We start from the raw sequence: 72089 nt of genomic DNA, 5'->3' as shown, positions 1-72089 counted from the left end.
CAATACAAGAGCTCTAGCATTCACTCCTAGACACAAATCAAAAGATCAAAGCCTCTCCAAGTCCCAAATTCGCCTCAAATACTTAGTGACTTGTGAAAGAGTGATTTCGTGTTTGTCGGTACCCTGAATCAGGGGTACCCTCTTCTACAATATAAAGACGCTACACCCGTACGTCACCTCCAGGTCACACAGAGAGCGGCACCCGACCCCACCACATGGGCAGACCTAAGGGCACCACATGGCGAGGAAGGATAATGCATCCCAGGAAGCACCGTCGGGTCCGGACCTCCGCAGAAGAACACCGGACCCCTGTGAGTACGAGTCCGGAGCTCCCAAGGAGACATGCCGGATCCTCTGGGTGGGTCCCAGGTCCCCCCTGAGAGAGGTCCGGGCCTCAGCAAGGTCCCGGGATGGGGAGACCCTGACACAGGCAAGGGTCCGGTGCCGACACGTGTCCAGACTTTGCTCTACGCTCCCCGCTCAGGCGGACACCCGCTGCGGCCGCGTGGCTTGTGGCTCGTGACATAAGCCAATAGGCCGAGCCTGACGCAAGGCCCATGCGGGTGTGCAGTCTTTGCATTTATTGCGGAGAGGACGCGTCGCCTGCTACCACGCTGACGAGTGACGCGCCCTCTCAACATTTAATGTGTCCTGTCCAATCCGCCGGCAGACGGCGTCAGGGTCACCCAGCAGACCGCGCGCCTGACCAGTCTGTTGGGGAACAGTGCGCCCGTGCCGAGCGGCGCACAGTACTCATCATCCCTTCTACAAGAAGTTTCCCCTGCACGCCTAGGATACTGAGATCTCGGGCGTCAGGGCACAAGAAGATTGCCCCAACATCAACATTTGTGGCTCCAAGCGCTATATTCTTTATGTCCCTGGGCCCACATGTCCGGGCCCAGTACCTTTGTGCATACCCCCCTTCAACTATAAAAGGGGAGGCATGCGACGTTATACATAGGCTCAATCTTTCAGACCCAACCTGAGACACTCACAAGTTCATACAAGCTCTCAAGCAATACATCACACAGTGGAGTAGGGTGTTACGCTCCGGCGGCCCGAACCACTCTAAATCTTTGTGTGTTCTTGTGTTCTTCCCATTTTTCCAACTAACAAGCAAAACGCTTAGGCCCCTCCTCATCTTAGGATTTAGGGCGGGTGCACTCCGCCACCCGGCTGGAGATTTGCTCTCCGACATTTGGCGCGCCAGGTAGGGGGCTAGGCATTAGGTTTTTGCTTCGTTTCGTTGTCCAAGCATGATGGTGCAGATCATTGAGCACCGCGCCGAGACTTTGGTAGATTTTGCGGTGGAGGGAGAAGCTGCTTCCTCCACACCGTAGGTTCCCAATTCCCTAGTACCAGGCACTACTGCTGTGCACACCGCACGGCAGTACACGGCTGCGCGAACATCCCGGACTCCATCGAGGGCATCTCTGGGGGCGTTGTCGACAGCCAGGGAGCTGTTGCAACACCCTCCAAGCTACACGGCCTCACCAGGGGCCATGAAGCAATGGCGGGACGACGTCGACCGACTGCTCGGTATGGCACATTCTACCGCGACCATGTCGAGGACGCGGTCATCCCGGCGCCAACACGAGGCGTCGGCGTCTGTGTGCTCGCCCTCAGTAAGGGGCGGACAGACCAACGATCTCCGGGCAGAACTCAACCGCAGGCGTGCGAGAGAGGATGCCCGGGTCTCTTTGGAAAGGGCGCGCGAGCGCCGCCAAAACATCAATGGTCGCAACCTCGATCAAGATTTCGCTGCGGTTGCACCGCAGACACCGATGGGCACCCGGTCCCAAACGGGTGTCCCCTTGGCTGGTGTGGGCTGCGCCGCTCTTGCGGACCATCTCTGCACAGCGTCATGGCCACCCAAGTTCTGGCCGCACCCGCCAGAAAAATACGACGGAACATCGAACCCGTCGAAGTTCTTGCAGGTGTACGTTACCGCCATCACGGCAGCAGGTGGAAACACCGCTGTGATGGCAACATACTTTCATGTGACCTTGTCTGGACCTGCCTGAACCTGGCTCATGAACCTTACCCCGGGGTCAGTCTACTCCTGGGAAGAGCTCTACGCGCGGTTCATAGCGAACTTTGCCAGTGCTTACCAGCAACACGGTGTGGAGGCCCACCTCCATGCGGTGAGGCAGGAGCCCAGGGAGACTCTCCGGAAGTTCATCTCCCGCTTCACCAAGGTGCGAGGTACTATACCTCGTATTTCTGATGCTTCCATCATCACGGCCTTCCGACAGGGAGTACGTGATGAAAAAATGTTGGAGAATTTGGCCACACATGATGTGGAAACTATCCCCACACTCTTCACTCTGGCCGATAAATGCGCCAGAGCTGCTGAGGGCCAGGCATGGCACTCAGCCCCACCAACCGGAGCTGCCCAGTCGGGTGGCTCGGGTGCCGTCCCCCGGGACGGAAAGAAGAAAAAGAAGAAAGACCATGACTACTAGAAGCCACGGTCCACCGATCTGGTGGTCGCAGCCACGATCGGGGACCAGGGCGACCGCAACAAACGGCCACGACCGCAGAGGGGTAACAGCGGCTCATGCCCTATGCACCCCAACGGTCGCCACAGCGCCGCGGAGTGTCGCGAGATCATTGACCTCGTGAAGCGTGTCAGTGAGCGGCGCGAGCAGTCTTCCAAAGATGGCTCTCCACCTCGCCGCCGACCTGGCAAAGAAAAGGTGGACGATGGCGAGGTGGCCACAGCTGAGCGGGATCTCGGGTATCAGTCGCCCGAGGGGGACCTGAAGGATGTCTTCGCCAGAGGCTCCTACTCCGGTGAAGACAACTAGGGGGACCCCAGGGGGACCCCGTGCTCCCCAGTCTACGAAGCTGAAGCATGCCTTCCTCCAGAATTCCTTCTGGATCCCCCGCGGGTCCAGGCCTTCGATAGGTACATACAAGAACAGTCGCAGCCAAAGACAGGGGCTCCCGTGTCAAATGCAGATGAGGACCTAGAGTCGGGACCTAGCCTTGCGACAAGTACCAAACCAAGAAGGGCTCTGCAACTCTCCCCCAGCTGGGAAGGACCCTCCAAGGTAATGGGAACGCACCGACCCGAGGGTAGCCATCTAGCTACGACTGAAGGAGTGCCTTACCCCGATGCCGAAACATCTTTGTAAGTTCTATCCATAGAGCAAGTCTGAGGGGTAGAATCTGTTTCCCTTTTTTGTAACTAGGTAACGCATACGTGTATGACAATCCGGTGGGGTCTGTCCCCATAAGCCCGGTCTATTGGTCTGCACACATGCAAGACGAGTTATAAAGAAAAAAACTGCCCCCTCAGTTGTGCCCCTATGATAGATCCACCTCACTGCTTCATGGTCTTACCTTGCAGTTTTTTAGATAATGCTTTTTATCTAACACACCCGTATGTTTCCTATCGGTCCTAACGTTACGACGTCTGATTTGAGCAGCCAGGCTCGCAGTCTAGGGTCCCCGATACGAAAGTTGGGAGGTCCGACAGCCTGGGAGCCTGCCCTAAAGAATGGGACCCCGTTCCATGGGGTGGTCTGGAGCCCGTGTAGCCACTCAGCCTGGTCCCGTACCGTGGGCCTGCATGCTCCACCACTCCGTGACGGGTACTTAGTATTTGGGGCTATAAGTCCTGTGGGTCCTACAACCTCGGGGCCGGAGCTAGAGAATGGGCATTAGTCTCCTGGGTTGGTCCGGAGCCCGTGCAGCCGCTCAGCCTGATCCTGTACCGTGGGCCTGCACGCTCCACCACCCTGCGACAAGTGTCCTAGTGTCTAGAACCGCGACCCAAGGGGGTCCGGACACGCAACTTGGCCACCCGGACTAAAACCTGTGAGTCCCGAGCATGTATCAAAGGATGACTAATGTTGGACAGGGAACCCTATGAGGTGTACTGCTAATGCTTCCTAGCTAAAGCTGTGTACAGATCCAGATCTCGGCGAGGCTGCCTCCCGAGGATTGTTGACAACCTTTTCAGAAGCGCTGGTATCCAACCTCAACACATCAAGCCTACATCCCAGGCGGGGGGCCAGGTACCAAGGAGGAGTCAACAATATCGCACATAGCAGGAACAAGTTGAAAATAGATAAGTGCTAATACTGCTTAACAAATAGTACTCTTCAGTACCTTACAAAAAGCGAAAGTATTACATCTGTTTTCAAGTGGAGACCTAGTTCCATCTCTACTTTGCAGGAATGAACTACCTCCACACCAGTAAGGACCATTGGATAGCTAGCTCCGAGCGGCTCGTCGGCGGAGGTGACCACATCAACACCAACGGCGGTGGCCACCTCTGCACCGACAACTCGCCAGCAGAGGCAATCACCTCAACATGTACGCCGCTGTGGAAAGGTCCTCGCCCCCGTCTCCCTACGGGGGGCGACAACGAGGCCATTAAAGCCAAAGAGCCAGGGGTCCGGTAGCAGGTGGCACTGACGGTATCGCCAGCAGAGGCAACCACCTCTGCAGTGGGCAGCCTCACCAGCGGCAGCGACCACCTCAGCCCCACCAGCGGCAGCGACCACCTCTGCACCGATGGGCGGCGGCTGCCCTAGCACGCGCGAAGAGGTCCTCGCTCCCTTCCTCACTGCTGGAGTGAGGACAAGACCATCCAAGAACGCCGCCGCCGCCGCCCCCGCGGCGTATGACGTCTTGTACGACCCCCCGGTGCGGCCGGCGGCGCGGGAGAAGCCGTGGATGTGGCCGACCTGCGCATGGCGCAACCGTCGCCCGTGCAATGGACGAACAGCCACGCCCCATCCAAGCGGCAGGAGGCAGCGCCGGAGGCGGCACCAAGGCCACCCAGGCCGAGGAGCCAGGCACGCGGCAGCTGACGGCGCCTCAGACGGTCGACCCCACGTAGCCGAAGTTTGCCTCCTTCGCAAGGCTGGCGAACGCCATTCTCCCCCGAATGCTGGAGGAAGAAGCGGGCCGCTAGCCCACGCGAAAGGCGGAGCCCCGACTCAGCTCGCCCTCCTCCCCAGCGCGGATAATGAACATCCTTGAAGCTGAGGGTAGGGGGGAGGCTGCAGCCCGGCTCGCTTCTCTCCACCACAAGGCTGGTAGTCATCCTTGTGGATGACCACCGACCGGAGGTTGCGACCGGGCTGCGTGATGAAAATCCTTGAAGCCGAGCGATAGCGGAAGAATGCCAACCCCCATGGGGTTGCACTCCTCTAACAACAAGAAGAAGAAGACAAGATCGACGGCGCCACCAAGAGCGCGAGCTCTTCGGCGATGAGATCGTCGGAGGGGACGGCCCTGACGCGGATCCCTCCAGAGAACACCGGCGCACCCCATCTAGAGGCCTGTAAGGTGGAAGGGCGCGGTGGATGCAAGTGGAGCGAGGCATGGCTACTACCCGGGAGATCGACCCCTTTTTAAAGGCAGATCTCCCCACTCGCGCCCCTGAAGCGTCACGGGTGAAGTCTCCCCCGACGTGCACCAAGGTTCCCACCTTATGACATGGGGGCAAGGCCCCACATGTCATACAGACTAACCTGAAGAAGGAGCGTGCAACAGCCCCACAGTTATGCGCCCCTCCATTTTCGGGGCAACCGGTGGTCAGGAAGGCGAACCGCCGCACAAGGGGCATGCAACCGCCCCGCAGTTAAGCGCCCCTTCATCTTCGCCGTAACCAGCGGTCAAAAAGGCGAACCGCCATGCAAGAAGCGTACACCCGCCCCGCGGCTGTGCGCCCACCTCAGCTTTGCTACAACCGACGGTCCAACATGAGGGCCCAGGCCCACATGTCATGCAACCGGCGCGCCGGTTACCGGGTGCGGAAAAACCGCACCGCCGCTTGTGCCAATGCCACGTCTTCTCGGGGCTGTCGCGGAAGTCTGAAAATATAAGTTTTTCAGAACCAGTGCAGCGACTCGAGGCGCCCCGCGCGTGGCCCAACAGTGACATTAAGTACCATGGTCACGGGCTAGTCAGCCATGGGAATAGGCGTGGCAGTCAGGCATGACCATAGGCGGGCCGGCGGTAATTGCGCCAACAGGCGCACAGGAGCAGCAGAACCGAAAATCAGACTCTGGCCCCACCTACAGGCTCGCATCCTCCCTTGAGGCGGGCCTCGGGGCCACTGTCGGTACCCTGAATCAGGGGTACCCTCTTCTACAGTATAAAGACGCTACACCCGTACGACACCTCCATGTCACACGGAGAGCGGCACCCGACCCCACCATATGGGCAGACCTAAGGGCACCACGTGGCGAGGAAGGATAATGCATCCTAGGAAGCACCGTCGGGTCCGAACCTACGCAGAAGAACACCGGACCCCTGTGAGTACGAGTCCGGAGCTCCCGAGGAGATATGCCGAGTCCCCCGGGTGGGTGCCAGCCCCCCCCCCCCCCCCCGAGAGAGGTCTGGGCCTCAGCAAGGTCCCAGGACAGGGAGGACCCCGGCACAGGTAAGGGTCCGGTGCTGACACGTGTCCAGACTTTGCTCTACGCTCCCCGCTCAGGCGGAGACCCGCCGCGGCCGCGTGGCTTGTGGCTCGTGACATAAGCCAACGGTCTGAGCCTGACGCAAGGCCCATGCGGTTGTGCAGTCTTTTCATTTATTGCGGAGAGGACGCGCTGCCTGCTACCATGATGACAGGCGACGCGCCCTCTCAGCATTTAATGTGTCCTGTCCAATCCGCCGGCAGACGACGTCAGGGTCACCCAGCAGACGGCGCGCCTGACCAGTCTGTTGGGGAACAATGTGCCTGTGCCGAGTGGCGCACAGTACTCATCATCCCTTCTACAAGAAGTTTCCCCTGCACGCCTAGGATACGGAGATCTCGGGCGTCAGGGCACAAGAAGATTGCCCCAACATCAACATTTGTGGCTCCAAGCGCTATATTCTTTATGTCCCTGGGCCCACATGTCCGGGCCTAGTATCTTTGTGCATACCCCATTTCAACTATAAAAGGGGAGGCATGCAACGTTATACACAGGCTCAATCTTTCAGACCCAACCTGAGACACTCACAAGTTCATACAAGCTCTCAAGCAATACATCACACAGTGGAGTAGGGTGTTACGCTCCGGTGGCCCGAACCACTCTAAATCTTTGTGTGTTCTTGTGTTCTTCCCATTTTTCCAACTAACAAGCAAAATGCTTAGGCCCCTCCTCATCTTATGATTTAGGGCGGGTGCACTCCGCCACCCGGCCTGAGATTTGCTCTCCGACAGTGTTCTTTTGAGCTCTTGCTTCTTTGATTGCCTTTATTCTTTCTCATTCTTGTTCTCAAGTGACTTGTAATCAAAGCAAGAGACACCTAGGAGTGTGGTGGTCCTTGCGGGGTCTTAGTGACCCGATTCATTAAGGGAAAGGCTCACTCGCTCTAAGTGACCATTTGAGAGAGGGAAAGGGTTGGAATAGACCCGGTCTTTGTGACCTCCTCAATGGGGACTAGGTTCTTTGGAACCGAACCTCAGTAAAACAAGTCACCGTGTTCATTCTCTTGATTTCCATTTGATTTTTTCCCCTCTCTCCCAGACTTGATTTAAGTTCTAATGCTAACCCCGGCTTGTAGTGTGTGTTTAAAGTTGTAAATTTCAGATTATGCCTATTCACCCCCCTCTAGGCGACTTTCAATTGGTATCAGAACCCGGTGCTTCATTGGAGTCTAACAACTCAAAGTGATGTCGAGAGATCACGCCAAGAGGGAGATCGTGACCGGCGACAAGCCCGCAAGCTCGGGGAGAACCCTTTCAAGGGAGTCCGGCCACAAGAATAAGGAGGAATCCTCTTCCTCCACCAAGACGCATCAGAAGGGTGACAAGAAGAAGAAGATGAATAAGGTGGTCTACTATGAGACCGACTCTTTGTCACCCTCCACATCATCAAGCTCCGACTCGTCCGTCGCTTCTAAGCGCCATGAGCGCAAGAAGTATAGTAAGATGCCCCTACGCTATCCTCGCATTTCAAAGCGTGCTCCATTACTTTCTGTTCCCTTAGGCAAACCACCATATTTTGATGGTGAAGATTATTGTATATGGAGTGATAAAATGAGGCATCATCTAACTTCACTCCATGAAAGCATATGGGACATAGTTGAATTTGGAGCGCAGGTACCACAAGTGGGGGACAAGGACTACGACTCGGATGAGGCCGCCCAAATTAGGCACTTTAACTCCCAAGCCACATCTATACTCCTCGCCTCCTTGTGTCGAGAGGAGTATAACAAGGTGCAAGGGTTAAAGAGCGCCAAAGAAATTTGGGACGTGCTCAAGACCGCGCACGAAGGGGACGAGGTGACCAAGATCACCAAGCGCGAGACGATCGACGGGGAGCTCGGTCAGTTCGTCCTCAACAAAGGAGAAGAGACGCAAGCCATGTACAACTGTCTCAAAACAATGGTCAACCAAGTGCGCAACCTCGGGAGCACCAAATGGGATGACCATGAGATGGTCAAGGTTATACTTAGATCCCTCGTATTTCATAATCCTACTCAAGTTCAATTAATACGTGGGGATCCTAGATATAAACTAATGTCTCCCGAGGAAGTGATTGGCAAGTTTGTGAGCTTTGAACTTATGATCAAAGACTCCAAACACATCGTCAACTTGGAGCTAGGTGCCACCTCCACACCCGAGGTGCAACCCATCACATTCAAAGCGACAGAAGAAGAGAAGAGGGAGTCTACACCAAGTAGGCTTCCAATCGACGCCTCCAAGCTCGACAACGAGGAGATGACACTCATCATCAAGAGCTTTCGCCAAATCCTCAAGAAAAGGAGGGGGAAGGACTACAAACCCTTCTCCAAAAGGGTGTGCTACAAATATGGTAAGCCTAGTCATTTTATTGCAAAATGTCCAATGTCAAGTGAAAGTGACAGGGACAACGACAAGGGGAAGAAGAAGGAGAAGAAGAGGTACTACAAGAAGAAGGGTGGTGATGCCCACGTGTGTCGGGAATGGGACTCCGACGAGAGCTCCACCGACTCCTCCTCCGACGAGGATGCCGCCAACATCGCCGTCAACAAGGGCCTCCTCTTCCCCAACATCGGCCACAAATGTTTCATGACTAAGGACGGCAAGAAAAAGAAGGTACACTCTATAGCCACCCCCAAATATACAACATCTAGTGATGAGGGTAGCTCTAGTGAAAATGAAGATGATTTACTTACTCTTTTTGCCAACCTCAGCCTGAAACAAAAGGAAAAATTAAATGAATTAATAGAAGCTATTCATGAGAAGGATGAACTCTTGGATAGCCAAGAGGACTTCCTTATTAAAGAAAACAAAAAACATGTTAAATTGAAAAATGCTTATGCTCAGGAAGTAGAAAAATGTGAAAAATATCTAAGGAGCTTAGCATTTGTCATGACTCAATTTCTAGCCTTAGAGATGAAAATGCTAGCTTAATTTCTAAGGTTAAAGAATTAAATGTTTGCAATGATTCTATTTCATGTCTTAGAAATGAGAATGCTAGATTAAGTACTAAGATAGAAGAATTAAATGTTTGCAAACCCTCTACATCCACTGTTGATCATGTTTCTATTTCCACTAGATGTAGAGATATTAATGATCATATTGCCATGATTAAACAACAAAATGATCACATAGCTAAATTGACTGCTAAAATTAATGAGCATGAACTTGAAAATGAAAAGTTTAAATTTGCTCGTAGCATGCTCTATAATGGGAGACGCCCAGGCATTAAGGATGGCATTGGTTTCCAACAGGGAAGCAATGTCAAGCTTAATGCCCCTAAAAGATTATCTAATTTTGTTAAGGGCAAAGCTCCCATGGTTCAGGATAATGAGGGCTATATTTTATATCCTGCTAATTATCCTGAGCACAAAAATAGGAAGATTCATGCTAGGAAACCTCATAATGTTTCTCACCATGCATTCATGTATAAAAGGAGGCTTCTAGCTCTAGGCATACCACTCACATTAAAATGCCTAAGAAGAAAATTGCCACTACATCAAATGAGCATAACATTTCATTTAAAACTTTTGATGCATCTTATGTTTTAACTAACAAATTAGGCAAAGTAGTTGCCAAATATGTTGGGGGCAAACACAAGAGTTCAAAGACTTGTGTTTGGGTACCTAAGGTGCTTGTTTCTAACATCAAAGGACCCAAGACTGTTTGGGTACCTAAGAACAAGGCCTAAAATTGTTTTGTAGGTTTATGCATCCGGTGGTTCAAGTTGGATAATCGATAGCGGGTGCACAAACCACATGACAGGGGAGAAAAGAATGTTCTCCTCCTATGAGAAAAATGAAGATCCCCAACGAGCTATCACATTCGGGGATGGAAATCAAGGTTTGGTCAAAGGCTTGGGTAAAATTGCTATATCACCTGACCATTTTATTTCCAATGTTTTTCTTGTAGATTCTTTAGATTACAATTTGCTTTCTGTATCTCAATTATGTAAAATGGGCTACAACTGTCTTTTTATTGATATATGTGTTACTGTCTTTAGAAGAAGTGATGATTCAATAGCTTTTAAGGGAGTGCTAGACGGTCAGCTATACTTAGTTGATTTAATCAAGATGAACTAGACACCTGCTTAATTGCTAAGACTAACATGGGTTGGCTCTAGCATCGCCGACTAGCCCATGTCGGGATGAAGAATCTCCACAAACTTCTAAAGGGAGAGCACATTTTAGGACTATCAAATGTTCATTTTGAGAAAGACAGGGTGTGTAGCGCATGCCAAGCTGGAAAGCAGGTTGGAGCTCATCATCCACACAAAAACATCATGATGTCTGATAGGCCGATCGAGCTACTCCACATGGATTTATTCGGCTCGATCGCTTACATAAGCATCGGCGGGAGTAAGTCCTGTCCAGTTATCGTGGATGATTATTCTCGCTTCACTTGGGCGTTCTTTTTGCAGGAAAAATCACAAACCCAAGTGACCTTAAAGGGATTCTTAAGACGGGCTCAAAATGAGTTCAGATTAAGAATAAAAAAGATAAGAAGCGATAATGGGACGGAGTTCAAGAATTCATAAATTGAAGGCTTTCTTGAGGAAGAGGGCATCAAGCATGAGTTCTCTTCTCCCTACACACCTCAACAAAATGGTGTAGTAGAGAGGAAGAATAGAACTCTCCTAGACATGGCAAAGACCATGCTTGATGAGTACAAGACACCGGACCAGTTTTGGGTGGAAGCAATCAACACTGCTTGCTACTCCATCAACCGGTTATATCTTCACTGAATCCTCAAAAAGACATGATATGAACTCCTCACTAGTAAAAAGCCTAATGTTTCATATTTTAGAGTCTTTGGAAGCAAATGTTTTATTCTTGTTAAAAGAGGTAGAAAATCTAAATTTGCTCCTAAGGCTGTAGAAGGCTTTTTACTTGGTTATGACTCAAACACAAGGGCATATAGAGTCTTCAACAAATCCACTGGATTAGTTGAAGTTTCTTGTGACATTGTGTTTGATGAGACTAATGGCTCCCAAGTGGAGAAAGTTGATCTTGATGAACTAGATGATGAAGAGGCTCCGTGCGTTGCGCTAAGGAACATGTCCATTAGGGATGTGTGCCCAAAGGAATCCGAAGAGCCTACACAAGCACAAGACCAACTGTCATCTTCCAACCAAGCATCTCCACCAACTCAAGATGAGGAACAGGCTCAAGATGATGAAAATGAAGATTAAGAGGATGAGCCACCTCAAGAAGAGGACAATGATCAAGGGGGAGATGATAATGATAAAGACAAGGAAGATGATCAAGAAATTCAGGGTCAAAGACTGCCACACCCAAGAGTCCACCAAGAAATTCAAAGAGATCACCCCGTCAACTCCATCCTTGGTGACATTCATAAGGGGGTAACCACTAGATCTCGAGTTGCTCATTTTTGTGAACATTACTCTTTTGTTTCCTCTATTGAGTCATACAGGGTGGAGGATGCACTAAGAGATCTGGATTGGGTGCTGGCAATGCAAGAGGAACTCAACAACTTCATGAGGAATGAGGTATGGCATTTAGTTCCACGTCCTAATCAAAATGTTGTAGGTACCAAGTGGGTATTCCGCAACAAGCAAGATGAGCATGGTGTTGTGACAAGAAAAAAAAGCCCGACTTGTAGCCAAAGGTTATTCACAAGTCGAAGGTTTGGACTTTCATGAAACTTATGCACCCGTAGCTAGGCTTGAGTCAATTCGTATATTATTTGCCTATGCTACTTACCATGGCTTCAAGCTTTATCAAATGGACGTGAAAAGTGCCTCCCTCAATGGACCAATCAAGGAAGAGGTCTATGTTGAGCAACCTCCCGGCTTTGAAGATAGTGAGTACCCTAACTATATATATAAACTCTCAAAGGCGCTTTATGGGCTCAAGCAAGCCCCAAGAGCATGGTATGAATGCATGCGAGATTTCCTTATCACTAATGGCTTCAAAGTCGACAAAGCCGATCCTACTCTCTTTACTAAAACTGTTGCAAAAGATTTGTTTGTATGCCAAATTTATGTTGATGATATTTTATTTGGGTCTACTAACAAATCAACTTGTGAAGAGTTTAGTAGGATCATGATTCAAAAATTCGAGATGTCTATGATGGGGGAGTTGAAGTATTTCCTTGGATTTCAAATCAAGCAACTCCAAGATGGCACCTTCATCAGCCAAACAAAGTACATTCAAGACATCCTTAAGAAGTTTGGGATGAAGGATGGCAAACCCATCAAGACACCCATGGGAACTAATGGGCATCTCGACCTCGACACAGGAGGTAAATCCGTAGATCAAAAGGTATACCGGTCGATGATAGGATCTTTACTCTATTTATGTGCATCTCGACCGGATATTATGCTTTCTGTATGCATGTGTGCAATGTTCCAGGCAGATCCTAAAGAAGTTCACCTTAGGGTCGTGAAGAGAATCATGAGGTATTTAGTTTACACTCCTAAGTTTGGACTTTGGTAACCCAAGGGATCCACTTTTGATTTAATAGGATATTCCGATGCCGATTGGGCAGGGTGTAAAATTGATAAGAAGAGCACATCAGGGACTTGTCAGTTTCTAGGGAGATCCCTGGTGTCATGGGCTTCAAAGAAACAAAACTCCGTAGCTCTTTCCACCGTCGAAGCCGAGTACATTGTCGTAGGCCACTGTTGCGCGTAATTACTTTGGATGAGGCAAACCCTCAGGGACTATGGCTACAAATTGAGCAAAGTCCCTCTCCTATGTGACAATGAGAGTGCAATCCGCATGGCGGATAATCCCGTTGAACACAGCCGCACTAAGCACATAGACATTCGGTATCACTTTCTGAGGGGTCACCAACAAAGGGGGATATCGAAATAGCTTATGTAAACACCAAGAATCAATTAGCTGATATCTTTACCAAGCCATTAGATGAGAAAACCTTTAGCAAACTTAGGAATGAGCTAAATATTCTTGATTCTTGGAATTTTGATTGAAACATTGCACACATAGCTCATTTACATACCTTTGATCATGTCTCTTTCATTTGGTGCAAATGCATATTTCATATCATTCTTGTACCAAGGCTACGACTAATGTGTTTTCAAGTGTATTTCTATACTAAGTCGTAGATTGAAAGGGAAATGGAGTCTTCGGCAAAGAACAAAGGCTTCCACTCCACAACTTTGACGGTATCATCTAACCTTTGTCGTTATTCCTCCACTCTCAATTGGTATACTCCTTCACTCTTATTTACTTGTACCAATGGAGAGAAAGTATTAAAGGGCTCTCAACGTCTTTGTTTTTGACGATTAATGCCAAAGGGGGAGAAAATATTAAGCCCAGAGCAAAAGGACCGCACCACCATAATTTCAAAAAATTTCGAAATAAAGCTTTAATTGAAATTTGGCAATTTCTCAATTGGTATTCATGCTTTACTTGTCTTGAGAAAGCAAAATTTCAATTGATATCTAAATAATGGGAACCTCTTCATTTGATATCTTTAAAGATCAATTTTCAAATTAGTACCTATTTCAAAACCCTCTTGAAAGCTAAGAGGAGAATTTCATCCAGGGGGAGTTTTATTTAGTCAAAGGAAAAGCATTTGAAACAGGGGGAGAAATTTCAAATCTTGAAAATGCTACTTGCAATCTTATTCATAACCTTTGACTATTTGCAAAAGACCTTGAAAAGATTTTTCAAATGGATTTGCAAAAACAAAACAAAGGGGTGCAAATGTGGTCCAAAATGTTAAATAAAAAAAAGCAATCCATTCATATCTAATGAGATTATCATTTGGTTTAATTCCATGTAACCTATGCACTTACCATATGCAAACTAGTTCATTTCTGCACTTTATATATTTGCTTTGGTTTGTGTTGGCATCAATCACCAAAAAGGGGGAGATTGAAAGGGAAATAGGGTTAACCTTTTCCTACAAATAATTTTGGTGGTTAAATGTCCAACACAAACATATGGACTAACTAGTTTGCTCTAGAACTCATGTATTACAGGTGCATAAGATTCAACACAAACCAATAAATATTCAAGTTAGGGACCCAATTCAAAAGGAGCAAAAAGGACTTGAGTGTGCTGTGGTCTGGCGCATCGGACTGTCCGGTGTGCCACCGGACAGTGTCCGGTGCACCATGCCCGTACAAATCTGAAGCAGTCACTCTCGGGAAAACGCAGGCGCGCTCCGCTATAATTCACCGGACTGTCCGGTGTGCCACCGGGCAACAGCTAACCAGCGCGCAACGGTCGACTCTAATGGATCAACAGTGCATCATAGTACCACGACAGAAGTCAGAGCAACAAGTCAGAGTGGCACCGGACTGTTCGATGCCGCAAGAGGACAAAGCCCCCAACGGTCGACCGGGCTCCAGACCCTAACGGTTGGGTGACGTGGCGGCGCACCGGACAGCCTACAGTGCCTGTCCGATGGCGCACCGGACTGTTCGGTGCACCCACCGCCAGTAGCCTCCCTAACGGCTACTTTGGTGGTTGAGGGCTATAAATACCCCCCCAACCACCACAACTCCAAGCATCCAAGATTTCTGAACATCACATTCAATACAAGAGCTCTAGCATTCACTCCTAGACACAAATCAAAAGATCAAAGCCTCTTCAAATCCCAAATCGCCTCAAATACTTAGTGACTTGTGAGACAATGATTTCGTGTTCATTTGAGCTCTTGGTTCTTCGATTGTCTTTCTTCTTTCTCATTCTTGTTCTCAAGTGACTTGTAATCAAATCAAGAGACACCTAAGAGTGTGGTGGTCCTTGCGGGGTCTTAGTGACCCGATTGATTAAGGGAAAGGCTCACTCGGTCTAAGTGACCGTTTGAGAGAGGAAAATGGTTGGAATAGACCCGGTCTTTGTGACCTCCTCAATAGGGACTAGGTTCTTTGGAACCGAACCTCGGTAAAATAAGTCACCGTGTTCATTCGCTTGATTTCCATTTAATTTGTTTTCCCCTCTCCCCTGGACTTGATTTAAGTTCTAACGCTAACCCCGACTTGTAGTGTGTGTTTAAAGTTGTAAATTTCAGATTACGCCTATTCACTCCCCCTCTATGTGACTTTCAGCTAGTCCATCGGGCACTCGGCAAAGAGGGAGCCTTTGCCGAGTGCCACCTAATACGCTCGGCGAATGACATGGTAAAGGGGCCCACAGGGAGTTTCTTTGCTAAGTGTCATTATGGTGGAGACTCGACAAAGTGTTAGCCTTTGTCGTGTGTCACACTATGGGCACACGGCATAGGCTCCGTCGCTGTTACCTTTCGCCGTGATGGCTACTTTTATTTGCCGAGTACCCTCTAACACTCGGCAAAGTCTTTGTCGAGTGCCTGATAAAAAGTACTCGGCAAAGAAGTCGTTGTCGATGTACAGTTCGCCGAGCTTGCTTTGTCGAGTGTCACACTCGGCAAAGCCTTTGCCGAGTGTGTTTCAGGCTTTGCCGAGTGTTTTAGACACTCGGCAAAGCAGTTGATTCTGGTAGTGTTGCTCCTTAAATAAACACAAAGTGGTTAAGATTAGTTGGTTTTGAGAACCTTCGGCAAAGGCCTACCACCAATAATTGGTGTGGTGTGCGATCGGACCACCCTCTGGACTTGGCACATAGAGAGATTGTTTTGGGACTTTGGTAGTTGGTACACCGGACTAGGTCCAGTGTGCACCGGACGCACAATACACTCAATGATCGGAAGTAGAAGATCCAACGGTCGGCTGACATGACAATGATGTGGTAGGTCCAGTGTGCCACCTGAAAGGACTACGGACGCTTAAGAGGGGTGAATTAGGAGTTCTAGTTTTCTCGCTCATCTAGGCCACAAATAATTATTCTAAACAAACCTATGCAAATAACTAAAAATAATGTGCAATCAAGGTTTTGTCTAAGTGTTGCTATCTCTACCGCAAAAGGAGTTAGGCAACCTCAGTTCCATTCCTATATTTTAAACTAAGAGTAGTAAAGATTGTAAGTTAGCTAATCAATGTAAATGCAGAAGCTTAAAAGCAAAGGTAGAGAAAGCAAACTCTCGTGGACACGCCAACATTTTTTACCTTGGTATCCAGAACCGCACAAGGTTCTAACTAATCCTCGTTGGTATCCCTATGCAAAGGGAAGCCACGCGAGGGCCAAGCACCCAGACAGGTAACTCCGTAGAGAGTCGTGGGTGGTGTTCCGCTTCTGACCTCCTCACAGATGCTCCCCGCCGTCTTTTACTATCGAGCTTTCGATCGAAATACCGCGGGCCTCGTCCCCTACGGTACACGGTGGCGACCACACCACAAACTCGGTTGATGTGGTCTCGTAAGACTCTCGCCACACTCGGTACAATAGTACAACGAATCACGCAAGAGCTAAGCGTTTCTGGGTTTTTCTAACCTCACTCAATCAACTAGGAACAAACCTAGAGCAAGCATAATAGTGTTCTAACTAATCTAAGCACTTTGCAAAGCACCTACGCTAATCACAGAGTGATTCTAGTAAGCACTTGGGTGCTTGGAGCAATGGAGATGTGTAGCACTTCACTTTGTATGTTGCTTGAGCTCTCACACCTTCAAATGGTTGGCTGGGGGTATTTATAGAGGCCCTACCCAAATGTAGCCATTGGAGGAAAGCTGCTCTTTCTGCATCGCACCGGACTAGACTGGTGCACATCGAACCGGGTCCGGTGACCTCAACGTTAGCTAGATCGCAAGTTCACGTCAAGTTTCATGAGCATGGTGCTCCAAAATTCCGGTTGTTCCTGAAATAGGTCGTAACTTGTGCTAAATAATAGAAATATCATTTTTGCATTTACAGTTTTCCATTCTTCGAGTGACTTGCAGTTCAAATCTGAATTATCCGAAGAAATTAAATTAAACGAACTAAATCTAATAGTTATAGCAATCACTTTGATAATTGTGCCAAAATAGAACACGTAGGTCTACATAGTATAGGAACATAGTAGAAAAAGTTTGGTGACAAAAGAAAAAATAAAAATTATATGTTGCCGAGTGTTAGAGACAATCGGCGAATAATTAATTCGTGAGGTGTCTGCTAGAGGACACTCGGCAAAGAAGTTATTTTATCGAGTGTCAACTTCTGACACTCGTCATAGTTAACGGTCGTCAACTATAGACGACTGCTGACGACCATTTGCCGAGAGTCACATTTTACCGAGAGCTTGACGATCGGCAAAGACTCCTTTACCGAGCGTCGTTGTATGTTGAGTGTTTAGCTCTTGGCAAAAATGTCTGTGCGGAGTGGCATTGTTTGCCGAGAGCGGCACTCGGTAAAGCATGTTTTGCCGAGTGTCTGATATATTGCCCTCGATAAAGAGCATGACACTCGGTAAAGATCTGAATTCTGGTAGTGCTTATTTCATCTTGTAAAACGATGTCATATGTTATTATTTGATACCTATAAAACTTCTATTATGACAAATCTTACCAACACAAAAGAAATTAATGTGGCAGTCTAAGTAATAACAATCCCCTAATACTCACCATAGACTGAAACCCTCGATAAAAAAAGAGTGTAAATATAATTATCAAGGCTATCATGTCGTCATTCACGTCGATAACAAAGGAAAAAATTCCATACTCATCAACGTGGTGACACAAAGAAAAATAATGAAGTGACAAAAAAATAAGGTCTTATTCTAAACCTTGAAGCTAATTGTTAGTCAGCTAATAAATTGTTAGTTGATCTTAGCTGGGTTGAAGCAGCTAACAACTAATAACTATTTGAGAGTTATAGATAATAATTAGTTGGTCCATTAGTTCACCGGTTCTAAACCTCCTAGCTAATTTTAGCTACTAACCATTTGTTTTAGTGATTTGAAATAGGGCCTAAGAGCATAGACAATAAGGCTATCTCCGGTAGCTAATACTATCACATCCCCTATCATGTTCTCTATTTTAAACTTCACTCTATAAAGAGTGTAATCTATAATACAAATCCCTTATTTTATATAATCTATTGCGGACAGCCTAAGGTTATGAAACTCAATTGGCACTATTTTTCAAGTGAATAAAATTACATTGAAAGTTTACAATTTTAGTACATGACGTTTTGGCCAATCATGTGCAGCTTTTACAATGTTATCAACATCACGCAATAAGGTCATTCTCAGTGGAAGTTTCATCAATCAGGTCATTTTTATGGTGAGTTTCTCATTAAATGACACGTCACATAAGCAAACATAATGGTATGGTATGTAATTTAATAAAGAGAGATATGAAAGATTTTTATGGGAGATTAAACAGTTTCACCTCATAAAGATTTTTATGTAATTCCATACCTCATAAAGAGTTGTTAATCGTGTTAAGAGAGTTTCACCTCTATAAAACTTATTTCTTCCCTTTAAGGAAAACATATGCACGTCATCAACAAAGACATGTGATAGATTATTAAATACAAATAAAATTCAGATGACACTTTCACTAAGACTGTCTTTAGAGAGATTATTATTTCATACATCAATATAAAGTAATTTAGATAATATGTGTGTTTTGGAAACCATCTCAGAAAACTTCCAACTGAGAATAGTTTTACCATACACATACCGTGTGATTTGATGTTGGGCATGCGTATCACTGGGTAACGGTCAATTTCTATGTATCTGTGGATATAGGCAAATAACTCTAGATGCAGCGAACCCAACACGGGTCAAGCTGTGATCAATGTATGTGAAGAGCGAGAGTCTGACTTTTCATATGCGGGCAATAAAATACACGGATAATAGCCAGTAACTAGGACTACTACTTAGGGTGCATGCCTTTAGCAAAGAGAAACGTTTTAGATTTGAAGTAAAATCACTAGAATCACCGTTTAACATGAAAGAGAAACAAGCCGAAGATACGACAATCACTTGATATGTATTCTCTTTTTTTTTACCATGTAGAGAAACACCGAAACATGGTTTCTCAAGGTTCTAGTTTCAAAAATCCAACGAGTTGGCCAAACGGTTCCACGAAATCATTCTAGTTTGACAGAGAAACATATCTGGAGATAATCTAGATCTAAAATGTTTTTATAAATCTTTAAGAGACTCTTTATTTTTGGCTCTCTCTTTGACTATATTTACTTTTCCATAAAAGTATATTCTATATGTGAGACTCTTTATTTTTGGCTCTATATTTAACTCTCTATTTACTTTTTCATAAAGATTATACTCTACATGTAGCATTTCACCTAAATGACTATATATCTAGTTTGGCTGGCTAGCCAAGTTTGGCTAGGGAGAGTTGGCTAGTTAGAGCAATTCCAACAAACTAGGTATATGGTTTTGTAAATATAAATTTAGCTAATATTAGAAGAAAAATGTATTCAATAGACTATGTAAACGACTATTCAAATTTAACTCTCCATTTTTGGATAGCCTCCTTCACTCTCTATTCAGTCCATAGGTTTACCGAGTCTATTGGATTAGCCTACACTTTTCTGTAAAATCTGTTTTAGAGGGTAGCTAAATCAGTAAATTTGTCTAGTCTTTTTAGCTAATCTCTTGGAGTGGTTTTGTAAAGGTAAATTTAGCTAATATTAGAAGAAAAGTGTACCCAATAGACTCTGTAAACGACTATTCAAATTTAACTCTATTTTTGGATAGCCTGTTTTACTCTCTATTTAGTCCGTAGGTTTACCGAGTCTATTGGATTAGCCTACACTTTTCTGTAAAATCTATTTTAGAGAGTAGCTAAATCAGTAAATTTGTTTAGTCTTTTTAGCTAATCTCTTAGAGTTGCTCTTCTCCAAGAGACTCTTTATTTTTTGAATCTTTATTTGACTCTTTATTTGTCTCTCCATAAATATTAAACTCTATATATAACATCTCATTCCAACAGACTCTCCAACATGCAAGTTAGGCTAGGGAGAGTTGCTAGCCAAATTTGGCTAGTGAGGGAATTAATTTAGAGAGCCAGATAACTTAGCAAGTTAAATGACTAGTCTGTTGGAGAGCTATTATGCTCTTAAGTAGCTAAAATTTAGCTTGACAAGCTATTTAGCTAGTCTATTGGAGATGCTCTTATATGGAGTAACCAAAATTTAACTTGACAATTCATTTAGCTAGTCTCTTGGAAATACTGAAAGAATAAGAATATCTTTTAAGACAATCTGAGTAAGGATTTTATGTCCTATGTTTTAAAAAAATTTATATGTAAGAAACAGTATAGCCTAGTAGAAACTTTAGCCATCTTTTATTTATATTGTGACATGTCGATAATTTGCACTATTATTATTCTAGCGCCATCTTAATTTGAGTTTTTCAGCCACCCAGCTTAATTTTGTCGCTAGGCACGGTTACTGCTTCAATTGCTTTCCGTTTCTTCCCCACATTGTGTGATTTTACAATGATCTAGACGAAATCAGGATGCCGGATTTGGCACCATGGATAATATCATGGAAGGCGACGCTTCGGTTCGGCAAGCTTTATTGGTCAATTAATCCCCCGTCTGACGGCCCATTCTGGTGTATATTAAAACAACAGTTACGTTCGAAATGACTATTTGTTCCACAAATCTCCATAAAGTTCATGTGACCGAGCTCCCGACTCTAATCAGATGCAAGTAATCAAAATACTAAAGAGCAAGAAGAGAACTCATCCCCACAACATAGATTACTGAGCATCTAGAAAATTGAAGACATGCAAGATGAAACTGGTTGGAATCCATCGAAAACAAGCTTTGATTCCATGCATTGGAGTACACAGTCCAGGACACCACGCATATCATCAGTACTACATGCTAGCTAGCTGCTAGTAAAACACACAAGGCGACTAGATGATCGATTTGGCTGTCATGAAATCAAGCAAGCAATCGTGAATCCCAAAAGCACCAGGTCCTCCATTTCATGTCCCACTCGCACGCGATCCACGCACCCATCAGCCCCGGCGGCCGCGGCGCGTGGGGACGGACGGCGGCGCGGCCACAACCTCCACGAACGCCGGGGAGTGGATCACGTCCTCGAGCAGGCCCTGCGGCATCATCGGGTATTCACCGTCCCCCTCGACGCCGGCGAAAGGGCTGGGAACGACGAAAGCATCCGGCTTTACCGGCGCCACCAACGCAGCTGCCGCCCTGGCGTCGGTTCCGGCCGCGGACAGGCCGCGCCTGCCCCCGCCGGCGCGCGGACGCGTGAAAGGGTAGAAGTCGTGCAGCGCGTCCTGCAGCAGCCCGGCGTCCGCGGGCTCGCTCCGCAGGACGCCGTCCCAGTCGTCCACGTCCTCGTCCATCGCTACGGCGGGGTGTGCGGCGACAGGGAAGGGCGCTGCGATGGTCGTGGACGTGGCGTCCGCCGCCGGCGCCGGAGGTCTGGGGGCTGCGGAGTGGACGTGTCCGTGGCCTGCGTGGTTGAGCAGGCGGCAGCCGTGGTTGGAGGAGCTCATGATGAGGTTGTGCAGGAGGAAAGGGTTGATCGGGTGCGCCACCGCCGCCGGCTGCGGCGCGCCCCACGGCCAGTAGCCCGCCGTGGCGTGGCCCGGGAAGTTGGTGCGCGCCTTGTTGCCGCGCATGGCGCGCGCCGCGATGTCGTAGGCGCAGGCGGCCTGCTCGGCGGTGTCGAAGGTGCCGAGCCACCGCCGCTCCTTGGACATGGGGTCGCGGATCTCTGCCGCGAACCGGCCCCACGGCCGGCGCCGCACGCCGCGGTACCGCGCGCCTTTCATGGACAGGTCGACGTCCCCGTCCCCGTCTTTGATCGCGGCCGACTGGGGACGCTTGCTCCGGTGGGCGTGGGCGTAGATGTGTGCGTTGGCCACGTCCTCCATGGATTGAACTGAGATCGATCGAGGTTTTAGTTCTGTGGCGAGGCGGCTGCTGGCGAGGGAGAGGATGTGTGGGGATCGGTGTGGAGCTCGTGCTACTTATAGGCGGGGAAGCGGGAGGGGCAGGGCAGGGCTGCTGGCTGCTCATTCACTGACGGTGCGCTGATCCATTGCCATGGCACTTGGTAGGTGTGGGTTTCTTGCTGTGCTCCAGCTTTATGAAAAATAAAATAAAATTGTTCATTTAAATTTTGGTTGTTCACTTCACATTCACCAAACCAACAGAATACATAAAATTAAAATAAATCTACACATATAATATATAGAAACGGTAGCAATACACGAGTCTGTGACTAGTCGGCCAAAAACAATTCTTTTGGAGAGAGGTAATTTCATGGTAGTTCCTTATATGTTTTTCATCCCAAGGTCTCATGTCTTCCTTGTTAGCCAAAAAAAGTCACGATTAAGGGCATGCTCGGTTACCCTCAATCCATGTAGATTGTAGTGGATTTAAATCTATAACAAATCAAAATCTCTCTGAATATGTTTCAATCTCGTCTGATCCACATGGGATGTGAATAATCAAACAAGGCCTTTAGTATTCCTAATAGGATGCCATTGTTTTGTCAAATACACAAAAAATGTATTATTGTAATTAAAGTAAAAGTAATCATATAAACAACGTGCTCAAACACTAAGATCTATTATACCAGAGGCTAAATCATCCTAGCGTTCTAGGTGTAATTGTTACAAGATCTAGTCACGAGATTAAGTGATTTTTTGGCGTGCCATGGTCTCTAACACACAATTTTGACTAGTGATTTTTATCATAGATGTTTACAAATCTTATAGGTATAATAAATTGTGGACAAAATAGTTACTTTAGTCTTAGCTATTACCTAAAGTTCGGTTGCATCCGAGGCCTCCTTTGGGATGCAGGAATTTCAGCACATGATTTGGTTCATCTTCATAAGAAAAAAAACAGGAAATGGGAAAGATTCCTGCATTCCCAAGGGGTCTAAAGATTACTTTTAAACTTAGTTTCATTATAGGTGTTCTTGTCCTCAAACTTTGCACTTTAGACTTAATTCCATTCATGAACTTTCAAGTGTATTTCATTCTAGCTCTTGAACTTCCATGGTTCGTGGATGAAATTGAGCCAAAAAATACAATGTGGGGTCATCTCCTGCCGAAGCTTCTCAAAACATTAATGCATCAATGGTTTTCAAATCTGTTTTAGGCCTTTCGAAGCAGTGATGAAGCTGACCTTCATCTGAAAGTCTTCGGCTAAGCAGTGTATACACGAGGATGAGGCTAGGAAACTTCGGCTCTGTGATTTTGACATGCAACAGTAAAGAAATAAGGGAGAAAACCTGGTGACTTGGTCAGCACAACTGGTGATGCCCTAATGGAGCCATGCAGTCTGTATGTATAGGATCTGAGGGCATATTTGTAATCCTACAAAAATTGTACTATGACTCACCACTATAAATAGAGGTAAAGTGTCATGCAAGTGTGCAACCTTTTTTCCTGAAAGGAAATCCAAACTGCACAACCTCTGAAGTTGTGAATTCCTTACCTTTGTATCTCCATTCGAAGGTATAATTGTAGCTATTTGTAATGAGAAGAAATGACAAAAGAAACATACTAGTAACCATTCTTCTTTTAACTTTTCCATCTCATTGTTCGAAGGTTTCTTAATCATAACAACCTACTTCCTTCAGTCCTTCTATTAGATAGATTGAAGGAACGAAAGCCTATTGTTTCTAATTATGTTGCCCTATTTTGTTCTCCATTAGGAATCAAAGAAGGTGACCAACATTAGCACCCACCTTTGGTGAACTCATGACTACAAGGATCTCTTCGTCATGCCTCCGAAGAAGTCCACAACTCTCGGTTCGGTTCTTGCTCCCATTGATTAGAACCAAGAAGAATAAGAAGAAGCACGTCTTCTTGAGGCACGAAAAGAGAAAAGGAAGGCCATGGATCCTCCACCACAATAGGACCTTGACCTAGAAATGAAAAATCTCAAAGTTATTCACCAGCAAGTCGAGAAGCAACAAGAGAAGATACTTTGGGTCTCTCAACTACAACGAGAGAAGATATTTTCATTTCGAAGAACACAACCATGATGCTTTGTTATATGATGATTCTTCTCCTTTAGCAGCAGAGCGCATGCTACACCATGGCCGCCTCTTTACAGACCATCTCAATTTCCAATTTATGATGGTCTTTCAGATCCAAAATAGTTCTTGATGAACTATGAGGCCACCATATCCTCGTACGATGGCAATGCAATGGTGATGGCAAAATCATTTGTCATGTCAGTTAAGAATGTGGTTCAAACTTGGTACTCTTCTATTTGGTAGTGTTCTGTTTAATCCTGGCATAAGCTTAAAGATATGCTTCTCACGAGCTTATAGGGTATGCAGACGAAGCCCATAACTGCACATGCCATGTTCCAGTGTGCACAAGAACACAACGAATATCTCTATGCCTATGTCTGAAGGTTTCTTCGTCTTTAGGATCAGAGACCAACTGTGCCAAATGACATTGTTATTGAAGCAATTATTCAGGGGCTTCATCTGGGCCCAGCAGCTCATTATTTTACTAGGAGATCTCCTCATTCTTTTGAGAAGCTGTTACAAAAATGGTTAAGTATATCAGGGCAAACAATGATTTTCGCCACCGAAGGGAAGAGGCACAAAGGTATGCAGAAACCGCTAGGGGCTTCAGAGGGAGACTTCACCCTAAACATGTCTGAAGCATAATCAACAACAAGATTCATCTCAAGCACCAGGGACATAGCAGCAACCTTCACATAGCAATTTTCGTTCACTAGTGTGATTCGAAGAAAGGTTTAACAACAACTCTCAGCCAAGGAAGTAGTATTGTGTTTTATGATGAGAAAACAAGGTTCACACTACGAAGACATGTCAAATAACCATATAAAAGCAGAAAGAGATTGTTGCTGCTCATACAAATGAACCAAAAAAGGTTTTCCACACATCTTCATACTACTCGCCTTACGTCCTGCAGCAAATTCAACATCAAGAGCTAAAGCCATAACCTTTAGGCTATGGCTTCGACTAGTCCTTCATCCATACACTGGACACTTCCTCTACCATTTATCCTAGGTCCCCACCATATTAGCAAGTGCTTGTAGGCCACCCTCAATTTTAGTACAAGATATGCATCAGCAGGACAGAAAGGGGGCTTCTGAAGCTCATATAGTGAATAGTGTGATTCTCGAGTCCAAACACATATATTAGGGCCGGAGGGGTTCCTTTGAAGGGATCTTTTCATTTGTTATGTCCTCTCTTTATTAGCCTTCATCAAAATAGACGATAATGTCAATATCCCTCTCAAGTTTGTAAATGAACTATGAGGTTGTACCTTCGAGTGTAACAAAAAAGGAAAAAGATCCTAAAGACCTGGTTCAATCACCCAGTAAAGGTGACAAGACTCCAAAGTCCTTCAGATAGAAGGCAGAATAAAAAAATCACCTAGTAAAGGTGACAAGGCTCTGAAGTCCTTCAGATGGAAGATAGTGTCAGATCCCAAAGACCATCGAATGAAGGTAGGATCATTTATTTTCTAAGTTTGATGCACCTTTGTCATAATACTTCTAGCATCATACATTTGCATCATAACATCATTTCATCATGCCATCATGAACAGTATCATTTATATTCTCTTGTTCTCTCGTTCATATGAGCACGACAATGGAAGATATCCCCTTTGTTTTTAAAATTGTGTGATAGACAGATCAAACACCTAGTAATGGTGACAAAAAAACTTCGAAGGAATGTGAATTCTTTATAGCAAACCTTTCCTTGAGCAGATAAAGCAAAGGTTTCATTTTTTATTAGCACAGATGTTATAAACACGGGTCGAAGTGGTTCATCGATTCTTACAATTGTATTAAAGCGCTTAATATTCGTTTCACCTGTCACAATGTAACGAGAGGCAATTTCATGCCTTTATTATGCGTGAAAAAACAGAAGGTGTTTTCACCCTTGGCTCAAAAAGCACTTATTTTGGTTTCACGCATCAAAAAGAATATCACAACAAACATACAAAACTCTTTATATTACACAAATGGTTTACAAAGTTCTTCGTAAAAGTGCTTATCAGTTATCCTTTAAAACTTCATCAGCAGCGTCATTACAATTTTTTAGTACAACTTCGTTTATTATCTTTGTCGGGGACCATAATTAGGGGTACCCCAAGGCTCCTAATCTCAGCTGGTAACCACCATCAGCACAAAGCTACAAAGGCCTGATGGGCGCAATTCAGGTCTTGGCTCCATCCACTCAAGGGACACGATCTCGCCCGAGCCTAGCCTCGGGCAGGAACAGTAAGACCAAGGTAGATTCACGCCTCGCCCGAGGGCCTCCTCAAGCAACGGGCGCACTTTCGAATCGCCCGAGGCCCAGCTCGGGCAGGCTTCACGGAGAAGCAACCTTGGCCAGATCGCCACGCCAACCGATCGTATCGCAGGAGCATTCAATGCAAGGATCGCCTGACATCTTATCCTGACGCACGCTCTTCAGTCGACAAGGCCGAAGTGACCGCAGTCACTTCGCCCCTCCACTGACTGACCTGACAGGAAAACAGCGTCGCCTGCCCTGCTCCGACTGCTGTGCCACTCGCCGGAGTTAGGCCGACAGCAGCCAAGTCCAGCCTCAGGTGCCATAGGAAGCTCCGCCTCGCCCGACCCCAGGGCTCGGACTCAACCTCGACTCCGAAAGACGGTCTCCGCCTCGCCCGACCCCAGGGCTCGGACTCAACCTCGACTCCGGAAGACGGTCTCCGCCTCACCCGACCCCAGGGCTCGGACTCAACCTCGACCTCGGACGATGGTCTCCATCTCGCCCGACCCCAGGGCTCGGACTCAGCCTCGACCTCGGAAGAGTCACCGCCTCGCCCGACCTCGGGCTCGGACCGACCACGTCACAGGGGGACCCATCATTACCCTACCCCTAGCTAGCTCAGGCTACGGGGAACAAGACCGGCATCCCATCTGGCTCGCCCCGGTAAACAAGTAATGATGGCACCCCGCGTGCTCCATGACGACGGCGGTTCTCAGCCCCTTACGGAAGCAAGGAGACGTCAGCAAGGATCCGACAGCCCAGACAGTTGTGCTTCCACACGGCTTAGGCGCTCCTCCGATGGCCACGACATCACATGAATAGGGCGCCAAAACCTCTCCGACAGCCACGTCGGCATGTACATAGGACTCTGGCTCCCCTCTGCTAGACACGTTAGCAAATTGCTACACCCCCCATTGTACACCTGGGCCTTCTCCTTACATCTATAAAAGGAAGGTCCAGGGCCCTCGTACCAAAAGGTGGCCGCGCGGGAGGACGGGCTGACGCACAAGGCTCAGGCTCTCTCTCTCTCCCACGCGAACGCTTGTAACCCCCTACTGCAAGCGCATCCGCCCTGGGCACAGGACAACACGAGGCCGCGGTTTCCCCTTACTGTTTCCCCCTTGTGCTCCGTCTCGCGCCGACCCATCTGGGCTGGGACACGCAGCGACAATTTACTCGTCGGTCCAGAGACCCCCCCGGGGTCGAAACGCCGACAGTTGGCGCGCCAGGTAGGGGCCTGCTGCGTGTTGATGAACAACTTCCCGTCAAGCTCCAGATGGGTAGTCTCCAGCAACCTCTCCAACCCCGGGACGATGCTTCGTTTCGGGAGTCTTGAGTTCATGTCCCTCGACGACAGCTACGACATGATACTCCTTCCTCCGTCGCGCGACAACGACAATGGCGGCCGTCAGCCCACCCGCCGGCGACGGAATCGACGACGTCTTCCCCACGTGACGGAAGAACAGCATCCGGGACTGTCCCATCACCTTCCCCACCGACGGAGGAGGAGGCGGGGCAGCCATGGCCAAGCAGGAGGCGGCACCTCATCGGCTGTCGAGCGAGTCGACGGCGCCGGCGCCCCAGCGGGGGACACGTCGGGCGTTTACCTCGCGTCTGAGACAAAGACGAGCGTCGTTTCCCCGCAACACGCCAACCCCAAGTAGACGGACGACGCCAGCGCGCTCGCAAAGGACTTGCTGGGCGTTAACCTCGTACCTGAGACAACGGTGCAGTCCATCCCTGACGCGACTTCGTCACCAACCGTCGATCAAGAGGTACCGTCCGTTTCCCATCCTATGCCTTTTAGATTCAGCTGCGACCCCGCTTCGGAGGACGCTTTCATAAAGGCATATCCGAACCTTCCGGTGTACCATATGCGGTCAACCTGGGACCGACTGACGGCCGTCTCGACCTACAGGCCCCTGGGTTCCGAGGAAGATGACGAGCCCGACTATGGTTGGGATTTCTCTAGGCTCGGTAACCCCAGTGCCATGCGGGACTTCATGACCGCATGTGACTACTGCCTCTCCGATTGCTCCGATGATGGCCACAGCCTTGACAACGAGGACTGTGGCCCAAGTCGTGAATGATTCCACGTCGATCTAGGGGGGTCTCGACGAAGGCAACCATCTTGGTATACCGGAGGACGGCGATCCCCCTAGGCCTGCGCCTCGCGTTGACATCCTTTGGGAGCTAGCTGTGGTCCCAGTCCCTGCGGGGGGTCAGGACGCACAGCTCGAGCAAATCCGCGAGATGCAGGCCAGGCTCAACGAGGAAGTAGGACAACTTGTGCAGCTCCGACAGAATATCGGGCAGGACTCAGCCTCGACCTCAGAAGAGTCACCGCCTCGCCCGACCTCGGGCTCGGACCGACCACGTCACAGGGGGACCCATCATTACCCTACCCCTAGCTAGCTCAGGCTACGGGGAACAAGACCGGCGTCCCATCTGGCTCACCCCGGTAAACAAGTAATGATGGCACCCTGCGTGCTCCATGACGACGGCGGTTCTGAGCCCCTTACGGAAGCAAGGAGACGTCAGCAAGGATCCGACAGCCCCGACAGCTGTGCTTCCACAGGGCTCAGGCGCTCCTCCGACGGCCACGACATCACATGAACAGGGCGCCAAAACCTCTCCGACAGCCACGTCGGCATGTACATAGGACTCTGGCTCCCATCTGCTAGACACGTTAGCACATTGCTACACCCCCATTGTACACCTGGGCCTTCTCCTTACATCTATAAAAGGAAGGTCCAGGGCCCTCGTACCAAAAGGTGGCCGCGCAGGAGGACGGGCTGACGCACAAGGCTCAGGCTCTCTCTCTCTCTCTCCCACGCGAACGCTTGTAACCCCCTACTGCAAGCACATCCGCCTTGGGCGCAGGACAACACGAGGCCGCGGTTTCCCCTTACTGTTTCCCCCTTGTGCTCCGTCTCGCGCCGACCCATCTGGGCTGGGACACGCAGCGACAATTTACTCGTCGGTCCAGGGACCCCCCGGGGTCGAAATACCGACAATCTTGTTCATGATATCAATAAGGTCTAGGTTCTCCTTCAGGTCTAGATCATCTTTGAGAATGTATTCTTTGGGCTCCGTTGGAAGGGCATCTGCTCCAAAAAAATTATTAAGTTGACGTGTGGAATTAGAGCACGAGTCTCAGGCAAGAAGTTAAGCACCTTCGAGTTCGTTTAACCTCAGTGCTTCCCTAATTGTCTTGGCCTCTTTAGCATCCTTCTCCACTTACGAAGCAAAACTTATGTAAGTAGTAAAACACGACAAATAGCGAATTAGAGCTAATGTTTAGTAAAAACATTTATGTGTTCTTTTTAGCTGCTTCACCAGCCAGTTGCTTCCCTCCAGCACTCCATATTTATGTGAAGAATTTCTTTCCCATATTGGAGGCTTCGACTGAAGGACTTCTGATATCATCTAAAGAGACTTTAAAATCCAGCTAACCCACGACCTTCACGTGTTCACATTTAGCCTTCCCAAAATCGAGGAGATATGAACACATGAACACATGTTTAGTAAAATCAGGGAGGACTTCTGATATCGAGGAGAGCTGACCCAAGGCCTTCACGTGTTCATATTGGCCTCTTTTGATGAAGTCCTATCAACTCGCAGTAGTCTCCCCAAGTTGATAGGACTTCATCTAAAGCTTCCACCTCTCCTCCAATCCACTTTATTGCCCTAGTTGCATCTCCATCTACATAATCTTTCACACTGGACCTAGCCCTAATAGAGACGAAGGTATTCCTTAGTTTTTGGCAATATTGGGAGATAACGGAGAAGCACTACTCTTTAGTGCTTCATAGCTCATTAACAATTTTTTGAAGTCTATCTTTTTCATCACTAGTAATTTCTCTCTTCGCATATTCCAATTTAAGATTTTCATATCATTTTAAGCTTTTCTTTTTAACTTAGCGATTTTAGCTTTATGGACCACAACAGTCCTTCTCATCTCATCTTCGAAATCCTTTAGCTACTTTAGGAGCTAAAGATTTTGTCTCGAGCTTCGAAACTTTACCAATTTTGAGTTTTTTTTAATCTTTTAACACCATTTCTTTCTCTCTTCAACATCCTTCTGAAGCTAGGATCAACTTTCAATAAGATCGTTGGCTAACGTATTAAGCATATCCTCTTTTTCTTTGATTTTATGCTAAAGGTCGGTAACTTTAGACCACATATTGTTTATTGCAGTATGAGTGTTGGCTTCTTTAGCATCTTTTTTTCATTTAAGGCCTTGCTTAGTATAAGTCCATGTGCAATACAAAGGAAACAACTAAACATGTTACCATCATCTAAATGCGTTCATTCGTAAACTAAACCAAAAATGAAAACTCACCTTTAAACAATTATAGGCCACACAGTCTCCAAGATCTTGCTTCGGCATTGCAGACAGTCCATTCTCAAGATTTGGATATCCAATATTATCCATCATAAAGCGACAAACATTGATTTCATTGCTATCTAGGTAGCAATATAAGTAGCCGTCTTCATCGCCTTGGAAAATAGTTGCTACGGACGGATACCCAAGCCCTTCGACGATAGATTGCGCTTCAGTAATATGTTCTGCATTCATGTCCTTGCCAACGACCTGTCGTATCACATACTGGGTCGGAGCTAGTGGCCATTGAGCCTTCATGTAAAGAATTTTTTCTTTGGAAGCTTTTTCTTCCTCCTTTGGCTTCTCGGCTTCAACAATCTTGTCATCCTTTCTAGGGGTAAATTCTTGCCTTAGAGAATTATCCCTAGCTTTGGTCACTACCATTGGTGTAGCAGTTACCACAACCGTAGAATTTTTTGTCCCTAGGGCAAGGGGTTCTGCCTCAAGGAACTCTTCGATTGGCCCTGGTAACACTATAGATAAAAGCACATTCGGCCATTGTTGGGGACTTGTTCTCAAATGCTATGAGTCAAGAACAAGGAAACACAAAGTATTAAATATTAAAGTCCTTCGTCCTTCGTCCTTTGAAACATTATTTCCCTTAGGATATAACGATCTTCGGACGAAGATTTTGAAGGACATACCTTCATCATCACGATTATAAGATAATGAAAGATGAAACATATGAAACATGAAAGATAACACGAACAAACACATAATATCATTCATATGTTCCATTATACAAACTTGAATATTTAAATACGATGTTTAATTATATTTATACCTTCGGCTTGACAGAAGGCAAAAATCCAAGTGTTGTGCGCGAGCGATTACAAGATAGCGTGAACAGTACGGGGGTACTGTTCATCTATTTATAGGCACAGGACACAGCTTGAGAGAAATTACATTCATACCCCTTACAAAGGTTTACAATCATAATACAAGTTGTCATGGGCCGGTTGGTCATTTCATCTTTAAGTCGGTGCATTTGGAAATATGCTCTGAAGCCTTTTGATTGATAGCTTCGGCTTTGTGGCAATCTTCCGAAGGTGTTTCTTCTTATGAGACCTTCGGCGACGAAGCAGACCCTCAACAGTAGCCCCTTCACGGTGCCAGATCATTTTTCGTGACGAGCTCGACCCGTCAAAAATTCTCTCAGGCTTCAGAATGCCGAAGGTCTGAAAAACACCTTCCCTGAGCTCGTTGCTGAGAAACGATTAAAATATTTCGAGTGAAGGATGGTCCCACCATGCGATTCAGCTTCTTGGGCACTATGGTCCACCGTTCAGCGAGTGCAGGTGACTGTTCATCGGGTGCGAGCGGCTTGACGATTCACCTTCCCACCTGCAGCACTATATAAACAGACGGGTAGGTGTGAAGTTACCACAACATTTACTGATATTGCATCGTTATGCTGCCAAAAAATTTGACCATAGCCGAAGCTTGCTCACTGCATTCTGAACCGAAGGATCATTTTGCCCTAGCTTCGTGACAAGAAGGAGCTTCGGCAAAGATAAAAAAATTCAACTTCGTCAAAACGCAAGAAATTCAACATCAAATGGCCAGGGTGCGCTCAACAGCTAGGGTTACTCGCGACGGAGAGGAAGCCGAAGCTGCTGAAACTGCTCCGATCTCCGAAGTTATGAGGTGGTCGGGATTGGTTGTGACTGAAGGCGCTTCTGACGAAGAAGCACCCGCTGCTGAAGTCGAGCAGGCAGATATTGAAGAGGGTGATGCTAATGAAGGAGAGATTGATTATAACATCATTATGCCATCGAAGCCCAGCCATTTGGATTTTGGGAAATCGATTGTGTCCGAAGCTGATATGACTATGATGACGAAGCTAGGCTACTTCAGAGAAGCCGAGAAGGGGTTAGTTCGCTTTGGCGGAGAAGAGACTATCCCGAAACCAGAAAATGATGAAGTTGTAGTTTTTAAGAGCTTCTTCAAAGCAGGGTTGAGAATTCCTCTACACGGAATGATTGCAGAAGTCTTGGAAAATTCAGGATTTACCTTCATCAGCTGACCCCTAACGCCATTGTTAGGCTCAGCGTGTACATCTGGGCTCTCCGAAGTCAAGGGGTAGAGCCGCTCGCCGAAGCATTCTGCCGAGTACATGAACTTCACTATCAAACGAAGGCTAGAGAAGACAGATTGCATGAGAACTTCGGCTGCTATAATTTTGCTTATCGGAAGGATATGAAGACACTGGTGGTCAGCTATCGTACTAAATGGCCGACCGGTTGGAAATCTGAATGGTTTTATGTTAAAATTGATGAGAAAAAGGAGAAGCTAGTTCAGAGCCCGTTGAAGCTAATCTTCGGGCTGACTAGGCCTCAGTGCAACATGACGCCGGGGGATCCATGCCAAGATGTTGTGTATGAGTTTAGAATTGTGTCTGAACATATTGGAACTAGGGATCTAGTCCAGGAATACTTAGCCAACAGAGTATTCCCAACGCTGAGGAAGTGGGGTATGCCGAAGCTTGAAGAAGAGAAGAAAGAGAGTGAACACGTTCAGCTGCCTTATCACTTTAAGTTAAAAAAACACTTCAAGGAACCCTGCCAAGAATGGTTGGATACGATCGAAGTTATGTGCAATGAGATTCTAGGCAACTATACGAAAAAAGAAGATCAGTTGATGACTGCAGCCTTCGGCTCCCGACCGAAGCAAAGATTGAATCGGGTAATGGATGCTCTACATTTGAATATCCTGATTATGAGCGATTGAACAAGGGCGCCAAAGGGCAGAAAAGAAAAAGAGTTGTCAGTGTTGTGGGCAGACATGCCGCTAGAATGGTAAAAGAAGATGAAGAAAACCTGAAGAAGAAAAAGTTGAGCCCTGAGCCGAAGGCAATTGCTCCGAAGAAGAGAAAAGTTGCGGCTCCAAAGCAGAAGGCGACTGATATAGAAGAAGAAACTCCTGCAACACCTTCTGCTACCGATGTGGAAGAAATTTTAAAGGTAATGACTGAATCCTTGCCTATCAAGGTAAGTCCACTAGCGCCACATCTGACGAAGCTTTTTCAGAAGAAGAAGGAGCCTTCGATAGCGAAGAAGGCAGCTGGGCCGAAAAAATGAAGAATTATTACTGTGACAGAAGCTATTGAAGAGACACCACGACCAGCTTCGGCTTCAAAGGCAACAGCTGTTGAGAGCGCTACAGCTACCGAAGCTGCACCTACTGAAGCTATAACTGCCGAAGCTGAACCGACCGAAGATGCAAATCTAGAAAGCACACTTTCTAATATTGATAAGATACTTCTTGACATGGCCGTAGAAGAAGCTGCTACAGCTGCCAAAGAGGTCGTGGCCACAGTGCCTGAGAAAGAGAAGGAAATAGCCGAAGATGCTTCGGAAGAAGAAAATTTCAATTTTCAAAACTTAATTGGACAAGAATTGTCGAAGGCTGAGAAAGAAGAGTTGAGAGACTATGCCATATCCTGTGGATATGAACCAGGGGCGCTACTTTTTGGTGGTGTTGACGACGAAAGCTTAGGCTGTCTCCGAGACCGAACCGGAGCGAAGGTTATCGGTACTCTGTCGAAGATTATTGGTTTCCCAAAGCTTGAGACAGACATTAGCCGCTACCGACGACACCATATCGTCGGTAGTTTATTCTATTCTAATTTCAAGGTAAAAAACTTTTCTTCAACTTTTTATTGTTTTTAACAACGAAGGTGTTTTCTAACGAAGGTTGTTCCTGCATAGAGTATGCTATTGAGTAAAGCTTTGAGGATGCAACAAGATCTTGAAGATAAAAAGCATGAAGTTATAATTGAGGGTTTAGAAAGCAAAATGAAAGATCAAGCAGCTGCTCTTGAAAAGAAGGAATTTGAACTTCAGACAGCAGAGGGTTTACTGGCAGAAGCTGAAGCTAAAATTGCAAAGTTGAATACGGAGCTTCTCTCAAAGTCAGGAAGCTTAGAACAAGAAAAGTAGAAGTTTGATGCAAAATTTAAGGCTGAGGTCGAAAAAAGTTCAAATTTGCAAAAAATCATTGACAGAGCTTCAAAACAAATGTCTGGAGTTCAGTAACCGATGTGTGCAATGGCTGAAGCAGATCTTCAATTCGGTTGGAGCCAGCTATGAAAAATTTAGTCCTTCGATTGAAGACCTGCCAGAGGCCTTCGAACATATCGAGGGTGAAATTGATGCTCTTGATGAAATTATAGCTGGACACGGCGATTTCTGTGCCCTGGTAGCTTCTCGGGGCACAGCTGTTGCCTTCCTGAAATCTGGTTGCACACATGGAAAGATTATCAATAGACCCAACTTTAGCTTATCACCAGCAGATCTGATTGATATTCCCAATCTTGCCCGAAGCATAGGAAACAGATTTATAAAACTAGTATGGACGAAGGGTGGACGAAGCTTAGCTGGTGACGAAGCTCGAAGTCATCTTAAGCCGGTAACAAAATCATACCTTGTGCTTACCTTTTCCTTTAAACTTGAATTTCCCTTATAACACTAATATGCACAGGATGACGAAGCTGAGGAGCACAAAGCTGAAGCTTAGCAGACGATCTGAAGCTCGATAGATGGTGATGAAGCTTGAATAGCTAGCTGTGGAAAAACTCTAAGAACTCTTGTATTAACCTTTGTAAAGAATATTGTAATTTAAGAATTAGATTCTACTCTGTAAATTTTGTCCATACCTTGTAATATATTTTTACCTTTCCAACAATGTGTGAAGTGCTTTGATGTGAACGAAACTTGTACTTTTTGAGCTGAAGGCGAAAAACACCTTCCCTTATTTTCGTACACAATGAAGCATGATTCTGCTTTCGAAGATGCATTCTTAGAGCCGAAGCAACTGTTTGTACCTGTATGGTATGATGATGATGATGATCCTATGTATGTCTAAATGAATGTTTATGTATGCAATGTATGATGTAATGTATCGTGCAAATGAATGCTCAAGCACACACATTCGAAGCTCCATCCACAACCTTCATTCCCTAAGGAATAACTGAAATCTCTTTGCCGTTTATTTTTCGGCTGCACCGTTTATTTTTTGGTGTAAGTTCTGCATTGCCTAAGGAACGTCTTTTGAACTTCTTCGCCTTCTATTTCAGCGGTATTCGCGTTGACTTTTCACGCTTCGCCTTATATTTCGGCGGTATTTGGCTCTGCATTCCCTAAGGAACGACTTTTGAGCAGAAAACTTACGTTGCGCTCCCTTAGGAACGACTTTTTTGTAGCTTCGTCATGCTCTGCATCCCCTTAGGGACGATTTTCGAGCTTCTCCCTGTTTTCTCTTTTTCTCTGCACTCGATGGTGCATGCTCATATTTTACATTTACATATTTTGGGGGATTTTGCTCTTGTGGAGCTAAATAAAAAAGGAAAAGATTACAAACTATGGCCCCATTAAAAATCTTTCTCCCCCTTTAGAAAGGAAAAGGGTACCATAGAGAAATAGAAAAAGATTACATGAATCTATACATAATACCGCCGAAGCTCATCCGCATTCCAAGACCTAAGAATATCATTGCCATCCATATCTTTCAGTCTGTAAGAATCGTGCCTTGACGAAGATATGATTAAAAAATGTCCTTCCCACTTCAGTTGTAGTTTGCCTACTGTGTCTGGATTAGCCACTCTCCGAAGCACCAAATGCCCTGGCTTGATATTTTTCAGCCGAACTTTTCTGTCGTGCCATTTTATTGTTTCGGCTTGATATTTATTAATATTTTCCACAGCCTGAAGTCTGACCCCTTCTATCGTGTCTTTTGCCACATGATAATCAGCTTCATCTTCTGCCAAAGCTATTGTTCTTATTGACACTGTTCTAGCTTCTTCTGGGGTTATAGCTTCATCGCCAAATAATAACTTGAATGGCATAAAACCTATTGATCTTGATACAGTTGTATTGTGGCTCCATACCACTTTAACCAACTCTTCTGGCCACTTTCCCCTGGGCTGGTTAAAAATTAACTTCATTATTCCTGTCATTATAATACCATTTGCTCTTTCGACAAGTTCATTTGATTCTGGATGTCTGACTGATGCAAAATGGATCTTCGTGCTGATTTGATCACAGAATTGCTTGAAGGTTTCGGCATCAAACTGTGTTCCATTGTCCACGTTATAGCCTTTGGTACGCCGAATCGACAAACAATGTTTTGCCAAAAGAATTTCTGGACTGTGACCGAAGTTGTTGTGGCCAAAGGCTTCGCTTCAATCCACTTGGAAAAAAATTCTACAGCCACCACAACATATTTTAAATTGCCTTGTGTTGGTCGAAGTGAAACTAACAAATCCATGCCTCATCTTTGCAATGGCCAAGTTGGTTGTATTAGTTGGGTTAACGACGAAGGCTGTTTTTGGTCTCTTGCACATTTTTGGCAATTTTTGCACTTTTGAACCAGATTCGTTGCATCCGAAGCTGCCTTCGGCCAATAAAATCCTTGTCTGAAGACCTTCCCCAGCAAAGGTCTAGATCCAATATGAGATCCACACAGATCTGCGTGTATTTCTTTCATCTGCTCTATACCTTCGGTTCTGGATAGACACTTGAGAAGTGGAGAGCAGACTCCATGTTTGTATAACTCCCCTTCTATTATTACATATGGTCTTGTTCTTGCCTCCATTCTCTTATTATAAGCTTCATCATCTGAAAGGCAATTACCTTGGAGGAAAGATATAATCTCAGTCCTCCAATCTTCACTATGAACAGGAGATATAGTGAGCACTGCTCTTTCGAGAATTTCCACTGAAGGTGCTCTTATTGTCTCAAAGAATACTTCCGAAGGTAAAGGTAGCCCCTGTGCCGCTGACTTGGCTAGCAGATCAGCGTGCTCATTTTCTCCTCGTGGAATATTCTTGACAGAAAACCCTTCGAAAGAAGCTTCAAGCCTTCGAACTGTATCCAAGTATTTCTCAAGCTTCGGGTCTCTTGCTCTACAACTCTTGTCAACATGACCAGAAATAACTTGGGAATCGGTTTTAAGAACCGCCCTTCTTATCCCCATTGCCTTTAACTTCCGAAGCCCCAAAATCAAAGCTTCGTATTCAGCAATATTATTTGTGCAGCTGAAATCAAGTTTCACTGCATAGCATGTTCTGACTTTGGAAGGTGCAACCAAGACAACATCTGCACCTGCCCTGAAGGTTCCCCAGGAACCGTCGCAGAACATTGTCCAAGCTTCGACATCTTTATTTGCTTCTTCTTCCTGAGCCCCTGGCGTCCAGTCAGCGATAGTCTGCTAACGCCTGGGACTGGATCGAGGATCTATGCACATAATCAATGCTGAATTCATTGAGTTCCGCAGCCACTTTCCAATCCTTCCAGTAGCTTCTCTGTTCCTCATAATATCTTTCAAAGGCTGAGATGAAGGAACAATTATATGGAATGCTTGAAAGTAGTGCCGAAGCTTCCTGGAGGCCATTAAGACAGCATACAACATCTTCTCCAATTCTGTATAATTTTTCTTCGATAAGCTTAGAACTTCGGAGACAAAGTATACTGGGGCTTGCTTTTTGATTTGTCCTTCCAATTTCTCCTGCACAAGCGCCGCACTCACTGCAGAGTGCGAAGCTACCACATATAATAGTAACGGAGCCCCTGGCGCAGGTGGAGTTAATGTTGTTAAATCAATCAGGTATTGCTTCAGCTCTTCGAAGGCTTTCTGTTGAGCTGGGCCCCACTGAAAGACTTCGGCTAACTTTAGTATTTCAAAGAATGGCAAGTTTCTTTCTGCTGATCTAGATATAAATCTATTCAATGAAGCCAATCTTCCTGCCAACCGTTGGGCCCCCTTCTTCGTACTTGGCGGTTCCATTCGAAGTATGGCTTCGATCTTGCTTGGGTTAGCTTCGATCCCCTTCGTTGAAACTAGACAACCAAGGAATTTACCCATCTTTACTCCAAAGACACATTTTTTAGGATTTAATTTCAGGCCAACTTGCCTGAAATTAGCAAATGTTTCTTGCAGATCAGTGATATGATTTTCTTGCTTCATGCTTTTTACTATGATATCATCAACATATGTTAGCACATTTCTGCCTATCTGAGAATGAAGGACCTTGGCTGTCATTCTGCTGAAGCTTCCTCCAGCATTCTTGAGCCCCTCAGGCATCCGAAGATAACAATATGTACCGCTGGGGGTTATGAAGCTGGTCTTTGGCTCATCTTCCTTCTTCATCCAAATTTGGTGGTAGCCTGAGTAACAATCTAGTAAACTCATAAGCTCTGATGAAGCTGTTGCATCTACTAGAGAATCTATTCTTGGCAATGGGAACTCATCCTTTGGACAAGCCTTGTTAAGATCTGTAAAATCGATGCACATTCTCCATTTACCATTTGCCTTCTTCACCATAACAGTGTTAGCTAACCACTCTGGGTATTTAACCTCTCTGATAACGCCAACACTAAGAAGCCTCTTCACTTCGTTCCGAGCACCTTTAGCTTTGTCATCGGACATTTTCCGAAGCCTTTGTTTTTTTTGGCCTGAAAGATGGGTCCACATTGAGTGAATGTTCAATGACGTCTCTATTTACACCACAGAGATCATTAGTTGACCAAGCAAATACATCTTTGTTGTTGAATAAAAACCTTATCAAGGTTTTCTCCTGCTCTTCAGATAGCTGAGATCCCAGCAATACCTTCTGCTCTGCTATGTCTTCACATAGAAGCATAGGTTTCGGCTGATCAGCCGAAGCAGCCTTCTCTCTTCTGTACTTGTAGTGTTCACAAGCTTCAGTTCCATCTATGTTGTGGATTGCTTTTGAGTCTGTCCAATTTCCTTCAGCTTTTCTAGCAGCTTCCTGACTACCATGGACAGCAATATGCCCTTGTTCCGAAGGTATCTTCATGCATAGATATGCTGGATGAAGTATTGCTTCGAAAGCATTGAGTGTCCCACGACCAATGATTGCATTGTAGGGGTATTCCATATCAACGATGTCAAACACAACTTGTTCAGTCCTTGTATTGTGGATGAAGCCGAAGGTCACTGACATTGTGATTTTGCCGAGCGCTGCAATCTGCCTTCCTCCGAAGCCACAAAGAGGGTGTGTGGCGTCATGAATCTTGTCCTCTGGCTCTTGCATTTGTCTGAAGGCCTTAGCAAATATGATGTCAGCTGCACTGCCTGTATCAACCAAAACATTATGGACCAGAAATCCCTTGATGACACAAGATATGACCATAGCATCATTATGAGGATAATCCTTGAGCTGAAGGTCCTCCTGGGAGAAGGTGATTAGGATGTGGGACCATTTTGTCTTGATGAAGGGTCCCTGCACCCCAACATGATGTACTCTTCTCTAAGCCTCCTTCTGCTTCTTGTTGGCTGGTTCTGAGCATGAACCGCCTGTTATTGGGAGCACCAGCTCCGTAGCCGAAGCAGCTTCAACTTGGATGTTGGACGAAGCCATCAGCTCAAAAGTGGAAGTGAGTTCACCGGAGGTGGGCGCCAATGTTGGGGACTTGTTCTCAAATGCTATGAGTCAAGAACAAGGCAACACAAAGTATTAAATGTTAAAGTCCTTCATCCTTCAAAACATTATTTCCCTTAGGATATAACGATCTTCGGACGAAGGTTTTGAAGGACATACCTTCATCATCACGATTATAAGATAATGAAAGATGAAACATATGAAACATGAAAGATAACACGAACAAACACATAATATCATTCATATGTTCCATTATACAAACTTGAATATTTAAATACGATGTTTAATTATATTTATACCTTCGGCTTGACAGAAGGCAAAAATCCAAGTGTTGCGCGCGAGCGATTACAAGATAGTGTGAACAGTACAGGGGTACTGTTCATCTATTTATAGGCACAGGACACAACCTGTGAGAAATTACATTCATACACCTTACAAAGGTTTACAATCGTAATACAAGTTGTCGTGGGTCGGTTGGTCATTTCATCTTTAAGTCGGTGCATTTGGAAATATGCTCCGAAGCCTTTTGATTGATAGCTTCGGCTTTGTGTCAATCTTCCGAAGGTGTTTCTTCTTATGAGACCTTCGGCGATGAAGCAGACCCCCAACAGCCATCTCCTTCTTCAAAGAATCTATCTTGTGTTAAGTAGCAGATGTATCTTCGGCAAGCGTAGCGCCAAAGAGCACGCTAAAAACTAAGTCATCTGTTTTCCCGTTTTTGGCATTTTTCAAGTAGCGGGCTTTGGCTCAAGCCCCATGCTGGTCAGTGGGACTTTGTCCCGGATGGGAACTTCTTCCACCTCCTCTTCATCCTTTTTCATATCTTCTTCTTGTGGAAAAAGAAACTCAATCAATATACATTAGGAGAACTTCTCTCTCCTTTGAAATAAGGAATCGTCACCTTTACCATCGTAATCGCCACAATAGCGTTAACTAGATCCATAGTGGTCTTCGGCTCAATAGGTAGTGATGGTTGAAAGGGAAATGTGCTCTTGGGCCATTTCTATTTTATTTTGGTGATTAAGTGACCAACACATAGTGAGTGAGTTATTATGTGCCAAATGAAGAGAGAAGTGCAAATCATGTAACAAGGTACGTTTCTAGACTTAGTACATTGTTTTGAGTACTAATATATGTTGTCTAAGTGCTAGAAATAGAGAAAATAAAAGAACCAAAAGACTTGGCTTGGTAAAGCCAAGACTCAGCTGAGTCTGGCACACCGGACTGTCCGGTGGTGCACCGGATAGTGTCCGGTGCGCCAGGCTGAACTCCGGTGAACAGGCCGCTCTCGGGAAAATTTGGCGGCGTACGGCTATAATTCACCGGACTGTCCGGTGGTGCACCGGACTGTTCGGTGAGCCAACGGCCGCCAGCGCAACGGTCGGCCACGCAATCCGCGGGCGACGCGTGGCCCGCGCCAACGGTCGGCAGGGGGCACCGGACAGTGTCCGGTGCGCCAACTGCCGCGAATCTGCAACGGTCGTCTGCACCAAAATAGGAAGGAGATCGTGCACCGGACATGAACAATGGTTGTCCGGTGGTGCACGGACTGTCCGGTGCGCCACCCGACAAAAGGCAACTTTGGCCTTCCTTGTTGGCCTCCAACGGCTTCTAGCTGCCTTGGGGCTATAAAAGGGACCCCTAGGCGCATGGAGAAGTTAACGAAGCACACTCTAAGCATTCCAAGACTTCTAGTCCTCACTTTCACGCAATCGTTCATCGTTCTTGAGATTGGAGCACTTTTCGAGTTGTAAACTCCCCGCGTGTGTTTTGTGTGCTCATCTTCTCACTTGTGTGCGTGTTTGCGGTGTGGATTTAATTCTAGTGTGTGTTGCTCTTCCCAACCTTACTTCATGCTTTCTTTGTGATCAATCTTGTAAGGGCGAGAGGCTCCAACTTGTGGAGATTCCTCACAAATGGGAAGAAAACTATAAGGAAGAATACCGTGGTATTCAAGTTGATCATTGGATCACTTGAAAGGGGTTGAGTGCAACCCTCATCCATTGGGACGCCACAACGTGGAGGTAGGCAAGTGTTATACTTGGCCGAACCACGGGATAAACCACTGTGTTTCTTGTGTTGTCTTTCTCTGTGATTATTGTGATTCGCAAGAGCTCGCTCTATAGCCACTTGGTTCTATTGCACTAACATCTTTATAACCAAGCTTGTGGCTATTTAGTATTGAATTTTATAGGATCACCTATTCACCCCCCCCTCTAGGTGATCTCAATTGGTATCGGAGCCGTTCTCTTCACGTAAGGGACTAATCACCCGAAGAGATGGATCCTAAGGGAAAGGGGATGGTGGTCAATGACAAGGAGAAGGAGTCTTTCCTCAACGATCCTAGAGATGACAAGCCAACCGACTCAGGCTCGAGTCATAAGAAAAGAGATGGAAAGAAGAAGAGGCGCATCAAGAAGATCGTCCACTACGACAGCGATGAATCTTCCTCTTCACCAAGAGACAACGACGACGAGAAAAAGAAACTGGTTAATTCAAATTTTTCATTTGGTTATTCTCGTATTCCTTTCAATTCCAATGATCATTTGCTTTCAATTCCTCTTGGTAAACCTCCACACTTTGATGGAGAGGACTACTCTTTTTGGAGTCACAAAATGCGTAGTCACTTATTTTCTCTCCATCCTAGTATTTGGGAGATAGTTGAAAATGGAATGCAATTTGATAGTACGGATAACCCTGTATTTATTAATGAGCAAATTCATAAAAATGCACAAGCTACCACTGTTTTGCTAGCATCTTTGTGCAGGGATGAGTACAACAAGGTGAGCGGCTTGGACAACGCCAAGCAAATCTGGGACACCCTCAAAATATCACATGAGGGAAACGACGCCACCATGATCACCAAAATGGTGTTGGTGGAGGGCGAGCTGGGAAGATTCGCGATGATTAGGGGAGAGGACCAACACAAACGTACAACAGGCTCAAGACCCTGGTCAACAAGATTAGGAGCTATGGAAGCACAAGATGGACGGATCACGACGTTGTCCTACTTATGCTTAGGTCTTTTACTGTTATTGACCCTCATCTTGTGAACCTCATCCGTGAAAATCCCAGGTACACAAAGATGACGCCCGAGGAGATACTCGGAAAGTTTGTGAGCAGGCACATGATGGTGAAAGAAGCCCGATATGTAGACGACGCACTTAATGGTCCATTACCCATCTACGAGCCTCAACCCATTGCTCTCGAAGCAACAAGCAGCAGGGAGGCGCTACCAAGCAAGGTGGCACAAGTTGAGGCGGCCGGGCTAAACGAAGATGAGATGGCTCTAATTATCAAGAGCTTCAAGACCGCTCTTAAAGGACGCAAGGAGTACCCCCAACAAGAGCAAAACAAGGGGAAAGCGCTCCTGCTTCAAATGCGGTAAGACTGGTCACTTTATAGCAAATTGTCCCGATAATGTTAATGACCAGAAACAAGAAAAGAGCGGGAAGAAGGAGAAGAAAAAGAGCTATAGGAAGGCAAAGGGCGAGGCGCACCTTAGAAAAGAATGGGACTCAGACTGCTCTTCATCCGACTCCGATGATGAAGGACTGGCAGCCTCGGCCTTCAACAAGTCTTCACTCTTCCCCAACGAACGCCATACGTGTCTCATGGCCAATGAGAAGAAGGTAAGTATTCGAGAAACCCCTAAGTATACTACTTCAAACGATGATGATTCTAGTGATGATGAAGTAGATTATACTGATTTATTTAAGGGTTTAGATAGAGCTAAAGTAGATAAAATCAATGAGTTAATTGATGCTTTAAATGAAAAGGATAGACTTTTAGAGAAGCAAGAGGACACTCTATATGAAGAACATGACAAATTTGTTAGTGTACAAAAGTCTCTTGCTTTAGAAACTAAAAGAAATGAAATGTTATCCTCTGAATTGTCTGTGTGCCATGAATCAATCTCTAGTTTAAATATTTTGAATAATGATTTAAATGCTAAGCTAGATGTAGCAAATAAATCTAGTTCATATGTAGAACATGTTGTAGTTTGCAATAGATGCAAGGATTTTGATATTGATGCTTGTGATAAACATCTTGCGTCTATTACCAAATTGAATGATGAAGTGGCAAGTCTTAATGCTCAACTTAAGACTTGCAAGATTGATTTTGATAAGTTAAAATTTGCTAGGGATGCCTACACTGTTGGCAGACACCCCTCAATTAAGGATGGACTTGGCTTTCGAAAGGAAGCCAAGAACTTAACAAGCCAAAGGGCTCCCATTCCCAACAAGGAGAAAGGAAAGGCCCCTATGGCTAGTAGCATTCAAAGGAATCATGCTTTTATTTATGATAGAAAGTGTTCTAGGAATACGCATTATAATAGGAGTTATGTTTATTATAATGATTCACATGCTATGTTTGCCTCTAGCTCTACTTTTGTGCATGGTAGATCTAGGAAAAGTAATGTTGTGCATCATGTGCCTAGGAGAGTATGTAATAAACCTTCTACAATTTATCATGCGTGCAACACTTCATTTGCACTTGTATGTAAAAATGAAAAAGTAGTTGCTAGAAAATTGGGATCCAAATGCAAGGGAGACAAGACTTGTATTTGGGTTCCAATGACCATTGTGACTAACCTTATAGAACCCAACAAGAGTTGGGTACCTAAAACCCAAGTGTAAATTGCCTTACAGGTTTATGCATCCGGGGCTCAAGCTGGATTATCGACAGCGGATGCACAAACCACATGACGGGGGAGAAGAAGATGTTCACCTCCTACGTCAAGAACAAAGATTCCCAAGATACGATCATTTTTGGAGATGGGAACCAAGGCAAGGTTAAAGGTTTGGGAAAGATAGCCATCACAAACGAGCACTCTATTTCTAATGTGTTCCTAGTAGAGTCATAAGGATACAATCTCCTGTCTGTAAGTCAATTGTGCCACATGGGCTACAATTGTTTGTTTACAAATGTTGATGTTTCTGTCTTTAGAAGGAGTGATAGTTCATTAGCGTTTAAGGGTGTATTAGACGACAAACTCTACTTAGTTGATTTTTTGAAAGAGGAGGCCGATCTAGATGCATGCTTAATAGCTAAGACTAGCATGGGCTGGCTGTGGCATCGCCGTCTAGCACATGTGGGGATGAAGAACCTTCATAAACTTCTAAAAGGAGAACATGTGTTAGGACTAACAAATGTCTGCTTCGAGAAAGATAAACCTTGTGCAGCTTGTCAGGCAGGGAAACAGGTGGGAAGCACTCATCACAGCAAGAATGTGATGACTACATTAAGACCACTGGAGCTTCTACACATAGACCTCTTCGGACCCGTCGCCTACCTCAGCATCAGGGGAAGTAAGTATGGTCTTGTAATTGTAGATGACTTTTCCCGCTTCACTTGGGTGTTCTTTTTGCAGGATAAATCAGAAACCCAAGGGACCCTAAAGCACTTTCTAAGGAGGGCTCAAAATGAATTTGAGCTCAAGGTGAAAAAGATAAGGAGCGACAACGGGTCTGAGTTCAAGAACTTACAAGTTGAGGAGTATCTTGAGGAGGAAGGGGTCAAGCATGAGTTCTCCGCTCCCTACACACCATAGCAAAATGGTGTGGTAGAGAAAAAGAACAGGACGCTCATCGACATGGCAAGGACAATGCTTGGAGAGTTCAAGACGTCTGAGCAGTTTTGGTCGGAAGCTGTGAACACAGCGTGCCACGCCATAAACCGGGTCTACCTTCATTGTCTCCTCAAGAAGACCTCGTATGAACTTCTTACCGGTAACAAACCCAACATCTCATACTTTCTTGTATTTGGGAGAAAATGTTACATTCTAGTGAAGAAAGGTAGAAATTCTAAATTTGCTCCCAAGGCTGTAGAAGGGTTTTTACTAGGGTATGACTCAAATACAAGGGCGTATAAAGTCTTCAACAAATCATCGGGTTTGGTTGAAGTCTCTAGCGACGTTGTATTTGATGAGGCTAATGGCTCTCCAAGAGAGCAAGTTGATCTTGATGATGTAGATGAAGATGATGTTCCAACGGCCGCAATACTCACCATGGCGATTGGAGATGTGCGACCACAGGAACAACAAGAGCAAGATCAACCGTCTTCCTCAACAATGGTGAATCCCCCAACTCAAGAAGAGTCGTGTGATCAAGGGGAGCACAAGAAGAACAAGTTTTGGAGGAAGAAGCACCACAGGCCCCTCCAACTCAAGTCTGAGCGACGATCCAAAGGAATCACCCCGTTGACCAGATTCTGGGTGACATAAGCAAGGGAGTAACTACTCGCTCAAGATTAGCTAACTTTTGTGAGCATTACTTGTTTGTCTCTTCTACTGAGCCTTTCAAGGTAGAAGAGGCCTTGCAGGATCCAGACTGGGTGTTGGCCATGCAGGAAGAGCTCAACAACTTCAAGAGAAACGAAGTTTGGAGCCTGGTGCCACGTTCAAAGCAAAACGTTGTGGGAACCAAGTGGGTGTTCCGCAATAAGCAAGACAAGCACGGGGTGGTGACAAGAAACAAGGCTCGACTTGTGGCAAAAGGTTATGCCCAAGTCGCAGGTTTGGATTTCGAGGACACTTTTGCTCCTGTGGCTAGGCTAGAGTCTATTCGCATTCTATTAGCCTATGCCGCTCACCATTCTTTCAGGTTGTTTCAAATGGATGTGAAGAGCGCTTTCCTCAACAGGCCAATCAAGGAGGAGGTGTACGTGGAACAACCCCCTGGCTTTGAGGATGACAGGTATCCCGACCATGTGTGTAAGCTCTCTAAGGCGCTCTATGGACTTAAGCAAGCCCCAAGAGCATGGTATGAATGCCTTAGAGATTTCTTGATTGCTAACTCTTTCAAGGTTGGGAAAGCTGATCCCACTCTTTTCACTAAGACTTGTGACGGTGACCTTTTTGTGTGCCAAATTTATGTCGATGACATAATATTTGGTTCTACTAACCAAAAGTCTTGTGAGGAGTTTAGCAGGGTGATGACTCATAAGTTTGAGATGTTGATGATGGGCGAGTTGAACTACTTCCTTGGGTTCCAAGTGAAGCAACTCAAGGACGGCACCTTCATCTCCCAAACGAAGTATACTCAAGATCTTCTCAAGCGGTTTGGGATGAAGGATGCCAAGCCCGCGAAGACACCGATGGGAACCGACGGACATGTCAACCTCAACAAAGGAGGTAAGTCCGTTGATCAAAAGGCATACCGGTCTATGATAGGGTCATTACTTTATTTATGTGCTAGTAGACCTGATATTATGCTTAGCGTATCCATGTGTGCTAGATTTCAATCCGACCCAAGGGAATGTCACCTTGTGGCTGTTAAGCGGATTCTTAGATATTTAGTTGCTACGCCTTGCTTCAGATTTGGTATCCAAAGGGGTCTACCTTTGACTTGATTAGATATTCAGACTCTGATTATGCTGGATGCAAGGTTGATAGGAAGAGTACATCAGGGACGTGCCAATTCCTAGGAAGGTCCCTGGTGTCTTGGTGTTCTAAGAAACAAACCTCCGTTGCCCTATCCACCGCTGAGGCCGAGTATGTTGCCGCGAGACAGTGTTGCGCGCAACTACTTTGGATGAGGCAAACCCTCCGGAACTTTGGCTACAATCTGAGCAAAGTCCCACTCCTATGTGACAATGAGAGTGCAATCCGCATGGCAGATAATCCTGTTGAACACAGCCGCACTAAGCACATAGACATCCGACATCACTTTTTGAGAGACCACCAGCAAAAGGGAGATATCGAAGTGTTCTATATTAGCACCGAGAACCAGCTAGCCGATATCTTTACCAAGCCTTTAGATGAGAAAACCTTTTGCAGGCTGCGTAGTGAGCTAAATGTCTTAGATTCGCGTAACTTGGATTGATTTATAGCATACATGTCTTTTATGCCTTTGATCATGTTACATTTATGCAATTTGTTGCTTACTATTGGTGCTCAAGTTGTGCAAGGGATCCCCGGACCTCACAAGTCCATGTGTGAATGATGCACATATCTAGGGGGAGAAGTGCTACAACTTGACCTTTTGAAGACTAACATTTGTGTTTAAGTGTACTTGATATAGTCTCAAAGGTGGATTAAAAGGGAAAGGTGAACTTGGACCATGCAAAGACTTCCACTGCACTCCGGTATTAGTGTACTCACCTCCAAGTTCATTCTAATGCTCTTATTGCCTTTTTGCTCTTAATTGACATTTTTTGGTGAGGCAATTGGGTTAAAGGGCCACTAATGATCCTGTTTTGGTGCTTAATGCCAAAGGGGGAGAAATTAAAGGCCAAAGCAAATGGATCAGCTACCACTTGAGAATTTTTGAAAACAATAGAGTTAGAACTTTTGATTTGTCAAAATACTCCTATTACAAAATTTGGTCTCTTGTGGGGAGATTTTATGATTATGGGAAAAAGGGAGAGTTTTTGGCACTTGATCAATTTTTCAATTAGAATATCTCTCCTGTGCCTAAATAAGTGTGTTTGACTTAGAGGTAGGAAAATGAATTTGATTTGCAAAAACAAACCAAGTGGTGGCAAAGAAGGATCCAAATATGCCAAATTAGAATAAAAAACAATTTGGTCTTCAATTTGAATCGATGTTGCATGTTTTGCATTGCTTTTTGATGTGTTGGCATAAATCACCAAAAAGGGGGAGATTGAAAGGGAAATGTGCCCTTGGGCCATTTCTATTTTATTTTGGTGATTAAGTGACCAACACATAGTGAGTGAGTTATTATGTGCCAAATGAAGAGAGAAGTGCAAATCATGTAACAAGGTACGTTTCTAGACTTAGTACATTGTTTTGAGTACTAATATATGTTGTCTAAGTGCTAGAAACAAAGAAAAGAAAAGAACCAAAAGACTTGGCTTGGTAAAGCCAAGACTCAGCTCAGTCTGGCACACCGGACTGTCCGGTGGTGCACCGGACAGTGTCCGGTGCGCCAGGCTGAACTCCGGTGAACAGGCCGCTCTCGGGAAAATTTGGTGGCGTACGGCTATAATTCACCGGACTGTCCGGTGGTGCACCGGACTATCCGGTGAGCCAACGGCCACCAGCGCAACGGTTGGCCGCGCAATCCGCGGGCGACGCGTGGCCCGCGCCAACGGTCGGCAGGGGGCACCGGACTATCCGCTGTGCACCGGACAGTGTTCGGTGCACCAACTACCGCGAATCTGCAACGGTTGTCTGCGCCAAAATAGGAAGGAGATCGCGCACCGGACATGAACAGTGGTTGTCCGGTGGTGCACCGGACTGTCCGGTGTGCCACCCGACAGAAGGCAACTTTGGCCTTCCTTGTTGGCCTCCAACTGCTCCTAGCTGCCTTGGGGCTATAAAAGGGACCCCTAGGCGCATGGAGAAGTTACCGAAGCACACTCTAAGCATTCCAAGACTTCTAGTCCTCACTTTCACGCAATCGTTCATCGTTCTTGAGATTGGAGCACTTTTTGAGTTGTAAACTCCCCGCGCGTGTTTTGTGTGCTCATCTTCTCACTTGTGTGCGTGTTTGCGGTGTGGATTTAATTCTAGTGTGCGTTGCTCTTCCCAACCTTACTCCGTGCTTTCTTTGTGATCAATCTTGTAAGGGCGAGAGGCTCCAACTTGTGGAGATTCCTCGCAAACGGGAAGAAAACTATAAGGAAGAATATTGTGGTATTCAAGTTGATCATTGGATCACTTGAAAGGGGTTGAGTGCAACCCTCGTCCATTGGGACACCACAACGTGGAGGTAGGCAAGTGTTATTCTTGGCCGAACCACGGGATAAACCACTGTGTTTCTTGTGTTGTCTTTCTCTGTGATTATTGTGATTCGCAAGAGCTCGCTCTATAGCCACTTGGTTCTATTGCACTAACATCTTTATAACCAAGCTTGTGGCTATTTAGTATTGAATTTTACAGGATCACCTATTCACCCCCCTCTAGGTGCTCTCAATGGTGTAGTGATAGCCTCGGTTGTTGAAGCCACATTTGAAGATGACTAGATGATGCATCCTCGGTCTCTTTGGACAACCTATGGCATTTTGTGGTAACCTTTGCCCTCTTCGGTATCTAGACATCATCGGGTAGCTTTCCAACATCATTCCTTTTCTTTCCACCTTATGACAATTGAGGGTAGTTAGGGTAGAAGAAATCAATGGCATCAAACACATGATTCAGTCTTGTTTTTCCTCGAGCTCCGAAGGCAGCTGTCAGGGCTTCGTCTTCTTTATCTATGAAGTTCTCAAGAACTTCGTTGCACTTTGCTTCAACAACACCAAATTCATCTCTAAATTTGTATGTATACTTCAACCTAACAAGACTACCACTTCTCACCTCTTGCTTCCATGAGTCGTCATCCTTCGGATCTGGCATTGCCGATTTAGCCCGAAGCGACCAGATGATGAAGGCCAGGTGTTCATGGACAAGGTCTCTTGTCCCAATATAGATGCACACAACATTAAAAGCGACCAGGGCAGCGTGAGCTTCGTCGTTCATGTGACACGTTGGTCTTTTAATGCCAAAGTTTGGCTTAATAGGCCTCTGAATAATATCATTTATGTCTTCCCTCTTCTCCAGATCATTATTTACAAAAAAACACTCGGTTGTCTAGGAGTTTGTCCATTTTCTATGATATGTTAGGGCTGGGTAACAGGCCTCCTTCCGGTACTGAAAGTTTTAGAAATCGAAGTTATTGTGCATTTGCTCCTTTCTGGTTGCCTTCGTTTGATAATGTACCTCATGGATTTGGTAGAAGCATTCTGCACTTGACTCCACCTTTTGGCTCCTCAAAGCCCAGATGAAGACCCCAAGTTGCATTATCGCGTTGGGGTCAACCGATGAAGGTATATGTCAAACTTTTTCAGCACTACCACAATCATATTAGGGACGGGAACTAAACCCCAACTTTAAGGAAGCTTCAGAACACTACTACCTCATTCTTCTCTGGCAAAGGGACAATATTTTCTCCACTGAGACTAACAATATTATTGTTGCTAATGTACTTTGTATTCTTCAAAACTTCAATTTGACCCCCATCATTATCGATTTGCTAAAGCATACATGTCTTGGTCCTCCTCGTCATCCTCTTCAAACTAAAAATCCTCACTTTCTTCACCAGATTCTTCAGTCAGTTCAGCGAAGACACCTTCATTAGATTCGTTGGCTGCAACATTCTCAACAACGTCAAAGTGCCACAATGATCAATTCGGTACTCGATTTCTCTTCCGAAATCGTTCAAGAATCGTAGATCTTATTCAACGAAGCTAAAAAAGCACGAACCATGCGATAAAACAGAAAAGTCGAAGGAAGCTTTGAAGGTAGAGAAAGCAGGACCAGCACAATGGCAATAGCAACAAATGTCGTGTCTAGCATCCAAGGTTTCGACCCATTTTATATAAAAATGACACAGAATTTGAGGACTCACGTGCAACCACCTACTGCAATGTGGTCCCCCCTATGTCTGACATTTCCCAAAAGTGTATTTTTTATCAATTTGTTTTTGTAACGACCTCTAGGAAGTTGTTTTCGGACCTTCGACACGAGGCCTCCTTCGGTTATTCCATGGTCTGAGCTCGTTACAAAGAACAAACTAATATCGTGGGGGATACTATTAGGGGTCCTCTCCTGCTGAAGCTTCTCAAAACATTAATGCATCAATGGTTTCAAGTCTGTTTTAGGACTTTTGAAGCGATGGTGAAGCTGATCTTCGTCCGAAAGTCTTCGACTAAAGCGGTGTATACACGAGGACGACACTTCGACTCTATGATTTAGAATGCAACGACAAAGAAACAAGGGAGAAAATATGGTGACTTGGTCAGCACAAGTGTGAAGGAAAAGACGATGATGCCCAATAAAGTCATGTATTATGTATGTATAAGATATGAGGGCATATTTATAATTCTACACAAAATTGTATTGTGATTCACTACTATAAATAGAGGTAATTCCATGTAGGTAGGTATCTTTTTCCTAAAAGGGGATCTAGACTGCTCAACCTCCAAAGTTGTGAACCCCTTACCTTCATATCTCTATTCAAAGGTACAATTGTAACTATTTTTAATGAGAAGAAACATATCGATAACAATTCTTCTTTTAAATTTTTCATCTCATTGTTCGAATGTTTCTTAATCATAACAACCTTCTTCCTTCAGTCCTTCTATTAGATAGATTGAAGGAACGAAGGTCTCTTGTTTCTAATTGTGTTGCTCTATTTCGTCTCCATTAGGAATCAAAGCAGGTGACCAACACAATTTGTGAGTATTGGAACTAAAACGAACACTTTAATAGTTTTGTGATAAAACTAAACTCAAAAGTAAATATTAGAGAACTGAAACTACCATTTTGAAAGTTCAACGATGAAGTTGAGACTTAAAAAATTGTTGAGGAACTAAAATAATTATTTTGTATAATGTCATAAACCACAAGTAAAAATGAATCTACGCATACAATTATCAAAGACCAAAACTTTACACTAAGTTCTTTATAACCAAAGCATGTATGGTTAAGAGCAAGTTTAATAATAGAGCCCTTAGTGGGCTCTAGATCATTGTCATATCATCTAGAGCAAAAAATAAAAGTACTCATATAATAAAGTTGGCTATAAGGTTGGCTCTTAGATTAGTGTCTTGTCTTTTTCTCCTTTATCCTTCTGATTTGAAGCTCGTGTAGCAGCTGGCTCTCGCATGAGATCCCACTTTTACTACTTTTTTATGTCTCTCTCATCCACATAAGCAAAAATGCCACGTAAGTGGGTTTATAGCCTATTAGGTTATTCCCAACCTATTGTTTCTTGTCATCATATCCAAAGTTGTCACGTCAAATATTACTATAGAAGGTATTGTTCCAATGCATAGTATTGTATGTTGTTTCATACTCATTACGAGACAATTAAATGCTAGATGTGTATGAGAGTATGAATTGTGGACCACTCAGATGGTTTAGGTTTCAATGCTTATGATCTCGTGGTAGAGAAGTTCTAAGGCTATTCCCAACTCATTGTTGCTTGTCACAATATCCAAAGTTGTCATGTCATATGTTATTATAGAAGATATAATTGTCGCAATGCATAGTATCATGTGTTGTTTCATAGTCCCCACATGACATTTAAATGCTATATGTGTACGAGAGTATGAATTGTGGACCACTTAGATGGTCTAGGTTTCAATGCCTATGATCTCATGCAAAACGGTATCTCGCTCAAGAGATACTGCTTTATTCTATTTCCTCTTTACTCATATGTCACGTCAGCTTTCTATCCTACATGGCATATATTAAATGAGTATGATACCAAGCACTAGAAATAGCCTCAAGATACTGCTTTATTATCTTTCCACTTTACTCACATGTCACAACATTTTTCTATCCTATATAACATATATTAAATAAGTATGATATTATGCACCGGGAATGGGAATGGCCTTACTAGTTCTAATCTTGGAAGCGGAAAGTGCATGATGTCAATAGAAACATTTGTTTGGCTTTGGGCGTCAAAGGGTTGAGCTTGCCAATGAGAGACGCTTTATATCATGCTAGGATCGGTGTTCTTTTTTGGATGTCTCCAGTAATGCATATGGTCGTATAAAAGCCGACCGACCGACCAGGTGTTTCCGAGCGCACCCAACCGGTTGGCGCACTAGCGGCTGATGATATACACTAATTTAACTTTTGAGTTACGCTTTTGTATGTTTCAGTTTTACGCAACAATATTGCACGTGTCAACAACTGGGCCCACGACAAGATTTTCTTCCGCAATCGGCCCCCTGCCCATTCATTCACACACACTTATTCCCTAGGTCCCTACACTGCACGCACGCGGCGGTGGAACCTAGACATATCTGTCGCCACCGTCACTATCCTCTCCTCCGTCGAACCCCATCTGAAACTAGCCCCATCCTCCCTTCCCTCAATTGATTTGGCGTATATGTTCACCGACAACGACTGCTTCCTCATCCTAGGGGCATCGACGTTCGTCATTGTTCAACATATCCACCAATACTCGCTTCCTACTAAATACCCGCAGCTCATCCGCATTATTCAGTAAGTTTTAATTCATCAACATTCTATTTATTCGATGATTTATCTTGGGTAGTAATTAAGTTTGCGGGTATTATCTGTCTGATTATGCATTCCATTGTTAAGTCTGCGGGTATTATCTATCCGATTTTGACCTATACATTCCATTGTTAATCACCAGTATTATATGTCCGATTATGCTGCCCTTTTTTAGGGGGTAACAAATGGGTTTTTGTGGTTGTATTATCTTCAGTTTAAATATGTACTACGCGCACACATACCATTTTTGTTTTTTAACAAGTCAATAAAGAACACTATATGTCAATGTGCATAGGGATAGATCAAATATATTCATTTTACTTTAATTTTGTGCACATGTTACTCTATTAATGTGTTGTTGCATACCTACACAAAAATATTTTGTCCAAAAGAGCATATGTATATAGGTATATGATGATGCTATATAATTAACTCGTACATAATTGTTTATTACGCAGTCCGTTGTAGCACGAAAAATAACATGAAGATTATGGACCAACCTCCGTCCAATCCAAAGCGCATAATAATTGAGTCCAGTCAGGAGTGCTTTAGCGTTGCCATACCACATGTGCCGGTGACGTCAGACCCTCATAAACCAAGTCATGCCGATGAAAATCCTAAAAATGTCTAGATTCTGCCGGTTACCAAAGACACCGCAGAGCAATCAGGGTACGTTGACGACGACGACTTTATGTCAGTCATGAAGAAGCGTAACATCAATGGCAGTCCTTCAAAATTGATGAAGAAGATGGTGACAAAGCGGATGAAAGCAGTGGAATCCCCGACAAGTTAGTTGCTCTGTACAATGTCATTATATCATTAATGTGTAGCACTTCGTGTGTGCAAAGACAACAACATAATCCTATTAAATCATCCAAAAAACATATATGCTATGTCATTTTCTCGGGAACACATGTGTCAAATGGAGAACTAGTGTTTTTGAATAATTTATGCTCACAAGACTAAATTATTTTTTTGTTTTTGCAAAACATGTTTATGGTTAGGGCTTGTTCTATTTGTAATGGGGATCATTTTTTCTTGCCATAAGTGTTTTGCAACCATCCAGATGCACATGTATATGGTATGGGTGTATGTTATAGAGGTATAACACATTTTTTCATAACTTTGCCCGGAGGCTTAATGTTAGATGCAATCCACAAGATGTACTTGTAAGCATTCAGATTTTAAATGACAGACAACATCAAGCTCTTGCACGGAAAGGGTTCTCGAATATCCTTGACATGGGAGTTGATGCGCTTGGTAGTAGATCACATTTATGCTAGTTGATGGAAAAGCTTGACCATAAGGATATAACAATTTGACCTGGTCCAGGAAAGGAGCTAAAAATCACAAAGGACATTGTGCACCTTATATTTGGGCTACCTAATGCCGGTGGTGGAAAGCCATTAGGCATTGACGAAGTTGTTGCTGCAAATAACTTGAGGGTCGGTCTTGGTTTATCCAAAGAAGACTTCGATGTTGCAGCACTACAAGATCGATTAAGGAAAGGAGGCGATGACGATCTAATCATGATATCTTTCTTTTTGATACTATTCAATCGGTTGTTGTTCCCTACTGCAAGTTGGGGAATAACTAACCACAAGGTACTGCTGACTAAAGAAATGCATCGTTTTCATGAGACGGATTGGTGCCAGCTCATATTCAATGACATATGCCAAGTAGTGAAGAAGTGGCACACTAGAAACATCACAAATGTTTCTACAAGGATATACGATTGCTCCATCGTCATTCTTGTAAGCATATCATGATGCCTTGTTAGTATTATACAACCATTTTACTTATACAACTTACATTTACATTATGTGTTGCTTTGGTGATGTGTCAAAAAGTGCAACATGTACTCAAGATTCCATACCAATTTTTTATGCAGTTGTACTATTTGGAACTACCTTCATGACGTTGCTGCCCCTCAGAACAAGTGTGGCACACTGCACATAAAATATTTTCAGATGCTTATGCAGTCATAACCATTGTCCCAAACATGCCCAGTCGGGCCATGCGATGTGCACACCACCCTAGTCAACCGGCACCAGGCACTATAAATCGGCTACATGGTTTATGCAAATTTTGTCTGTTTTTTATACCGGTATAAACACGGACCCGATCGAGCCGCACACGCACTCAGACGCGCGACCTGGCTAGGGCTCCCACTACTAATCGAAGCCTTGGACTTCTATATCGTGTATTACGAGCCCTGGGCTTCCAATAACTAGAGGAAGCCCAGGTCAAACGGTGTCATTCGGTCGAGTCGTACTAGGTCCAGGCGTCTATAAAAGAAGACCCAGAGTGCTAGGGTTCTTTTCATGCGCATCCTAATTCATGAGCGATGGCGCTCATCCAGACGTGTGCGACGGTGGCAGTTGCCCGAGAGCATGCACGGCGGCGGAGCCCCGGCCGGTGGCTGCAGTGGTCGCGGCTCCCCAACTCAGACGCGCGGTGGCGGCGGTTCCCAGATCGGTGGTGCGGTGGCGGCGGTTCCCAGATCAGTGGTGCAGTGGCGGTGGCTCCCTGATCTAGAAGACGAGCGATGACAGGGCCCCTTTGCAACAAGCGGCGGCGACCCCGGGGCCCCAAGGCGGGTGAGAGGCGGCGGCACTCCCAAGACGGGTGAGCAAGCGACACCCCTGACGTGCGAGTAGCGACGGTGCCGCACGAGGCACGAGGTTTTGAGTGGCATCAAGGAAGGCGCGAGGTGCGCGCAGCGACGGTCGCTCGTGACATCCTCCAATCCGACGCTGTTCGGGCAGCCCGAGTGATGACCTCCATCTGTTCTTGTGTCCTCGACGGTGTCCTTGGCGACTACCTCCTCCGATTCGTGTTATTTCTTTCGATTATTGTGTTTTATGCCTACCACATGCACTATTTACGCTAAAAATTGTATGATTTTATACTTGAACACGAAGTTCATATATCGGTTTACTGTATGTATATTTTTTGCATGCACATTGAAAAGGCAATTCCTTGATTTATGTTGTTCTTAATTACCATAAAAATCAAATTATTTATGTTCGTAACTGCCAGATTTTTACGTCTGCCATAAAATTATCCCTAATTCCTGCATGTTCGTAATTACCATAAAAAATCAAATCACTTATGATCATAATTGCCAGATTTTTACATGTGCCATAAAATTGTCCTTAATTCCCGCCGACGTTCTTAGTTGGATCGATATTAGATTTGTTTACTAATTATGCTAAACATTGTAAGTATTTATGTGACGTTGTATAAGAATTTATGCTTTGTGTAACTCATGTCATCCAATTTTTTGCGCGCGTGCAGTGGAAAGGAAATTATGATCCAAAATTTGCTCGCATTCAATGGAATCTCCCATGATTTGCCAAAATTTTGGAATCTGTATAAAAATAGAAACCGCATGCATGTGACTCCCATGTTTTTCAGATCTGCCATAAAAATAGGATCGTAAATACAAACCACCAGAGCTATCAACCTCTCACATTTGATCAGTATTTACGCTTATAACTGAGGGGTTTTATATTCAAAACTTAAGGTTTTTACGCTCGAACATGTAGATGCATCCACCAGTTAACCACATTGCATATATACCTATACCATGTAGTATAATTTGTATAAGTATATATCATAAACTGGTTCTAACGAGCCTAATTGCATGGTTGGTGGAACGATCCTATATTTATGGAGAAAATAAAGCATTTAAATAAGATTTTTTTTCCATGCATGCCAATACATTTCCTTTCATCGCACATCCTGTCATCCTAATTTTGTGCGCATACAGCAGAAATATATTTTTACGCAGTGTGTCGAATTGCATAAATTTCTATACCGTGTAGCATAATTAGTATCATTATATATCATAAACTAGTTCTAACGAGTTTTAGCTGCATGACTGTTGGAGCGATCCTATATTTATAGAGAAAATAAAGCATTAAATACGATTTTTTGTTCCATGCATGCCAATCAATTTCCTTTCATCGCTCATTCTTGCCATCCTAAATTTGTGCTCATGCAGCAGGAAATAGATTTTTATGCGGCTGTACCGAATTACATAAATACCTATATCGCGTAGCATAATTAGAATCAGTATATATCATAATTTAGTCATGACGAGCCTAACTGCATGGGTGTTGGAGCGATCCTATATTTATGGAGGAAATAAAGCATTAAATACGATTTTTTGTTCCTATGCATGTGAATTCATTTCCCTTTATCGTACATTTTTCGCCATCCTAATTTTGTGTGCATGTATCAGGTAACAATTTTTTTACTTAGTGCTCCAAATTGCATATTTAGTATCAGTATATATCATAAATTGGTCTGACGAGCCTAACTGCATGACTGTTGCAGCGATTCTATATTTATGGAGGAAATAAATCATTTAAAAATATAAACTGCCTTACATCTATTTCCTAAATTTACGCACATGCAGGGAAATGTGTTTGAGTAATACATCTATTCCTTTTTTTGCGCGCACAGACATGGGATGGAGGGCGCACCCGACAACATGGCTTGGGGTGTGGGTGGACGCGTCGGCCTAGACCAGGATATTAACTTTCTATGACGTTTTAATGGTATCATAAGCATTATAGAAGATGCGTAATTAAAAGGCTTTTGTGATGAAACATCATAAATTATAACGTTTTTAAGAATATTCCTTCTTCGGAATGTTATAATTTTTATTTTTTTATCCAAAGACCATTAATTACGCACCTTTTATGAGCTTATGATACCACCAGAACATTGTAGAAGTTCAATATTCTTGTAATGATATATATATATATACACACCAATAAGATAAAGTTGTTTTATAAAACAATTTGTAAAATAACTTTGTAGAGACAAGATAAGAGAGAATTGAGAGAAACTATATTTCCAGTTTTGCCTGAAAACTGTGGCTGTGAGAGAGGCTGAAAAAAAAACAAATTTCATATTTTCTACCCTACAGCAGGTGCCTGGAAGTAAAGGTGTTCCGTGATTCCGTCCTAAGTTTGAGAATAAGTTGTAATCGTTGGATTTAGATTAGATGGCTGTTATTTATCGCCTAAAAGTAAAGAGAAAAAAAAAACCAGACGTCTATAATTTAGCAACTCTTTATTTAATTTGGATCCCTTTGATAAGAAAAAAAACTGGAAACAACTCTATGAATCTAAACCAAAACCCTACCGCTAATGTCGCTGCCGATTGCACTCACTACGCGCCCCCTTTCATTTGCCACGACCACTGTTTCCAGTTTCCGCTTTCCTCTTCTCAAGTGTTGCACGCGCCACGCGGCCGGCATGCCTATAGCTCTGCATGCTAGCTAGACGGCTGCGCTCCTGGCCTTCTCCTTCGGAGGCCGACGACGTGCCTCTTCCCCGGCCGGCAACCATATGCACTCTCCTTCCCTCGACGGTACGGACGGAGCAATACAGTAGTGACACAACTCTAAGCTAGCACACAGGGGAATTATTGAAGAGCAATGGGACATTGTACGATCATGCAAACCTGCATGGTTGATGCATGCATACATGCTCCTTTCCAGAAACAAGGCATACAGAGACCCCCTGCCATCCGGACGATCCGGCCTGAACCCCACACCACAATACAAGCGCGGGTAGTTATTAGTGGAAGGAAGCGTCTTCTGTGACTGTAATTACACGCTCGCGCGCGGTACGTCTACTATGGAGTGTAATTTATGCATGGGTGGGAATGAATACCGCGCCGCATGCATGCAGCGCGACGGTCGATGGAGACGAGACGAGACGAGAGCTGAGCTGCAGTCGTAGCCGGCCAAGCCGCTGCCGGGCGGCCAATGCAGCGCGATGCTTCGTAGTAGCTGTTTCTGGCCATTAATCGCCTCATCATTAGCAGCTCGCGATCCCACCACGCCATTTATTACACTCCCCTCCCATCCCACCAGCCACCACCTTCCAAACGAGAGCCGGCCGCCGCACGTACGAATCGCACGCCGACGCTTTGCGCCAAGCAGGCCGCGCGCGTAGTAGTCCCTAGTCCTAGGCTTTTTCGACATTTGCTGACATGTTGTACTACTAGCTACTCACAACCAAACCAACCATGCATGGCGTGGCGTGGCGCGCCACCACCAGGTCAAACACTCAAACCGAGTGTATACAAAACAAGGAGAGGACGGAGGAGTGTGCGAATCGACCGGCCGGGATCATCGGATAGCGGACCGATCGGGTTCACAGATATGGAAAAGCTTCCGGGATGGTACTGTACTGTACTGGAGCTGGAGTAGGCGAGATAGCTAGAGAAAGCTGGCCTTTTGCTTGGCAGAGAGGCTGAGGCAGGCAGAGCCGACCATGATGCATGAGGGCAGAGGGCTTCGGCTTCCGTCCCCGGCCTTTGGGACGTGCATGGGGACAAAGCCTTCATCTCCTTGTCCCCTCGTCTCGCTTCCCGGTGCACGGCGGCGGCGCTGCAGAGAGAGAGATAGAGCAGGAGAGGAAACCGAGGGTGCCGCGCGCCGAGAGGGTCTCTCGTTCTCCAGTGAGCGCCATGCATGAACGGTGCAGTGCTACAGCATATATGAGTACACGGCTGCAGCACGCATGTAAAAAACAACAAGGGGAAGGCGCCAAAGCACAGCAGCTAGCCTCAATTTATGAGGAGAGAGTCGAGAGACAAAGCTCTCTCTCTCTCGTCGTCTCGTCGAGGATGAGAGCAGAGCGAGCTGCGGCATGCCTAGCTCTAGCCGGAGGCTGCTCGATCATCTTCTTCGCTCCCGGCCGGCCTGTGCGCGCTCCTGTGCTAGCTAGCGCGCGCATGCAGCCATGCATGCATGCTTGTTGCTTTGCATTGTTGCTACTTAGTAGCTAGCTAGGGTTGACCCTGAGATGGAGAGCATCTAGAGTAGACGAGCTGTTTGCAATGAACTGTGTGTTCGTTGATGAGCGCGCAAATCAATCATATGGTGTTCGTCAACCTCAATCTGCATGCGTACTACTAGTACCACATGCATGCCTCTCCTCGTTCGTGGAGACGAGCTTTTGGACGTATCTTGCTGTCCTATACTCCTCCTACGTCCTTTGCTTGCTGCACCTCCTGCTGCTAGCTTCTAGTAGTACTCCTACATGTCAACATGTGCGTTCACTTGTCGTTCTCGTGCGCACGCATTGATCCGAGGACCGACACTAATAAAGTGAAGGGGTGTGTTAATTTGGATCCAACCCACTAAATTTTACTCTCCGGGTATTTAGATGCTAGTTAGAAATATTATATACAGTGTAGTTACAAAAAATAATTACATATATTAGAACTAATGTAGACATTTGCTACATGATTCGCCTATGCGATGGTGTCTTAGACATTTGCTAATCATAAATTAATTAGGTTTAATAAATTTGTCTTGTTGTTTAGTCTTTATATGTGCAATTAGTTATGTAATAGTATATATTTATATTTCGATAAAATGACTTATTTCATATCAACTAAAAGTCTACAAAAAAGTTGACGTGGTATCAAGTTGGTTGTAGGCTAATACTAGTAAAGATTGTGCACTAAAACACTCAAGTAGATGAGAGCTGACGATAGTCTATAACATGATCGATAGTTTGGTTGATAGCTAATATGGCGGCAAATACAAGTCCATAAGATTAGATTCAACTTAAATAATTGACTTAAAAAAGTTGAGTGCTTGATACTTGATTTTATAGAGTACGGGTTAAGTAGACATAGAGGCAAAACACTCGAGAATTATGTAGATTTTTTCCCTTGATATTTTTATGCATAATAAATAACACTAGATAAAATAGACTGAAAAAGTATTAATAATGATTTTTTATATAAATCTAGTTGAATTTAGTATTGTTTGACTTGCACCGCCTTTCGATGTAAGAAGAATGCAATTCTCATTGTTTGAGGAGTTAAACAATTCAAAGTTCAACCAAAATTATTTAATCTTTTTATACTAGAGTAAGCTCTACTAAATTAGTTATGAAATGATATTTTTTTTCGTAATAAATTTAGTTGGAAATATAAATTTTGATTTTACGGCACTTTTAAAAGTAGTGCATTTGGTTTTTGCCACTTTCTTCAATTTTTCTCGTTATGAAGTCAGCTAAACTAGTTTGACTCATACGGTGGATGATATAGTCGTTATTATATTGTTTTGTCATCCGAGGGAGTACTTGTTGCTAGTAAAGCGCACCAAAACTTTTGTTGTGTCAGTCGTGCATACACTACACAATCTCCAGGCTGGTACCACTACGAGGCTACCGACCGGAGGACCTGCATTCCCCTGGTTGCTGGTCCCTCCGCAGTCCGCACGCCTGCTCCGTACGTGAAGGCGGACGGCCGGACCGGGGAGCAAACCATCCTGAAAAGGCTGGGCGCGCTGTTGGGCCACAACAAGACGCGCCATGCGCCCGCTCTCTCGCCGCAACCCGCGAGCCGGCGGCAGCAGATGCTGGCAGTGGCAGGCCAACGTGTACAACGCGCGCCCCGGGCCCCGCTCGACGAACTACGCCAGCAGCAGGCCGCAGCGGATCCCCGACCGCAGATCCCGTCGGATCAGGGAACCTCAACCGGGTGACGCGCGGCGAGCAGCAGCGGGGCCGCGCCACCGGATCACGTGCGCTGGTACAGCGGCAGCACGCCTGCGCTGCGCTAGTCTGCGTCTGCGTCTGCGTCTGCGTCTGCGTCTGCGAAGCGAATTCGACAGGGGAAGGCGGGAGCGGAGGGAGCGCGCGTGATCCGGGCGACCTGACCGCGCAGATCTTCCTGCGTCGGTCGACGACGCCGACGCGGCGCGCACACCGCGCAGGCAGACAGACGTGACCGCCTTCACGTCCGTGTCCACCTCCACACCCCCTTCTGTGTGCGTGGCCTGTGGCTGCCTATTCCTGTCCGCCGCTGTCCACGCCCTGCCTCCCGGCCGGCCCCTCACCTCGCGTCGCCGGCCGGACGGACGGACGGACTCACCGAAACAATTCAAGTCGCATGCAGAGCAGCAGCAGCAGCAGAAAGGCGCGATCCCCGCGGCCCGCTTCAATGCATCATGCCATCGTGTCCGTGGCGTATGGCGAGTACAGAAGAAAAAAAGGGGGCTTCGGCTGCGGCCTGCGAGACCCATAGTCCGGATCCATGAGCTCATTCAGGACGGACCGGCGTACTCGTAGCCGTAGGCAACTTGATTTTTCGTAGCTCACGCGGGATTTCGGATTTTTTTTTCCCCCTCTCTAAGAAATCCCCCCGACGACGATGGAATGAGTGCATGGAAGGCGCAGATGATCAGGGTCGCTCCATGCGCGACCCTAACGAGACAGTGAGACTTGTATCTGCGGAGTACTACCCCTGTTTTACAGAACGGAAAAAATATTTTTGGTTTTCCGACGAGTCAAGCAATTTTAAATTCGGTCAATATCTTCATAAATCGTGTACTGCCATTTATGATACGAATATGGGAGTGTTTAAATACACTAAAGATAATAGTTAGCTAGCTAAAATATTCTAGTGAAATTAACTAGCTAACAAATAGCTAGCTAACCATTAGTTAATTTTCTAAAACTAGCTGAACTATTAGCCAGACTGAATGGACGTCTTCAACTATTTTTTTGTTTTCCGACGAGTCAAGCTATTTTAAAATCGGGCAAAATCTTCATAAATCGTGTACTAATATGGGAGTGTTGGAATGCACTTAAACTAAAAGTTAGTTAGCTAAAAAAATTTATAGTGAAATTAACTAGTTAACAAGTAGCTAGCTAACTATTAAATAATTTACTAAAAGTAGCTAATGCTGAACTATTAGCGAGACTAAATGGACGTCTTCAACTAATTTTAATAGCTATCTATTAACTACTCTAGTGCATTCAAACACCCCTGCATATTATCGAACCGCTTAAAAATATATATTTTTTGTAACCAATCAATTTAAAGATATAAATATTGATCCCACTGGCCAAAGCAGATATATATGTGTAGGAGAAACTGTTGCAGCTGTGCGTCTGTGGGAGCAGCAGCCCCTGCAGCAATGACAACCGATCAGGGCAGGGCTTGGCTTTTGGAACCCTTTCCCCGATTCGGCTGGCCTTTTTACCCGCAGCTGCAACTGCTGCCAGGAGAGACCGAACAGTTTATCCCTCCCCTGTAGTAGTGTGTTGCCTTATTGCTGCTGCTGCAACGCATACACATAGCTGCAACAGTCTCCCCTGCTACACAAATCTTGCAGCTGCAACAAAACGCAGCTGTACAGCAACGGAAGACGACCAGGCCAAGAACACAAAGAACTGGCAGAACAAGAACACAAAAGGACTGGCAGCTTACCCTTTGCAACCAGACAAACCGACAGATGCGAATTATTGGTTTTATTTCTATACGATGTCGGGCGAGACAGGCAGGCAGGAAGGCAATCTATAGTCGCGCTCTAGCAACTCCGTTACACCATGGTGCGCCAGAAAACACAGGGGAGGTAAGCTATTCCCACCATTACTATCTGGAGTCAAAAGGTTTACCCGTCGTTTTACCCTGCTGGTATATGTCATCAGCATGTCAGCGATGCAGGAGACCTTGATTAGCAGAAGAAAACAAAACAGTGTTCGACTACACTTCCGTTCTTCAGGGTGCGGACTATGGATGCCTGGGACTTGACCGGCTGGACATGGCTTGAGTCGCAGGGCATCGGAGCTGGGGAGAGACGGTGTTCGTTCAGTATTTGCAAGCTTATCGGAGTGTTCCCCCTTTGGGGGGGCTCGTGCTAATAGCACTCGCTGAAACAGAAGAAGAAGCCCCTCGGCTTGTCTTCCTTCTTGCCCTTGGGCGTGTCGCCGAGGTCGCCCCGCGAAGCCATCAGCGAGCTTGTCCCGGGAGACTCTGGGGGCAGGATTGTGTTCTCCGAACTGAACGTGCGGCGGGGGCCCGCCAAGGTCTCTTGTGGCGAAAGGGTGGATAGGTAGTGTAGGAGCATCTGTATTATCTGTGTGAAGTTTGGTCTGTCGTTTGGGTCTTCCTTCCAGCAGGATGTTAGGATTTCTGACAGCTCCTCGGGCAAGTTATCGGCACTTGGTCTGATATTCTGCAGAAAAATAAGGGTTTCGTATGCTCAAATATGAAACACGTGTAGTGGTATAATCAGCTCGTAATTAGAGGGTATCAGGTGTTACCTTGAAAGCGGCAGCGTAGGCAGCTTGAAGGTTAGACATTCCCTCGAAGGGCAGTTTATTGTGGAGGAGTTCCCACAACACAATTGCAAAGCTGTAGACATCTACTTTGTGGTTGTAATGCTTCTTTTCTCCATGCCTCAGTGTTACTGTGCTGTACAACTGTTTAGAATTCCCAGGTTACATTAATAATACAGAAAATTAAGGACTCAGAAACTAAAAATATGGATGCAGTAGAAACCTCTGGAGCCATCCAACGGTATGTTCCTGTCTCAGCAGTCATCATCTCCGTTAGTGTCTCTTCCCTAGCCAAACCAAGATCAACAAGTTTTACTGTTCTCTGGTCTGCAGTCAGCAACAGATTCTCTGCACGAAATGAAGGGGGAAAACACGGACTCAAGATCATCAGTCTGAATAGATATCTGTCCGGTAGATTCTTAAAAGATGACATGGGACGAAAAAAATTAGCTCCCAGAAGATGAATACAGACCAAAGAAATTCATGGTAAACTAACAAGATGTCACCAGTGATTCGATAAACCAAATAAAAAAATAAATTGAATTGTTGGACTGAACAAATATCATCTGAAATACAGATAAGTAGTGATCTCTCCTGATGAACAGGACTACATTGCACTGAAATTAACATCTTCAAACTATGCAACATCACGACGAATCATCCAGGCTACTTTGTGTTTCTTGATGCATTTGGAACAGGAAATGGCGGTAGGATAGGAAAGTTATGCACTAGCAAAATCTCAGCTAAACCTTATGTTACTTTGATAAATTATACTGTAGAATCACGACAAACACTGCAGCTTCATGCTGTCACATACCTGCAACCCTGACTACAACTGTAACAAACAGTCTGTCTAACAGATAACGGAGCCATGACAATCTTAATGAATTATTAATTATCCATCATAGAGCTACAGCATGCTACAATAAAGAATAGGCAAGGGAAAAAAAGGTTCTTAAATAACCATGGTATGTCATAGACTGCCCAACAGCTGGCACTTAACGTCTGAACTTCATCAGAGAACAGTGGTAGCATAGCAGAAATAGAAATGAAGGATACTAAAAATGTATAAGACCGCACGCCCACGCCCACACCCACGCGTGCGCACGCACACACATGCATAGTATGTCATAGATTGCCCAACAGTTGGCACTTAACATCTGAACTTCATCAGAGAACAGTGGTAGCAGAAATAGAAATGAAGAATAATCACAATGTACAAGACCGCGGGCGCATCTCCATCCTGAGCTAATCCACATAAATGCCATTACAAGATAGATGATATCCAACTACAGAATTTACTAATCAACTGTTAAAAGAAAGTAGTTATTGCAGATTAATTATTTTTTCCGAAGAAAGTAACGACGGACACATGGTAAACATGGAGAAAAGCAGTGAATAATATAGATAGCATGCAATGATCAGATCACAAAATGACTAGTCTTACCAGGCTTAAGATCACGATGAATGATCCCATGTGCATGTAAGCATTCCATAGCTCGGGCAATGTCCAATGCAAACCCCACTGCTACACGAGGCTCAAGGCTCCTAGGTCGGAGACTGACCAAATACTTGCGCAACGAACCCCCCACTAGTAGCTCTGTCACGACCACCATGACAGGTTCTAGGCAGGCCCCAATAAACTGTGAAACAACCAGTCACAGTTTTCAATAAACAAATGCATTAAAAACTCCCATCTTCCTCTTGGTCATATCCTTGAGGAGAAAAGAATCAAAATGACTGCAAAAGTAGACCTTGACGAGGTTCTTGTGCTGCACCCTTGACAGCATGGTCACCTCTCTCAAGAATCTCCCCTCCCTCTTGGTCATCTCCTCAGGGGTGTCCCCTTTGTGCACAATCTTGATAGCAACATTTTGGTTCTTATACCTGCAAATCCCAGCATCAAATAAGTGCTCGATCAGGAGAAAATTGATACAATGAATCAGAAAATTGGAGACGATAGATCAAAAAAATGTGCCTTACTTCCCCTCATAGACCTTTGCATGAGCGCCCTCGCCGATGCGTGGCCCAACAAAGAGAAGCTTCGGGTCGATAAACCACTTGGGGTCGATGGAGAGACCTTCCCCTCCATAGAACGTGCTCCCAGATTCCATCTTTGATGGCGGCAATCTGTTTTGGGTCCTGTGGGGTCACATGAACCGACTACAAACTTAAATAAGGTCAACTTTTAGAAAGTACTTGAGGTTTGGTAGAAAGGTAATTCCAAAAGAGCAGGTAGAAAACCTTACACAACATATATAGGTAGAAAGGCTGAGATTTTGCGAATCCGACAAATTTATTTACTTTTGCAAACTATTCCAAAGTTGGTTAGCACGAGTAGACCATCTTACAACAGATGAATACTGTGTCATGTATTCTACAGATTCCAGTTTTCCAATACATATGTATTCCAAAGTTGGTAGAAGTGAACAGTGGATACAAATGGTGGAATACCTCATCATGTAATACATACTTTTAAAAAAGTTTATACCTATAATATAGAAGTAATTTTTTAGATAATGGAAAGATTTATTCCGGCTTCAATCATCCCCTGTCATGGATGCATCAGACCACAGAAGTTACAAAAAAACACCCATCGCTACAAAGATAGGCATACGACCTAAAGACTTATAGCCAATACATCTCCAAAAGATAAAACCTATAATGATAATAACAGCAATAATAATAGTAATAGTAGTAGTAATAATAATCTTCAACGTGCTCAGTCTGTAGTCAAACTTTAGCAGTTTTTTCATGGTGTTTCCTCCACAAGAACAAATCTCACAATAAAATGGGTGAAAGCAGAATCTAAACTTGAGCCAAATCCAACATAGGTGAAGAACAACTCCAGATGCTGACTGAGCTCTGACCACAAAGCGGAAAAAAACCAACATCACACCACCCCCACAAAAGGCACTACAAATCTAACAAAGACACTGACCGTGATTGGAGACACCACATACTCAGAACCTGGCAACAGCATGTCCCCAAGGTGCAAGACAACCACTTTTGAACAACGGCAAATGTCACACCTCTATCACCTTATGAGGAACCTCCTAATGTGAGGTCTCCAAGGAGAGAGACATCTGAAGACTCCATCGCCGCGCGACCGGATATACCAGTACTAGGTTTTCACTCAGATGAATCCACAACGAGAAGTGAGTAAAGGCCTCAACAGCGCGTCCAGAGACAGTGGCGCCGACAGGTGGGGTATACACCAGCATCATACATGGCACCCACATTGCTATGCCGTTCGACCGTCATTGAAGCACCAAAGGTAGATGCCCAACACCGGAACTGGACTGTAGGGCCACCATACCGCAGATTGGGTCACAACCACCCCACCCCCAATGTTAACATCCAACCAGGAGATCAAGGTCGCCTACTCGCCTTCACCTGAGATCGTCATCAGTCGCACGAAACAGGAAGGAGATAAGAGGCAAGTGGATACAGTGAAGAAGTGTGTGAACATCCTTTTAGACGCCACAAAGGGTCGCTATTGCCATACGCCAACTGGTGACCAGGGAAAGACACCGATCTAGATTTGTTAGGGGCAGTGGCGGAAGTACCTCCTGCGCTGTGTGTTTCTCCTTGTAGAAGTTATTTGGGGGTGTTCATAATACATCGGTACGTTTGGATATTTCCAAAAGGTAGAATTCAGCAAATATATGGGGTTTTTCTAGGTTGAACATTATTACCTGTGCCCAAGTAATGGTGTGTACATGAGGCCCAGGTATACCTTTATAGTTTGAAGCAGCGATTGAATACCATCCAAAAATAGCATTTGTCGAATACACAATAGCTTAGTACACGTTAACAAAACCTAGCAGGAAATGGCTGTGTGCTAGAAGGTCCTTTGTATTTGACAAAATCTACTCTGGAAGCATTCACAAGTTCAGTAGAAAAGACACAGCACATCAACGGAAATGAATGCAACAGAATGATCATGCACATTAGACTAAATTCCACATCAGGCTACCATGATAGTACCTCTGACCACCTAGAGAAGAACTAGAATGTTACTCGAGCAGAAGTAAAAAAAAAAGAATGAAGTACTAGAAGCCTAATAAATTCCATAAACACTGCAAATGCAAGGGTACCTAAACTTAACCAGTGGGTGGCCTGAACGCGGTCCAGCAAAACTACAGCAATTTTTTTCATGTCAACCAACTATCACGAAAAAAAAACAGCGCACGCCATTGCATCACGACCCGGTATTACTCATGATGGTGATAGACATGCTTGGCCCGCGCGATCCTTCCAGAAGGGCCACCTTTTTATGCGCGGCTTCTACAATAAGCACGCAGCTTAATTTAGGACGCATACCCAGTATACATTCAATACTTCTTTGCAAAGAGGAGACGGAAAATCGAGGTTGTAGGCACAGTACGTGTAAACTACACTTGTAATTGGATCAGATCAGATCCGAATATAAATAGCTTGGGTTTGGGTGCTCCGTCTCGCACAGCAGGAACAGAAGACTAGAGCTCGTCGCCCGCGAGGGTCTCAAAGATGGAGGCCTGGGGACCAGTGGCGGAGTCAGGATTTAACGGCTGGCTATGCTATATACGCGATGCAAAAATAAAATAAAATAAAATCTCAAGTCTTACTCTGAAGAAATGGATCTGGCTGTGCTCACCTTGCTTCAACCTTCAGTACGGAGCTCGAGCTGGGACTGGGAGAGCCGGAGCGAGGCCGAGGGGGAGGGGAGGACCGCCGGCGGCTGCTGCTGCTCTGCTACTTGCCGCCGATGGGCACCAGCCGCTGCGGCTGGACGCAGGTCACGCAGCCGCGCAGGGGCGTAGGGCTGAGGGGGAGAGGGGAAGAGCCGGAGTAGGAGGAGCGAGGGGGAGGCTGCCGTGCCGCTGCGCCACGCCGCCGCCGCTCCGCGGTCCCCAGACGATGCGAGCAAGAGACGAGACAGTAGCAGTAGCGAGGGTCGAGGAAGGCACGCGCGTGATGCCGTGATGCGGCATGATGGGGTTTCTACTCTGCCTCGGTGGGCAGTGGGCTGCTACTAATTTGTGGCCATATTTACAACGTCTGTGAGAAACCGCTAAATACCCGCGATGTAAAATAATGGCATAATACAAAACAAGTATTGCTCATCACGACGATTACGTGCGTCTGTAAGGCTTTGTTTGATTACTGTGTTGAGGTGATTACGGTGTAAATTACTTTAAGTTACACCATAATTTACCTCAATACATGTGGATTAGGGTTAATAATAGAGTATCTAAACTAGGTCTAAAGTGACACTCTTAAACAAAAATAACTACGACAACATATATAGTGGCTAAAGTAAAATCTTGTAATTCACGTGCAATCTCATTTTTCTCGGACTATTTTATAAAATAATTGTACATTTCCGTCGAATATGGCTTCGTTCTATAGTAGATCAGATGGACAAACTTTGGTAGTTTTGGGCTGAAACTTTTGATTCTTCCATGTAGCCTTAATTTCGACTGCCACCGGATATGCATGTAGGATTATGGGAAAACCAGGAACTAATGTTGGGGCGGAAGCTGAACTTGACCTCGATCTATCTAATCCGACTACAAAAAAATATTTTTTACACATGAGCATCAGACGAAGGGTACTTCAGTTTCGACACATAGCAGTCTTCACACGACTTCTCACAAGGGAGTTAAGCAGAGGGCCCCAGTCACCCCCTTCCCCCAAGGCATTTCACCGACGGTGATGCCCGGACCAAGCGAAGGCAAGGACGTGACTTCGCTGAACCACGGAGGCTCTGCCTCCGACGCTGACTTCGCTGAACCAAGGGTGCGACACGCAGGTGGAGACTTGAGACTTCATGAGACTACGAAGAAGCCGAGGACTCCGCCCCCCCCCCCCCCCCCCCCCCCGGTTGTCATCTAGGCCCACTTGTAAGCCCCCTTGCGGGTAGATTTTGTAGTACGACCGGATTACGGTACTCCACCCATTGTAATGACTCGTTGAGAGAAATATTCTGGGAATATAGCAGGTAACTAGGGGTGTAACAGTACTTAGGGACCCATTACCCCTCCTGGTCACCTATAAATACCCTACCCTATACAGATGGGGCAAGCATAACAAAGCTCTACAGTTCTTTGCTTGTTGTCTCATTGTGCACCTGATCCCACTTGTCTCCTGAGTGTTGGACCCACCTAACCACGTGTCAGGACAGTTCCAACAACTAGCAACATTTCATTCCTATCTATAGGGACGGAGCCCTAAAAAGTTTTAGAAGAGGTTGAACTAAATCGATATAGTATATGAGACCTCTTCTACATTATATTTGTACGTTTTAAATTGTAGGAGAGGCTTTAGTAGGGTTCCATAGACTCGGGAACGATAGGGTGGCTTGAGCCCCGTCCGCCCCACTGCTTCCTCCGTCACTACTTATTTGTAAATAGAAGGATGGTCTATTTCTACTTGCATAGCAGATCTCTTTGCATGTATACTATATGTGGCTCATAAAGCCCCAATTTCTGCCTGGCTATTTTCAAATCAAACATAGAATAGACGGATCAAAGTGCAACAGACACTACCCAAGTCACTCAAAAGAGGGTTCGGATCGAATCCGCACACACAGAGGCCCAAAATCGAAACCGTAATCTAAATCTCGAACCCCAAACTGCAAGAACACGATCCGAGAAGGGAAGACCGGAGAACATATTTGGGCCATGGCCGTCGGAGGCGACGACCATCATCGTCACGTAC

The 72089-nt window shown here is 45.3% G+C and overlaps 2 protein-coding genes across 6 annotated transcripts; both read right to left on the bottom strand.

Annotated features, from left to right (window-relative positions):
• Positions 1-20957: 20957 nt before the first annotated feature.
• LOC100280953 (ethylene-responsive transcription factor ESR2) lies at positions 20958-22201 on the bottom strand. The gene has a single exon (XM_008680534.2). The coding sequence runs from the start codon at positions 22130-22132 to the stop codon at positions 21248-21250; it is 885 nt and encodes a 294-aa protein (XP_008678756.1). The 5' UTR covers positions 22133-22201; the 3' UTR covers positions 20958-21247.
• Positions 22202-64507: 42306 nt separating this feature from the next.
• On the bottom strand, positions 64508-70417 carry LOC100273702 (putative protein kinase superfamily protein). 5 transcript variants are annotated; one of them, XM_020551374.3, is made up of 9 exons: positions 70024-70411; positions 69775-69904; positions 69485-69674; positions 67368-67526; positions 67139-67271; positions 66832-67027; positions 65608-65732; positions 65370-65528; positions 64514-65281 (listed from the first exon to the last, which is right to left on the bottom strand). In XM_020551374.3, the coding sequence occupies exons 4-9, from the start codon at positions 67496-67498 to the stop codon at positions 64964-64966; spliced, it is 1062 nt and encodes a 353-aa protein (XP_020406963.1). In that variant the 5' UTR covers positions 67499-67526; positions 69485-69674; positions 69775-69904; positions 70024-70411; the 3' UTR covers positions 64514-64963. The 5 variants fall into 5 exon arrangements, with proteins under 5 accessions (XP_008676838.1, XP_035822663.1, XP_020406963.1 ...); XM_035966769.1 differs by lacking the exon at positions 69485-69674 and having other exon boundaries at positions 69995-70380; NM_001360295.1 differs by lacking the exon at positions 69485-69674 and having other exon boundaries at positions 64558-65281; positions 70024-70367.
• Positions 70418-72089: the final 1672 nt, after the last annotated feature.

The sequence above is a fragment of the Zea mays genome, chromosome 4 (assembly GCF_902167145.1).
Source record: "Zea mays cultivar B73 chromosome 4, Zm-B73-REFERENCE-NAM-5.0, whole genome shotgun sequence".
Lineage (NCBI taxonomy): Eukaryota > Viridiplantae > Streptophyta > Magnoliopsida > Poales > Poaceae > Zea > Zea mays.
The sequence above is the reverse complement of the archived record's forward strand: the minus strand, read 5'-3'. Positions and strand labels throughout refer to the sequence as shown.

Coding starts and splice junctions, on each gene's coding strand:
- LOC100280953 (XM_008680534.2), bottom strand. CDS start 22,132: ATGGAGGACGTGGCCAACGCACACATCTACGCCCACGCCCACCGGAGC.
- LOC100273702 (XM_008678616.4), bottom strand. CDS start 67,498: ATGGAATCTGGGAGCACGTTCTATGGAGGGGAAGGTCTCTCCATCGAC. Junction 65,529..65,607: donor ACCGTTGGATGGCTCCAGAG/GTTTCTACTGCA, acceptor AATTCTAAACAG/TTGTACAGCACAGTAACACT. Junction 65,282..65,369: donor CCTACGCTGCCGCTTTCAAG/GTAACACCTGAT, acceptor ATTTTTCTGCAG/AATATCAGACCAAGTGCCGA.